The sequence below is a fragment of the Rattus norvegicus genome, chromosome 13, assembly GCF_021556685.1.
Source record: "Rattus norvegicus strain SHRSP/BbbUtx chromosome 13, alternate assembly SHRSP_T2T, whole genome shotgun sequence".
Lineage (NCBI taxonomy): Eukaryota > Metazoa > Chordata > Mammalia > Rodentia > Muridae > Rattus > Rattus norvegicus.
In genome coordinates, this window is record NC_141546.1 from 58,253,009 (window position 1) to 58,325,097 (window position 72,089).

Genomic DNA, 72,089 nt, shown 5'->3' on the forward strand with positions numbered 1-72,089 from the left:
AATACTCCCTTGATGCACTTTCACCTCACGCTCTTCTGCACTTTTCAACAGACACCCGTCAGGGTCACCAGAGCTTTACATGTTGCTTTCTATGGCCTGGTTATCCAGGCTATGTATTTTCCTCAGCAGCCATGATGATGAATAGCGTGCATCTTACTCAAAACCGGCATGTGGCGAGAGAGAGAGAGAGAGAGAGAGAGAGAGAGAGAGAGAGAGAGAGAGAGAGAGAAAGCTTAAACTATTTAGTATGGCTTGCCAGTTTCCTTGTCTTCTTCCTGGTATCCCACATCCCCAGCACCTTTGTGAACTGCCCTAGCTCTCTACTTCCCTGCTGCCAGTTTACCAACAGCAGCAGATTTGCTACATCCTGGATCAGCCCAGTCTTATTCTGCCCCAGGGTGTGAGCTTTCCCCATTCCTCTGGGTTTAGTGCTTACTAACTCTTCCAATCTGATGTATTTTCCTTGTATTCTGTCACCTCCTTCAAGACCCCCCACAGTCATCTCCCTTCCCAAGTGGCCTGGCGTATCTTGACCATCCAATAAAATGTACTGGCCCCGTTTCTCAATCACAATCACCCTTAGTTGTTTCTCTTCATTGTTCTTGTCCCTCACCCCGCTTCTGTGCAAGCTCCACAAGAGATTGGCTTTTGTTTTATGATTTTTAAGCCTAGGATGGCAGGTACTGGAAGAACCCGCCAAAGAGATTAATGTACCCATAAATATTTTGGGATCTGTCTCTCGGGCTTTTTCTATTTCAGTGAAAGTTTTGATTCTTGTTGGTAAACCGAGAAGGTGACAACATCCCAGCGTACTGGAGCTATCTGTGGCACAGACGGAAGAGTGTTGGATCTTTTCCGGCATCTCTCGGATCTCAGCGTGTAGATGACTGTATCCTTACGTGTCTGTGTGGCTGGCACTACCTATTGCCAAAGTGAAACTTCATTTGTGAAAGACTCTGGTTCAGCTTTGAAACATTCTGTGGACTGGGATGCATTCAAGTGATACAGGATGACTCCTCATGGTCCCTCAACACCCTTGGCTGTCCTTTCTCGGCTCCGCCCAGTCACCTACTGCCAGTTTAAAGCAACCCGGCTTCCTTTCAGGGCAGGCCTGAGCTGATTCAGAGGTAATAAATCTGCCTGTTGGCCTCCTGCCATCTCAGAGGCACAAGGTGACTCTATCTCCTACTGCCTGGGCCATGACCACAGGCAATGTGGTGTCTGTGTGAAGCTCTGTCGAGCTTACTCTGAGACGGCGAAGGCACCTCTTGACTGCACACCATCCTTTCTAGCAATGGAACATAACTACAAAATATAAAACCCTGAGAGGCCTTTGCCCTATGCCAAACCTATACCTGAAATTTATTTATAAAACCTTGGTTTAAACAGAGCAGTAAGATCTACTTAGGCTGCAATTATTTGTCCCTTTTGCTTTAGTCTTTCCTTCTTACAGTCCAGACGTCTGTCTGGAGTGAAACCAGAGGACTACTTGCTCTTAGGTTCAATTTCGTTTAAGTTAAGCCTCAGTTTCCACACGACTCTTTAAAAATCTTTAAAGAGTAGCATTTTTATGATGTGTTAATAATAAGAATTAAAGACTTAAAAAGACACTGTGGGATGCTCGAGAGTGTTTTGGATTTTCTTCCTCAGTGGCTGCATATCTGGGAGAACTGTTTGCGCCAGTGACCACATGCCACTGTTGACAGTGATTTCAAACACTGTAGTTAGCGTGTTTGTCTCGTACGATATAGGCTCACACAGTCATGGGGGCCTAATTACTATTGAGCATCTCTGAGAGTGATAACCTAATTACCATGTTGCCTTTAAAAAGATAAATCTGTAAGAGATACTTAACTTCTGATAAAATGCAGAGGAGGGGTAATTTTCCTAATTCGCAAGCGGGGTCCCGACATCAGCCTTTCCCTGGCTAGTTTATCTGTCTAGCTCAGCCAGATAAGCCTTCCCCAACTAGTATTTTCTCACAGAGCGAAGCAATTAAAGTCATTCAGTTATTTTACATTTAGAATAGAAGCCAACTCACCTTCAAACACGTGCAAATGCACATGCTCATACTCCTGTGGTATGCGTGTGTACACACACACACACACACACACACACACACACACACACACGGAGCCTACCTTTTGAGAGGCAGAGGACTAGGCTGGGAAGAAACTACAGAAATGAAGACCTTATTCTTTAAAAGAACAGATTTGCAGGGCGAGGTAAGAACTCAATTTGAAAGCTTTGCATATTCAGGGATCTTAATATCTGTTCTTAATTTATATTTCTAATTTTATCCCCAATTGAGCCCTTTGTTGAAGTCCAATACATTCATTCATTTCCTTCCAGTACACTTAGTGCTCATCTGTGTGTCTTACCATTTTCCTCTTCCTTTCTTTTCTTCCTAAAGGTTAAAAAAAAAAAAAAAAAGAAGCCCACTTCGTTGTCTCATTCCTAGCCTGCAAGGGAGTATTTTTTATTCTGGGGTTATTCTGCCATAAAAGATAAAGTAAAAATTCCTTAGGACCATTTACTCGCATATAACTCACAGTTTTAGAAATTCTCCTCACCTGAGTACTGTTTGTGAGGTTTGTGTGCGCATGCGCAGGCCGCAGCCCACGCGCTGGTCAGCTCTGATTGGTTTTGTGATCGCTGTGCTGTGCTTCACTGTGGCATGTCATCATTCATCGGGATATCAGGTTCCCAGCAACACTTTGATTAATTGTTGTCCGTCGCCTTTGCTCCTCACTAACCACATCGTAGACTCAGTTCTCTCTGGAACGGTCTCCAGCAGCGGATCTGTTCAACAGGCTGAGAGCTTCTCTTCCTTCTACCCTTCTGAATTTTCTAAAAGCTCATAAAAATCATGCGTGTACAAAATCACTAATTTGGTTGGGGATGTAGGCAGGAGTTAACCACTTGCTTAGAATATGTGGAGAGTTCCGTTCGACTCCCAGTGCTATAAGCTAGAGTAATAAATTAGAGACTCACAAAATTATTAGAGACCACAAACTCGAGGCTACCTTGTTTCCCAGTACAGTAACTTGCGGTATCACGTGCAACATAGTCCCTCGGCTATTGCTTGTAGAGCTTTAAGCTAAGTATTTTCCATGATATTGAATTTTGAGGAAAATACTCATGTTGGTCAACCCCCTTTTTAAGCCCTGTTAGACTTCCAGTTTTCCCACATCGGCCTATAGCTTTGCTGAGGCGTGACTCAGGGTCAGAGTGATGGTTGATTTGCTTGGTGCTCTTTCTGTTTTTCTGGGCTTGTCTTTTTTGAAGCTCGCTGTAGGAACGGGGCAGCCTTTTGAGACAGCTTCTGTGGCGCAACAGTCTTACAGCTCCTGCTGCATATCGGTCTTATACGTGTTTTGTTTTGAGCATTCATGTTCTTGTAATATAGCCAAACTGAATATTTGCTTGTAGTAGCTACTTAACACTAAAGCGTGGATAAATCTTGTGGGTAGTGATAAGTCATAAGGTTATTTCTTACAAAATATTAAGTTCATATCCAATATAAATGTATGAGGAATATATTTTGAAGCTTTACAAATGTGTTTTATTGGCTTCCTTTCAGGTTGCATGTAGGCATACGTTGTATTTTTTTGCAACCTACTTAGTAGGCAAGTTTCTCTCAATGGCAGAGCAAAGCACAATGCTCAGTGCTCCTCTAGCCTACCACCCAGCAGAGGTAGTAGAAGAGAAAAGTTATTAGGATATAGGGGATGTGGAGCTGTTCAGCAATAGTTTTTCAGGGTGGGGGGTAAGTTGGGTCTTTGGCAGTTCAGTCTCGTAGGAAACACCAAATATGACTCAAGAGCTGCAGACCAGTCTTCTGTCAGCAGACACACACAACACATGAACCAACAGTAGTGCTTCAACCCCGAAGAAGCCACCAGGCTCACAAACCAGCCTCAGGCCAGGCCACAGAAGCGGTAAGCTGCCACAGGAGCCTCACAAGCAGATGTTTGGCAAGTTTCTTTCAAGGGCAGAGCAAAGCACAATGCTCAGTGCTCCTCTCTTACTCCCACTCTCTGCGTGGGCATATTTGTACTCCTTCATCGTGGGTTCTCTCACATGTTTGCCGCAGCAAAACAGCCTTTCATCTGTGTCTGCCTTCAAGAAAAAATTCTTTCATCTGTCTGCTCTCACATCCTCTCACCTGTGCGCCCCAGCCAAACATCATTTGACATAACTGCCTTTCCAAAGGAACTAGAAGTTTCCACTTCAGTTGCAGGTTATTTTCCCAGTAGTCAAGAATCAGCCCCGTGTTACTTCTCTCCAGGGCATCCTTCTGAAGCACTGCCTAAGCTGGAATGTTCATTCTGTTTACTTCAGTCCTCTGCCCTAAAAGCAATCCAGGCAGGTCATCCAAAGTCCTGCGCAACAAAGCTTTTTAGTGGCTCCCAAATGCCGAGGGAGAGAGCTGGGCACTGTTGAAGGAACAGTGCTAAATAGTCAACAGTTCTATTTTCTCTCTGGGCTCTGAAACCTTTTTCTTGATGGCTTGGGATGTCACTCACAGAGACTCAGTTTCCTTTCCTGTGTGAACACTGGACACCAGACACAGGAAAACACGCACCGTGTGCTCTGTGTCACAAGAGAAAGCTACAAACGTCAGCTTGGAACATAGCAATCACTAGAGGCTAGGAAGGTGTGAGATAGATAAAAGGAGCTTGGAGAGCAAGTCCTGAAGTCAGCAGTGAGTGTAGTATGTGAGCCTATTTTATAGCTTATGAATATCGAGAAAGGAGGACCCTAAAGGCTCCAGGCATAAAGAGAAACTGCCTCGACTTGATCAGGGTAAGATGGAGGCATGTTTGAAATATCCCACTGGGCCTCATTAATGTGGCCAGCTTCCCAGTGGGTACTCAGTTTCAGGTAGACAGTAGAGAAAGTTCTGGAGCACTATTGCATGGTAGGATAACTACAGATAGTCATAACGAATAGGAAAAATACACACAACTAATATATTTTGTTTAAAAAATAAGGTGGGAACAAAATAGTTCATGTATCAAATTTAAAGGTTTGGGGGACTTTAGAAAAAAATGATGCATGTAGAAATTAGGGCCTATAAGATATAGAGATTTTTTTAAATTGATTTTTTTTTAGCTTAACATATGGAGTAATGGGTTTTACCATGGTATCTTCATGCATGCGAGTCATTACGCTTTATTTTCAATCGTTCCCCAGTGTCTTCCACCATCTCATCTTCCAACTTGTCGCCTTTAGTCCCCAAATTAGTCTCAACTTCTCCTTTTCTGGTACATTTGTTCCATCGCCTTCCAAAGCCTCCCCCTACAAGCTCTCCAGTTCCCTTCTCGTAATCCCTTTGCTAATCTCATGACTCTACCCCATATATATTTGTCATTTTAAAGTTAGGTTATGCATGAGAGAAAACATAGTCTGTTTTTTCTTTTTTCTTTTTTTGCTTAACATAGTGATTTTCAATGCCATCCATTTTCCTTAAAAAGTCATGACTTAATTTTTATTTATTGCTGAGTAAATTTCTATTCTGTCCATTTTCTTACCTGGTTTGTTGATGAATATGAATTCTGGTTCTATATCTTGGCTATTACAAATAGTGTAGCATGAAATGCATTTCCTATTAAACATTTGCTTCTTCATTGTGTGTGTGCGTGCGTGCCCACGCGCGCGCGCGCGCGCACACACACACACACACACACACACACACACACCAGGTATATGTTTGCACACATATTCTCTGGGGCCCACAAGTGTGCCACAGCATGCATGTCTATGCTAGAAGACAGCTTGTGGGAGTCACCTTTTTCCTTCTACCATGTGGGCTCTGGGGATTGCCCTCAGGTCTCAGGCTTGCCATCCCATTGTCCCAACATTTAGATCTTATGACACACAGAATGTGAAGCACTGAACCTGTTTTTTCTCTTACTCTTTCACTTGCTTCTAGTTCAAGGCCAGATTCAAGTGTGATTTCTTTCATAAAGACTTGCTTTTCATGGTCAGATTTAATTTCCTCTCATCTTTCCTACAGACGTTTCATGTCCTCGACTTTTCAGTTTCTCCTCTGTGCTGTGTTCCTGATAGTCCTGTTCCTATCTGCTTAGCCATCTTGATAGGTGTCTACTACATACTGTGTGCATTTATAATACGGCAGTAATTAGAGTTAAACTTTGTTATTATTTCCACTCTTACAGGTGACTCAAGCAAGATAGAGGAAACCATTTGCTGAGCTCATGTTATATTTCAAGTGGCAGAAAGATCCTCATCTGCCTGACTTCCAGGCAGGTTCTCAGTGCAGCCCAGGCTTCTCTACTCTGTCTTGATGACTCTCAATACATATTAGATGAATTAGCAGGAGTCTTTATCTTCCTTGGACTCCTTTCCCACCTCCTGTTCCCTATCACAGAACTACACCAGTCTTAGATTAGGGACTGTGAAGTATGTTGTCATCTAGAAGACATGGCTTACAAGTGTCCATGTTGACCATGTTTTGCTATTAAGAATGTTATGGTAACTTTGTGGGTTTTTTTCTCCTTCCCTATGGTTTTTTATAACCCTCCCCGCACTAGTTAGATGGGTCTTGCTAATAGAATAAATCCATAGTGTCAACTCCTCAGTGTTTACTCCAACTTAGAGATGTGACCTTCACTATTACATATTATGATGCAAGCCACCCTGAAATCCTCTGCTGTTGAAGCAGTGCTTAGTGTACACTTGGCATGGGACCCTGGGCTTATCCCTCCACTCTGCTTGCCTGTTTACCTTGGACTGCTCTTCTGAGTTGGACCTCTTCCTAATTACCCTTGCTTCTGGCCTCCTACCAGTCTTTTGCCATCAGGTAGTCAGATGCAGGATTCAGTCCAGCTTGGTTTTAGGGCATATATTACCCTATCCTTTGACAAATGAACTTCTGGTTTTCAAAATCTATTCCTAATAAATATAGTGACTTCTGCAATGGTTTTCTGACTTATTTATACTGAGGTCTAAAATCGACATTTCTTGTTTATACCATGACAGACACGGGGCTAATGTTCTTAAATATATTGCCTTTAAAAAATACCACCGAGTGATGAGGGTATTTTTATTTGGCAGATGAGAACAGGAAACTTGTAAATGTTCGGTGAGGAGACAGGACTTGATTTTATATCGGCCTGGTACCAAAACACCTGGTGTTAATCACGGTATAGTCACTGTTGTCTTTTCTTAGCTGGAAGCTAATCATGAATTGGCAGTTGCGCTTGTCTTATTAAAATTAAAATATCTTGTGCTTGGAGAGATGGATTGGTGGTTAGAAGTGCTTGCTGCTCTTGTAGAAGACCTGGCTTCAGTTCCCAGGACCCACAAGGCAGCTTACAATCACATACAATTCCTGTTCCAGGGGACCACAGTCCTCATTTGAACTCTGCATGCCCCAGGCATGCTCATAGAGCAATGCATGTGTACAGACAAAACACTTCTACACATAAAAATAAATATACATTAAAAATAATGTATAATTTAATTATATTTATGCTTGTAATTTGTGATGCTGAGGATGAAACCCAGGGATTCCTGCCTGTTTGAAAAACTCTCCACCACTAAACTATATATCCACTATTCCCATATCCATGTTCAATTATATAGGCAGATATACCGTATTGCTGCATAGGTAGGCTTTTACTTTTCGTATTTTAACAAAAGTTGGGGAACTGACGATTTTTAGAAACTTGCAGTTAATTTTTTTATCTGTGGGTTTTAATGTGTGTAAGGCATCAATATTAACCATGAATTTTATCATCATGATAATAATGTGGCTAGAGAACAAAGTAGTAGGTATTTTTTAAAGTGCTTTTCACGAATCATTTCATAAATTACTTCAGTAGTTCAGCGAAGCAGGAATGCGATCCTCCCCCATCCCTTCTTAATGATGTGAATAGAGAGAGACAAAAATCTTTTGCCCTAGATCCTTGAACTAAACACACTTGCATCAGGTAGTCGGAAGAGCTCTGAGTGTAGTTTGATATAGTACCTGCATTTAAATATAATTCATATGCCAGTGGATTATGTGAACCACGGACCAATTCTTCAATAATTATGTTTAAAATTCTGGAGAGATGACTGAGCGGCTAAGGGTACTTTCTGCTCTTGTAGAGCGGCTTGTCTGGTTCCCAGTTTCCACGTGGTGGTCCACAATCATTTTTACCTCTAGCTCCAAGGGATCTGATACCTTCTTCTAGCCTTCGCAGGCATCAGGCACATAGTGTACATGCATGCAAGTAGGCACACTAAAATAAAATAAATCTTTTAAAAAATCTAATTTCTCAGAATTCACTTTTACATTTGGTCAATTATCATAATCCAACTTTATTTCTATTTTTTATATCCCCCTTCCTTTCTTTTTTAACTCATGCTTTGAAAATTGCATTCATGTCAGAGTCCATTTGAAAATCAAGTAAAAAAGGATCTCTTTTATTTTATAAGCATGTGTAGATTATGTAATATTGTTGACTATTCTTTACCTGTGGAAAAAGAATGAGTTATAAACAGTTCCCGATCTTAATATTGAAATAACATTGGGAAACAGACTATTGCATTTTAAATTTATTTATGCAATGGATCACATATTCAGTGCCAAGGAAACTTAGCAAGGAAGGATGCCTGAGTTGAGATTGTTTCAGAAAAGATCTTAAGACAAAAATCTGAAATGCAAGTAGCATTTTTGGTAAGTAAAGGGGCTTACAGTAGAGGTGGGTTCAAAGAGGAGGGAAAGAGAATCTGGACCTCAAAGAAAGATGTGTCAAGGCAGCTACCACGGCATCCTGGGAATTTAATCCCAATTGGGAATCTGATTACTGATTAAAAGGTAGGGAGTCAAACTGTTTATAACTCTGCTTCCGCTAGTCATGGATTGATGTTGCTCCTGAAGGCATCATTCCGGTTAAAAGTTTGTTGTATGACAGGCAGCAAGAGTCCTTGGCAGAGCAATGCAGGTGCTGACAGTTGGGAAGCAAGCCTGAGTGTCCTGGAGGGCTAGGAATATGGGCCAGGCTTCTAACAGCCTCTGCTGCAGCGGGGTACTCATGTCAGGCCAGAGGTTTGGGGAAGGTTTTGTTAAAGATGTATCTTGTGTAAGTTATAGATGATAATCCTTTTCCTCTAAGCATGAGTGGTGGAATTGTGAACTTGTTCCAGGGAGAGAGAACAGCGTGTGCAAGGCAAAGAGACAGAAGAGAACAGGGAGTATTAGAGACACTTAAAGTCATTGAACACTTCTTAAACCTGAGGGGTAGCATAAGGACATGAAGCAGTATGCCTAGGTTTGGGCAACTAAAGAGTAGCCTTGGGCTTTGGGCCATGCTAAGTCTTTTGTATGAGAGATGGAGAACCGCTCAAGATTTATTTTGGACAAGACAAGGAGATGTTCATATTCAAAGTTTTAAGGTCATTTTGGCTAGTGTAGTTGAAATTGAATAAAGGGGTTGAGGGCAGGGAGACTTGGAAAAGGAGACTAGCAAGATGGAAGTTAGTGTCTTAAAGAGATAGTACTCTGTGGCTAGTTTGCAAAGGAGGTTAAGTGGACCTGGGTGTGGTCAGAGACGAATCAGGGTACCTCTGGGACTTTGCAATGGGTGATGAGAGGTGGAGATGTTGGAAACCACAAGCAGTTGTAAAAGACAGGGATAACCTCTGAACGTGGACATGCAAGAAAAGCAGCTGTATGTGCAAATGCATGCGAGAGGATGGGTGGGAAGGAATAAAGTACACGGAGCCTTTGAATCATCAGAAGGAACGTTTTATAGGCAAAAGGACACAAGGATCTCAGGTTTCAAAGAGTCACTAAATGGTCTTCTATGGCTTCTCTTCCCATTAGAAAACGTAACTCCACATTCCTAGAATATGTGGCTCTGGTGATTTCTGAAAATGAAAGACAGAGATGGAACCAAAGAAAACAGATTTAAAAAAATTTTTTAAAGAAATTCCAGTTTCTAATAGCTGCTGCTTTGACTTAAGTAACTTGGCATCATTTTAAATCAACTTCCCCGCATTTTGCTTGGAATGATGAGCCTCCGGTATAGTTGGGATGAAAGGTTTGTACCACCACCGCCCTGAGAAAAAGACACTTCTTAAGGGAACCTGTTACGCTAACCCCCAATTTGGCTACATTTTTTTGGACATATTTTCATTTGAACACAAATCATAAGGAGAGAAACATCTTGGATATTTGATGTTTTCTGTAACTGCCCAAATAATGTCTTTAAAGAAAATATTCACTGGGGCCAGTTAGGCTCCCAGCCGGGCCACCAGCCAGGCTGAGTCTGTGGCCATGTCACCACTGTGGGCTATGAGGTTGTCTGGAGTCTGTGCTGCAGCCTAAAGTCAGGTCAATATTCGTGGGCCATGCTGCAGCTAGGGGTGGGGTGCGCACAATGATCTGAGTAGCCTGCATCTGAGGCCATGTTGATGTCTGTGGTCCAGGCTGCCTTTGAGGGCCTTGTCTCTGTCTGGGGTCCTACTGTAGCCTGGCTTGTATTCATGTTCTGGGAAATCACCAGAAACTGTGTGGAGGCCCACGTTTATGTTCTGCTGACTGTGAAGGGCGAGGAGGAGGTTTTTGCTATAATGTGCACAGCTGAGAGGGAGGGAGGTGGAAGGTTTCTGTGACAACCCAACTCCCCCCTCTTCCAAACAACAGCCTAGGCAGGAAGCAATTAAAGAGCACACTTAGAGAAGCTAGTTCTTCACAACCAAAAATCCCCACAAGACAGACAATCAACAGAGCGGTCTCTGCCCACCTTTCTGTTTCTCGTGTATCACTTTCTGTGCAAAAGGCACTTAAAAAGTGGAAATTGAGGATGGAGAGAAGACGCCATAGTTAAAAGTGCTTCTTGCTCCTGCAGAGCATCTGAATTTGGTTCCTAGCATCCACAGGAGGCTCTCCACAGCCACTGTAATTTCTGTTCCAAAGTGATCTGACACCTTCCTCTGACCTCCACATAAACTCATGTAGACAGACAGACAGACAGGCAGACAGGCAGACAGATCTTTTAAAAGAAGTGGGAAGCTAGAGGATGCAGGTTTAGCTCAGTGATGGAGCACTTGGCTAGCCATCGCAGGGCCCCTAGTTCTATCCCAGCACTGGAAAAAGCAATTTTTTTTAAAAAAGGAAAAAACCAAAGCCAACCAACCAACCAACTAATGAACCAACCAACCAACCAACCAACCAACCAACCAACCAACCAAACAAACAAACAAACAAGCAAACAAACAAAAACATTGATTGAAATGTCCAGAAGAAGAAGGACATTCATTCATCAGTACACTCATTGAACAAATAGGATAATCTGATTAAGCCTTAACTCCAAGATATGTATAGCATTTGGTGTAGTTTTGGGGTGCATGAATAACAAAACACCTTCTCAGTTTTGAGAGAATGCTGTCCTTTCAGGGAACACACAAGGAAAGAACTGTGGGGCTGTGATGCTCTGTGCTTATAGGCACAGGCACAAAGTGTTATTGGAACACAGAAGATGCCAGAAATAGGGAAGCCAAAACCTGAGGGGAGGAAGCGGAGCTTTGATTCTTCCAAGCCTGAAGCCCAGTGTTGCTCCAGTTCTTCCTCCCTCTCCTGTTCTTTTTCTTTTCATTTCATGTAGCAATTGAGAACAAAGTTTGTACTCTAAGTGTTTCGCGAGCCAGGTATCATGAAAACATATCAGTGTGTAAACATCAGCCTCTCACGGTATGGCCTGTTCTGCCATCCTTTTTCTGGGAACTGCCAAGTGATCTCACTGTTCATAAAGTTACACAAGTCGACCCTTGGGAATAATTCTTTAGACCATATCTCCAACTCCTACCCAGGGAGAGTCACATGATCCGAACTCAGAGTCTCTTCCCTAGAACTGTAGAACTGGGTCCCAGAGAATGGGCTTGGTTGTTTTTAGGAGAGACACCCATATCTACTAGGAGCTGTTGAAGGTGTGCTTTGCTGTATAGATTTTAAATAGAGGAAAGAGGGCCATAGACAAGGAGAAAAATTCGTAATCACATGCAGTCGCAACAAAAGGGGACTGGAAATCCCAGTGACTTTGTGGTTGCCGTAGAGTCTTCCAGAGAAGTTTTATAGCATTCATATTTGAGCTCAAGGATTTTTTTTCACAAGCTATTATTTCCCATTAGTCAGAACCATGTCCCTGCACTTCCATTGGCAGTGAATGTCTGCTGTTTACCTCCTTGGAATTTGTCCTTGAGTCCCTCTCGCCTGCTTTTTCCCTTCCTGCCAGCATTAAGTTCTTGTTTCTATGTACTTCAAGAATCTTAAGTATTCTGAAGGGAGGGCAGTGGAGTTTACTTCATCGCCAGGTCTAAGTCAGCCTGCTGGTGGCTGACCAGTGAAGTCTTCAAGTGGCTAGGTTGAAGGTAGACCCTGGGGAACTACCTGCCCAGTCCGAGTCCCCTTAAGTGGACAAGAGGAGGAGGTGCTGAGGGATTTTGACAAACGTCATCTACAGCTGGGAGACAACAGCTGGGAAAGGGTTCCTTCTCTTCTGATAATGTGGCCTGGGACACGAGGTCTGAAGCTGTTTCAGACATTCTCACAGGGAGGAATCCAGATACAAGGCCGGTGCAGGGGAAGAGAGTTGAGGGGGCAGAGACTCTAACAGGGCAGCTAAGTGGATCCAGTCAGGACTGAAGGCCACACTACATGCTTTCCCCATGTGCTGTGTTTTTATTCTTTTGTTCGAGCCCCTGATTCAGATTTGCTTTTATCACTCAGCCAAAGCATCATAACCAAGGGAATTCACAATATTTTCTTCTTTGCTGAAATTGTGAATTCTGAAAATCCTTCTGGGTTTATACCTGCCTTCACTTTTGGGCTATTTGCTGAGAGGTACATTGTTCTTATGTGTCCTGAGACTTGGTTTTGACAGGTCACAAGTAACAGATGCGAAACAGAATGCGAAACTAGAGAATCAGATGTGCTTTTTTGATTAGCAAACTCTTTTTTTTACATGTTTTAATTACTTTATATATTTTTTCCGTTTTTTTTTCTTTATTAACTTGAGTATTTCTTATTTACATTTCGATTGTTATTCCCTTTCCCAGTTTCCGGGCCAACATCCCCTTCCTCCTCCCCCTCCCCATCCTGCCCCCATTACTGCCCTCCCCCCAACAATCACGTTCACTGGGGGTTCAGTCTTAGCAGGACCAAGGGCTTCCCCTTCCACTGGTGCTCTTACCAGGCTATTCATTGCTACCTATGAGGTCAGAGTCCAGGGTCAGTCCATGTATAGTCTTTGGGTAGTGTGATTAGCAAACTCTTAATGCAGTTTTGGTGTCCTTAGGAAATTGAATAGTCTCAGAATTCTTTGGTGTTATTTATTTTAAAGAAAATGTTTGTAGCTAAGGTATTTTAGAGTCTCAACTAAATATCAATCATCTTGTCGCATCTCTTGAAGCAGGCTACCACTTACCGCACATATAATTACATCTCAATGTTTTTTTCTGGTTTATTATTAATTAATTGACTAATCTATTCTGTATTCAAACTGGTTTCTCTTCCCTCCTCTTTTTCTAGTTCGTTCCCTCTTCCCCTCCCCTCCCCACACACTTACTCACTTCTTCTCTGTTCCTCTTCAGGAAAGGGCCTGCCTTGATGGATATCAATCAGTCCTGACATATCAAGCTGCAGTAAGACTAGGCACCTCCTCTCCTATTGAGGCTGCATGAGGCAACCCAGTAGGAGGAAGGTTCCTAAAGGCAGGCAACGGAGTCAGGGAGAGCGCCTGCCTCCACTGTTAGAGTCCCATATGAAGACCAAGATAGACAAGTGTAACATTAAGTGCAGAGGGCCCAGGTTGGTCCTGTGCAGGCTCCCTGGTTGGTGGTTCAGTCTCTGTGAGTCCCTACAAGCCCAGCTTAGTAGATTCTGTAGGTTTTCTTGTGGTGTCCTTAACCCCTTGGCTCTTATAATCCTTCCTCCTCCTTTTCTGCAGGATTCCCCCAAGCTACACCTAATGTGTTACTGTGGCTCTCTGTACCTGTTTCCATCTGTTGCTGGGTGAAGCCCCTCTGATGATGATTATGCTAGGCTTCTGTCTGCAAGTATAGCAGAGTATCATTAGCAGCATCAGGAATGGACTCCCTCTCATGACTTGGGTCTCAAGCTGTACTAGTCATTGGTTGGTCCTTCCCCCAGTTTCTCCTCCATCTTTACCCCTGCACACCTTGTAGGCAGGACTCAGTTTTAACTTAGCTATTTATGATAAAAAAGGAGAATCAACGTGACTGCTAATTTGAGACCACCGTTATTGCCACTATGTGAGTTTTCCTGTTCGGCAGGTTCCACCTGAGAATCGACAAGGAATCTTTTCATCAGCCCAAGCAGAGGTGTACTAGTCTCTGTCGAAGGACACACTACGACCAAGTTTGATATAAATAAAAAGTCTACATCCTCTTTCTTCCCTACTGTCTTTTTCTTCTAGTCCCTTTCTTTCCTCTTTCATCTGATACATCCAGAGTATGTTTTTACTGGAGACATGGACGTATCTTTAAATCTCTAATGAAAGAAACCAATGAATGAGCTTTAAACTATTTAATCACATCTTTACTCTCACTTAACTCAAATTGCCAGTTAGTGGTAGACAAGACAAGAAATTCAAGCTACCTCTTTCTATTTTATGTTTGAGAGATCTGGCCTTTTATGAAGAAGCTATTTGAACATCTAAACTTCATGGTCACAGTGTTAGCTGTCTTATCTCTACTTGGAAGAAGAACAAGTTTGTATAAAGACAGTTTATGCATCTTCCAGACTGTTTGTTCTTTGTCTGAGGAAGCTTCTGGTATATTGGAACCTTTGCTACTTGACAAGATGGGTTCTCGGAATTGCTGGTAAACTGGGGAGGTCTGCAAAACTCATATAGTGACATTTAGACGTCAGGCTCTGGACAATAACTTCTTGCCTTGCTGTAGTCTGAAAGCGTTGTTACTAAAATGTCAAGTTTAGAAAGGAATCCCAATACACAATGTTCTTTCTTTTAATACATAAAATGGGAGGTGAACGCAGCTGTCTGAAGAATGGAAACAGGGCTAGCGCACAGGCAGATTTGGTGACTTGCCTTTGATTTCACAACTGGGGAGTGGGAGAGCAGGAATTCAATTGTTCCAGCCCTCCTGACCCCCTCGTTTACATTTAACCACAAACGTCATAGTTGTAAAGACTGTCTGAGCACTTGGTGTGAACCAGGCACAGCTCCACAATGTGGTCCCACGATAGTAACATCTTTTGCTTAACAGTGAGATTCTTAAGAGAGTGGCTCTGTGCTTTCAGTGTGCTTCCTTGATGACTTCTAGTTTCAACAAACCACTGATGAACCTAAAAGATAGGGTGAATTTTGGCAAAAGGAGAGTGAGGGGCTGGGAATTAGGGTGGGAACCACACAGAGCAGAGAGAAATGGAGATTTCTTTAAGAATAACTGCCCTGAATTGACCTGACTCTGGTTCTCTTCACAATGGTTCCATTCCACAGGTTATGATGAAAGTTGCATGCTTCCCCACCCCCTTTTTTCCAGAATAAATCTCTTGTTTTGTAACTGGACTCACTGTCCATGATTTCTAGATTGTGTTACCCCAGAGTCACAGCAAGGCCCTTCTTTTCTGTTCTTGACTTTTTATGAGGATTTTGGACTAATGGTTGGAGCTCTATGAGCCACTCACCAAATATCAAAGGGAACTTTGGATGTGACCACTCTTTGGGTGCATTTTTCTCTCTATCTGATCGTGAATAAATGAATGCCATACTGATTCTGTTCATGCTTTTCCCTCTCACCTTTTATTCTTCTGCTTAAGTCTATGGATCAAATTTGTGTTTATTACTCAGGCACAGCTTTATACCCTGAAGTATACATTCAGAGTGTTAGCGTCTCAGGACTTGAACATCCTTGTTTCAAACTGCAGGTTCTTTAAGATGCATTGCCCTTACATCTTTGCGAGTCTGTTTTGACAGGCCAGCCACAGTAACAAGTGCAGAACGGAATGTGAGGGATGAGACCAGGGAATGGCTTGTGTGATAACAAGGTAGAGAGAGCCAGTGTCTCCTAAGGCTTTGCATCTTTGAATGCCTGAATGAAAAGAAATTTATTCTGCTTAAGTCTTGGTTTTCATTATCTATTTGGTTTGGTACTCATTTCATTTGACCCTGAGGTAAGTGCTATGACTGTCTTAATTGGAAATTGAAGAAAAGGAGGTCATAAAACCCAAATAACCTTGTCAGGGTAAGACAGCTACTGACAGTAGAACTGTGGTTCTCACAACCCTCTTGGGTTCTCTGCTATAATTATACATAAAAGACTCAAAAGTCCCCCTCCTGGTTTTGTCTCTGTAGGCAAGGCACCTTTCCTTTTGTATGTGAATTCTCTCTCTCTCTCTCTCTCTCTCTCTCTCTCTCTCTCTCTCTGTAAGTGATCATGTATGTGCAAATATTCATACATGTGTGTGCATCTATGTCTGGAGGCCAGAGGTTCATGTTGGGCATCTTTCTCAATTGCTTTTCCCTTTATTTTTTGAGAGAATGTCTTTATGTGAACTTGTTGCTCATTGGTTTTGTTAGATAGCTGGCCAACAAGCCCCAGGGATCTTCCTGCCCTCTTTTCTCCACCCCATTGCTGAGTTACACGCATGTACTGTCATGCCTGACTTTACAGAACTCTGAAATCCAATTCAGGTCCTTACGTTTGTGCAACAAGCATTTTATCTACTAAGCCATCTGTCCAGCCCTTTAGGGTACCTTTCTAATAGACTAAAAGATAGGTATAACCTGTTAGTGATCTATGAAATATAGGCAGATAGTTCAATACATGGTCCTCATCACAATCAGAAACCGAGTAGAGAACACAGGTTGATTTATTTAGGATGTAGTTTTTTTAACCAAGTCACTAAAAATCCAAATCAGAACTCACTTGAGACATTAGGAATTTATTAGTTCATATAAAAGATGAGTGGGAGCCGGGGGTGGTCTTAAAGGTTGGTCAACTCTACAGTCAAGTAAGCCTACATCTTTACCTCTGCTGTGTGGCATGTAGCATGAGCATCAACTGGTTCTAAGCACAAGATATCAAACAACTAATAAACATGGGTTCTTCTTGGTCTGATACACAGGCACAAACACAATCTTGGTGCTTGCCCGAGGCTTTGAGAGCTTTGTGAATCCCACGTGTCGGGTCATGATGCATGAGGGAACACTTAACGTGTGGTATAAATCAGTATGGACACCACCATGTCTCTGGAAGTGATACTTCCCACCCCAATGGCAGGGAGTTCCCTGTGAAGCCAAGCCTTAAGCACATTGAACGTTTGCCTCTCTTCCATGTAGAGGGAGAAAAGGAGCTTCTGACTCCTATTAGCATCATGCAGAGACAGGTTCTCATCTTCCTTTTAAAATTGAGGTGGGATTATTTTTCTCAGAAACTTCTTCTCAACCTTCCCCTGTCACATAGCAACTGCAGATGTCATCTTCAGGTAACAATGATAAGTAGATGGCAACCAAAGCCCTGCGCGTAGGTGAGCTGCAGAGGTACATGCTGGCTAGCACACTAGTGATATTCAAATCTGACTATGACAGAAAACCAGGCAGCTGTGCTGGATCCCTCCCTCCACCAAGTTGAACCTGCTACATCTCTGGTGCCTATATCCAGGTTACTTGGTTCCTAGCTGTACGTGACAACAGGGAGGACATGGTTAGGGAGAATGGTGTACTAAGTTAAGAAGAGTCCCTTAGGAAGAACTCTAAGGGTGACATCTTTTCATAGACTAGATTCCAGAAGTCTTCAAATGTGCCTGCTAGGATAGGTTACAGAAGACTGGGGCTATCACTTCTCTTATCCTACATACTCTAGTTTTGTTAATGTGGCCAAACACTAGATTATATGGGCAACAATAAACTATCAGTATCAAGTAGAACTTCAAGATCTTTTGCATATGGGTAACTTCTCAGATACACTCCCAATGGGCAAATTGGTGAGGAAAGGAGTATAAGTAGGTAAAATCAGAGTGACACCAGAAGACTGTCATGAGGTTTGTTTCCATCCTGTCCATTGTTGAGTACCACCCCCAGCAGAGGTTCTAGGGCAACTAATATGTTAACTCATGCTGGGAGTTCCACATTTATGAAAATGTTCTCCAAGCAGGAAGGATAGTGTTGTGAGGAGAGTGGCCCTCCCCACTGCTAGACTTTTACAGAAGCAGTGAGGTGCAACAGGTGCTATGATTGTCCAGACCCTGAATGAGGACACTGCTGGCTTCATTTAGGACTGTCCACAAGACAAAGCGCTTGCCAACAAGCCTGTCAATGTTGTCTTTGTGTTTCTTTCTTGAGGTAGGGGAGTTGTATTGGAGGAGGCTGAAGTCTGTGCTGTGTCTGGAGGGAAGATAACGAATGAATGTCAGTATGGAGGAATAGTTCTCTAGTGACCTTCAGAAATCCTCCTCGTTTCTGTGCTCAAAGGCAGCCAGCTGCTGGGGACAGAAGGGAAATCTCTCTTTTTCCTCCAATCAGACAGTTCCCTTCTTTTCAAGTTTGCAACCATCATAAATGAGCTCACTGAGTATCACAATAGCAGGATTTTTCTCTTAGAATGTGGCTGTGGGTTGTGATATCCTAGAAAGGTTAGCTAATTCAGCATTATCTACAGTTGTTGAAGAGAAGGAATTCCAGCCTCTGACTTGAAAGCTGGTTGACATCTCTGTCCACACTGTATGCTTAACTCAGGTACTGAGCAACATTCTGTCAAAGTTTGCACTCTATTATTAGGGGACTGACATGGGTGGTCTGTGTTACCTGCTTTCTCCCTGACCCAGGATAGAGAGAAGAGAGAGAGAGAGAGAGAGAGAGAGAGAGAGAGAGAGAGAGAGAGAGAGAGAGAGAGAGAGCACGCCAACTTATTTAGGGCTAAACAAATCAACAAATCAGTGGAGAAGTTAATGTCTCTTGGCAACCACTATCATGTGTCATAAATTTGTGCAAATTGACATTTATTACTCTGCAATGCCAAAAAAGGTAAAACAAGGTTTGATGAAGAACCTGCTAACCAGAGTACGTTTAATACCAGAGTCCATTTAGCATTGCTGGTTTGAACGTGTGTTTAGGGCTGAGCACACGGGGTTGAATAAGCTAGCAGGGCACTTGTCCCTGAAGAAAACTGATTCTCTCTCTCACAGCAGCCATTTCCTGCCAGCAGCTCTTTATTTAGGAACTGGGACCTTGTGAAATTTCTGTCATACAAGTTGGCTTGCTAACAGATGTTGCCATTATGTAGGTGCTATTTTAGTAAGCATATTGTTGAGATTTCTTGGGTGTGTCTTCCCACATGTATCTGAAAGACACTACTTCCTCATAGTAGGCAACTGGTCCTCTGGCTTTTACAGCCTTTCCACCCATTCTTCTGAGGTTTCCAGTGAGCCTTGGGTGTGTGGATTTGTGTTGTAGTTATATCAGTTATGGTTGGGTACCCATGACCCATTCCTTTGCATTTTGACTAGTGATATCTGTAGTAGTTTTCTGTTTTAAAAATAAATGTTTTTGATGAGGGCCGAGAGCTGCAATTTACCTGTGGGATTGAAAATAAGTATTTAGAATATATTAGAAATTATATTGGTTTAGGCAAATGGCCATAGTAGTTTCTCTTCTATGCTCTGTGATCTCTTCAGCTATGGGCAGTGTTTTAGTTAGGGTTTCCACTGCTCTAAAGAGACACAGTGACCAAGGAAACTTTAATAAAGAACAGCATTTGATTGGGGCTGGTTTACAAGGCAGGAACATGGCAGCATCCAGGCAGGAATGGCAGAGGAGGGGCTGAGAGTTCTACATCTTGTTTGGAAGGTAAACAGAAGATTGACACTCACATAGCTAGGAGGAGGGTCTCAAAGCCCACCCCATAATGACACACGTCCTCCAACAAGGCCATATCAACTCCAACAAGGCCACACCTCCTAACAGTGCCACTCCCTGGGCCAAGCATATTCAAACCACCACAGGCAGTTAGCTAGGTGTACAGTGGCAGGAGTGAACACCCCTACTAAGGCTGACTTTAAGGCAAAACAGCTGTCAGTTACCCCAGGATATAAGTGTGGTCATTGTACCACTGGAGACACCAAGCTAGGCCAGTCATTGTGGTTTGTAGGCTTTGCAACTGATTAGAACTAATGACTGATTTTCTTCCCTCTTGGCAGCTTGTATATGACCTTCCTGTGCTAGTCCTTAGGGAGGAGGCTTCCCAATCAGTTCCAGCATAATTTCTCTAAGTCCTGCATCTGAAGTATGTGGTGCCTTCTGCAATACGGTCTTGCCTTCAAGTACTAGGAGGCAGATAATGGTAAGAGCACTACCCTATATTGTTTGGGGATGTCTCTTGGACTACCCTTTTCAATTCCTTGAAGGAAGCTTTTCTGTGCTCAGTGATTTAACACAATGGCTCCTAGGGAAACTTTATCACCTATGTGGAATAAATTCTTTGAAAGCATAGGTCAGTGCCAGCTCTCTACAATAGTTAATTTGTCATCTATGTGATCATTCATTGTCAATCACCACTGAAACATCTGCAGAATTTACAGATGCATTCAAGCCAGCACTTTTAAGAGTTTAATTAAGCCTTCCTATAGCCATACTCTTAGATAATATACAAATGTGAAACTGAGGAAGTATTTCTATTCCCGTATTAACCCTCTGGATGACTTTAATGTCTTTGTGGATAAAAGATCTTATAATATACTGCCCATGCCACATACATTAGTAATATGTCAGTATGCAGAGTCCTAGGCTCTATCTCAGACATGGTCAGCAGTTCTTGGGATGGATCTCAGTAATCCTCAGGGTAGACAACCTTTTGACATCTTGAGATGACCTTGATATCTACAAACTGTATAACTTAGTAACAAAATTATTGAAAAAAATCTCATTATGTTGTATGTAAGTTTGCAATTTTGTATTGGGTTATATTCGTAACTATTGTGGGCTGCAAGAGGCACACGGTCTTCAAGTTGGACAGCCTGATAAACCTTGCTGTCCATTGAATCATTAGTTTGGCTGATGGAAAATTCAGTTTAATTTTCAAAGGGAGTAATTTTAAGACATATAATAACCACCAAAATATTTTCTTTTCCCCACAAGTCTGAAGTCATGAAAGAGAAACAAGCTTGCTCTATCTCATGGCCCACAGTCAAGGCAGATTCTCTTCTTGTCCTTTCTGACTTTCCTTTTCCTAATTACTTAAGAAGCCTGCCTGGGACCTTTGGCAATCACTGCTTCCCACTTTAGAGTTCCTCAGGAATAGGTGCTAGCTATTAATATTCATACATATATACCTGAGACTTGAGACCCAGGCCCCAGAGCCTCCATCCACCAAGGCCACAGTGTCAGTGCCTACTCTTGTAGAAATATGAAAAGGTACTTAGAGAAATGATCAGATGCTTGCTGTTGGCATGGGTATTGATGGCACATGATTGAAGGCTGGCTGCTGAGGGCAAGTGCTATTGAAAAGTGGTGACACCTTCAGGATGCAATGCTTAGCAAGAAGCCATTGAGTTTTCGGATCTGTATCCTTCAAAGGGATTGAGGGACCCAGCCTGCCCTCTCTCTGCTTCCTGGCTGGAGCTGTGATTGCTTGTTCTGACAGGTACTCCTGTCATTGGCGTTTGTCACTCTCACCAAAGGCCAACCTGGCAAAGCCCTCCACCCCCAGTCTTGAATTTAACACTCAAAATTGGGTGCTTCATAAACATTTCTTCATTACAAAGTTGATTGTTTTCGATATTTCATTTTGGTCACAGGGAGCTGAATGTCATTAAGGTGTTAAAACATTCTTTCTGTCTCCTCTTGGAATGTATTAATGCATAACTGAAAGGAGTCCTTGGCTCTTTTGCATTTTCTGCTATTTTACTCAACTACTCATTTTTTTTTGTTCATTTCCCAAGAAAACATTAGTGCTAGTATATTCTTCCTAGATCCTGTGGTGACTAATTACAATGTCATTCAAAGATCCGAGGCAAAAATCCTGGATCTATGGAAGGTTAGACATGAAGAAGCACATGTACCGTTAAAATATATTTGAAATGTTGGAAAGGGGGTTGTTGATTTGTTTTTGAAACAAGGTTTCTCCATGAAAGTCCTGAATGTCCTGGAACTTTCTCTGTAAACCAGGCTGGCCTCAAATTCAGAGATCTACCTGCCTTCCAAATGCTGGGATTAAAGGTATTTGTCACCACTGTCTGACTGGAAGGGAGTACTTTTTTTTTTTAATGTATTCACTTTACACTCCACTCTCTACTCCTCCTTCTGGTTACCCCTTCTACAATCCTCCCTCTTCTCTTCCAAGCAGGTGGGGGGCCCCCCCTATGAATCAGCCCACACTGGTACCTCAAGATTCTGTGAGGCTAGGCACTTCCTCTCCCACTGAGGCCAGTCCAGCTAGAAGAACATATCTCCCATACAGGCAACAGATTTGGGATAGCTCCTGCTCTGGTTATTTCAGACACACACGAAAACCAAGCTGCCAATCTGTTACATATGTTCAGGGAGACATAGGTCCAGCCCATGTAAGTTCTTTGGTTGGAGGTTCAGTCTCTGAGAGCCCCAAGGGTCCAGGTTAATTGACTCTGTTAGGCTTTCTGTGGAGTTCTTATCCTGGAAGAGAGTACTTTAAAGAGAGATTTACAAGGCTCAATAAGGAGCTGAATATTGTAGGATAACCAAGACCATAGTAGGTTACCAAATTGAGATGGTGCAGAAGGGATGAGTGCTTTAAGAAGACAAAGTACACTGGAGAACAGAGGAGTCTAAACAATGGGAGCAAAGCTGAGTACACAGAGGAGCATCTGGAGTAGCAGAAAGAAAGAGGGAAAAGATACGCAGACACGGTAGCTGACATCCCCAAATTTGTCTGGTTAGATGTGAACATGAAAATGTTTTTCTCTGTTGCTTAAGAAAAGAATGAGGAAAGAAAAAACCCATTTCATTTGAAATGCTCTAGGAGGTATTTATAGAGTGATCTGGGACCCACTGAGTTGTGGCTAATCAACTGAATGGGATGAATACTTCACTTAGGGTATTCGGACTCACATGTAGAAGTTAAAATGAAAATCAGCTCAGTGTCTTAGATGAATGTCCCCCAGGGTCACCCTGCTAACAGTTCGACTTTTTCCTGTGGTTTATTCTTCAGTTGGCCAAAGCACTTTGTAGGAAACATCCTGCTTCCATGTAATACCAAAGAGATCAAATAAAAAGTGTGCTGCAATGCTCTGCTTTTCCCTCAGTAACTATTGAAATTATTTTCCTGGAAGCAGACAACGTAGTATCTTGGCTTACAGTACCAATTTGCCGTCTTTTAAGCAAACAATTTTTCCGGTTTAGGTTCCATTCATAGAAGAACTGAAGCAAGCTGTGACCAAGAAAAGATTCTGGATGGATAACCCTTTATGTTTTGACTCAATACTTTCTGATGTCATCAGCTCTACCAAACTTTGACTTTTTTAAAAATCAACGTTAGATCTTCCTGGCTATTTTCAAAACATGCAATGGATGACATCTGGATTCATTTGAATAATATAGCAACTTGTAAACTATAGACAGGCTATTCATATCTGGCACTTGGTAAGCCTGCTTAACTGTCCAATGAGATATTACTAACAGCTGTTCCTCAGAAAAAATGGTCAACATAAAGTTTATCTGGCAGTTCCTCCAAAAATTGGACATAACACTAATTGAGGATCCAGCTATACCACACCAAAATATGCCCCAACATATAACAGGACACGTGCTCCACTATGTTCATAGCAGCCTTATGTATAATAGCCAGAAGCTGGAAAGAAACCAGATGTCCTTCAGCAGAGGAGTGGATACAGAAAATATGGTACATTTACACAGTGGAGTACTACTTAGCTACTAAAAGCAAGGTCTTGAAATTCTTAAGCAAAATAATGGAACTAGAAAATATCATCCTGAGTGAGGTAACCCAATCACAAAAGAACACACATGGTATGCACTCACTGATAAGTGGATAGTAGCTCAAAAACTCAGAATACCCAAGATACAATTTACAGACCTCATGAGGTTCAAGAAGAAGAGGAGGATGAGGATGAGGAGGAGGAAGAGGAGGAGGAAGAGGAGGAAGAGAAGGAAGAAGGAGCAAAATGTGGATGCTTCAGTCCTTCTTACAAGGGGGAACAAAATACTCACAGGAGGAAATACGGAGACAAAGTGTGGAGCAGAGACTGAAGGAAAGGCCATCCAGAGACTGCCCCACCTGGGGATCCAACCCCAGCCACCATACATACATACATACATACATACATACATACATACATACATACATACATACAGCCACCAAACCCAGACACTATTGCTGATGCCAAGAAGTGCTTGCTGACAGGAGCCTGATAGAGCTGTCTCCTGAGAGCCTGATAAATACAGAGGCAGATGCTCACAGCCAACCACTGGACTGAGAACAGGGTCCCCAATGTTAGTTAGAGAAAGGATTGAAGGAATTGAAGGGGTTTGCAGCCCCATAGGAAGAACAACAATGTCAACTAACCAGACACTCAGATCTCCCAGGGACTAAACCACCAACCAAAGAGTATACAGGGAGGGAGCCATGGCTACAGCTGCATATGTAGCAGAGAATGGCCTTGTTTGGCATCAGTGGGAGTAGAGGCCCTTGGTCCTGTGAGGACTTGATGCCCCAGTGTAGGGGAATGCTAGGGTAGGGAGGGGGGAGGGAGTGGCTGGGTGTTTGGAGGAGCACCCTCATAGAAGCAGGGGGAAGGCAGATGGGATAGAGGGTTTCCAGAAGGGAAACTGGGAAAGGGGATATTTGAAATGTAAATAAATAAAATATTCAAGAAAAGAAAAGGTTTGTGATGTAGTTTGAATAAGAATGGTCTACATAAACTCATATATTTGAAGCATCAGGGACTGGCATTACTTAAGAGGGATTAGGAGATGTGGGCTTGTTGGAATAGGTGTGGAGAAATGGAAGAAATGTGCCCGTAGTGTGAGTTTTGAGGTTTCAAAAGCCCATGCCAAACCTAGCACCATCTCTTCCTGCTCCCTGAGGCTCTGGATGTAGAACTCTCAGCTGCTTCTCCAGCACTGTGTCTGCCTGTGTGTTGTCTCAGTCCCTGCCATGAGGCAAAGGAACCAAACCCCAGAGATGGTAATCAATCCCAATTCAATGCTGTTTTTTAAAATAAGAGTTTCTGTGGCTATGATGTCTCTTTGTAGCAACAAAGTACTGACTAAGACATCATAATAGTAGAATCCAGTTACTTTTTATAGCGAGTGTCAAAAAAGCTATAGAGAAGAAGAAACAATGGGACTGCTATTAGGAAAAAAGCATGTAACAGAATATCAAAGGTGTACACTTTAAACTGGATAGTGGTTAAATTCTAGTATGGAGGCACAGAAAATTATTTTCTTCTTGAATTTTCTTGGACTTTCAAGGGTTTTTCCCTCAAAACCTTACATTTTACATGATATTAAAAAACTACGTATTTTTTAAAACATTAATTTGAAGTCCTTCATCATATAATGCCCTCCCCATTCATCTCTCAGTTTCCATTGCAGCTTTGTGCATGCCCATTCCTAGAATACATGGGCACACTCACTTTTGTCTTCATGAAAAGATGATTTGCTTCTGTGCCCTGGGTGGACCAGGTGATGTTTCACTGTCATCTTTATTTTTTGGTGTAAGAGATTGAAAACTGGGATTTTTAAAGCTCATGTTCTCCCCCTTAGCTGTGTCCCCAACTTCTAGGTAATGAATTTTGTTTGTTGGTTGGTTTTCCTAAACAGGGCTTGTCTGTGTAGCCCTGGTTGTCCTGGAACTCACTTTGTTGACTCAGAGATCTCCCTAGTGCTGGAGTTAAAGCATAAACCACCCTCACTTAGATATTGTTCTTGTTTATCTTTATGTTTTTGTTTTGTTTTAAAAGGAAGACATCTTTACCTTGGTATTAGCCAACTGTCCCAAGATATGGTTTGCAAGCTTTTGCTGTTCTCACTAGTTGGAATATGTTTCATTGATAAAAGAGAGAAACTAGATAATTTGAGGGTATTTAACTTTTGAGATAGGGTCTCACTATGTTGCCCTAGCTGACCTAGAACTCACTGTTTAGGATGACCTGGCCTCAGATGCAAAAAGTTTGATTGCCTCTGCCTCTTGAGTGCTAGGTGTAAAGGAAAAGTACAATTATACCCAGCTAATTGGAGGATATTCACCATATACTTGCAATAGGTAAGCTGTGACAATTTTATTCTGTTAAGGAAATACCACTTAAATACATTAAGAAGTATCAATATAACTTGTTTATTATACATGGTACCTCCTTATACCAAAGACTTTTCTATTGTGAATAATACCTAAACAGCCAATGATAGATGTTTCTTTGACCACCAATAGAATTTAGCATATAAATTATTTATAGATCAATATTTGAGCTGATGTGAGGAATAAAGGAGAAGTAGGGAATGTGTGAAAAGGTGGATGAATAGTTACATCCAATATATATTAGCTGTGTAAGGGGAGACAGGCTGATTCTGGTTTATGAGTCAGGAACAGAGTCTATAGTGATGGCAACTGTATGGTCACGATGTGTTCACATCTGGGCAGGTCAGGAAGCAGCCAAAGCAGAATGCAGATATTCAGCGGACTTATTTTTTCCCTTCTTATTTGACAGGGACACCTACTCATTGTATGGCGACATTCATTTAACGGAGGTCTTCACACCATTAGCTAAGCCACTCTGGAAAAAGCCCTCCCAAATGCATCACAAAGCGTTTTAGATATTTCTTAACTTGACCAAAATAACTGTCTAAATTGATCATCATGGTGGCTAGACTAAGAGCACAGACTCTGATTCTGAGAATCTCTAAGGATGGGTGATTGCTCTGGACTTTTAACCCTCAGAAAGAATGGGGAGAGGAAGAAAGGACATTGCCTAGTATATTTTAAGAACCTAGAATTACTTTTTTTGGGGGAGGGGGATTTAAAGATACATACAAGTAACACTAGACAAACTAAACAGGTTATATTTAGGAATGCATGTAATAACAAAGTGTGTTGCTTTTTAAGAAAGTAAAACGGGTCTATAGCTTGACAAAAGGGGCTTCCTAGCTGGGCTGCTTTGCAGGCTAAACCCCTACAGGGCACAGCTTCCATCACTGGATAGCACACATGACTTAAAGTGATTTGTATGAATCACATCTATCCATGTTTCTCTGGCTTTCCACTTTGGGGTGGTTTTCCGAGTCAGTGCTCTTACTATGGCTTTACTACAGTAGGATGAAATGGGCTTAGAGAAGAACAGGTAGGCAGGGAAGGCTAAGGCAGCCTCTTGCTCCCACAAGATTTCCAGAAGAAATAGTAGGAGCAAGAGGTTGCCTTAGATGACCCAGGGCCCCATAAAATACTCAAGCCAGCCTTTCTTCAATGGATGCAAGCCTTAGGTTTCTGATTCCAAATGTATAAAGCTGTCACTTTTCTTTTTCTCATGGATTGGTCTTCTGTCTTTTCCCATGGTTCAATTCTTTGTTAAAGGGAATGAATCAGAAATGGCTTAGACAACTGAGGTCACTGAGTCACAAGAATTCTTAAATGTAATTTTGGTTATAAATGCCCCCAAAACAGAACCATTAAAATATGTTATACTTTGTTGAATTATTCCTAGTGGTAAAATAATCAGATTTTAAAACAAATAACTGGCCGAATGGCAACTTTAGTAAAGTAGATAAATACCATTATATGGATATTTTAATAAAATTCTGAACTCTAGTTTTGCCATTAATATAAATGTTGATATAAATGTAAATTAGTGTTTTTTTTTTCCTGTGAACAAATAATTGTGTCAATGGAATTATGCCAGGGGCTCTTCCCTGAAAGAGTGCTTTGCAACTTAAGCAAGGAAGAAACCAACATGAACAAATGGAACAAAAATCAGCTGAGGAAAAAGAATTGTAATGAACAACATATTCTGTGGAAGCTGCATTTGAGTCATAAAAGCCAGTTCTTCTTGTAAAAATAATAGATATATTCTTTTAAGCTATCATAGTAGATGGTTATGTTAATCATAAGTATTGTGACAAAAGAGAAAGCCAAAATTTTAACAGTCTAGGAACTATGGTGTATGTCAAACTGAACTCCTACAGGGTGAACAGATACTTCAACCAAACTCTTGAGTTCTTTCTAGACTATTTTAATAAATCACCACTTCTGCCAAATTAAAAAAAAAAGTTGTAATGTGTCCTACTTAATAATAACAAAACAACCATAATACTAATAAAGGAAAGAAGTTATTGCTGTTCATAGTTAACTGGTACTTTTGGGAACCAGAAACTTGAAGTCTAACTACTTATAGAAACTTTTTTTCTTACAGAGCTAGAGAAATGCAATATAAAAGAATCTGTTTGCACAGCGCTGGTCTCTCAGCTAAAGTAACATAGTCATGACGCTTGCCCAAGACAAAATTGACATCCTACATATTGAACTCATACAAATTCTCTGGATAGATGGTAGCCACATGCCAACAGAGGTCTATATGCACCAAATGTCCAAGTTAATGCAATTCCACATTGTAAACTACCCTTTCTGCACCCTACATCAAGAGCTGCGTTCACACATTTATAGGGAAATATTTGGAAATGGTAGGAAGTGAAGATCTACTCATGTCCTTAGGCTTCATACAGTGCCAGAAACTGGCAGGTAAAGCAGGCTACTCCAGAACTAAACAGGTCCCTCACTGGATTCTTCTCTGGAGCAGTTGTCATATTCTCTATGGTGAGATACCTCTGAGAGAACTTAAAATCACCTGCCTGGGTTTCTGGGCCCAGAAACTCAAAAAGCAGTACATATCGTTTTTACTTTATTTTTTTATTGAACAATACAATGTCTTTCTCTTCCTTTGGTGAAGACTAACGTGACTGGGTGGAGGTGACATCAGCTGTCTAGGTAAATGTTGAGTTGGTTCTCTAGCACGAACTCTGCTTCACTGGAAAAATTATATTATCCTGTTGGTGAATGCACAGAAGTTAAACGACCTACCTACCAACATTTATATATGAAATTATCAGAATATAAAATTTAAGATTTCAATATGTATGGCATGTTTTAATCTGTGTTGTTTTTACTTTTATTATTAATACAGATATAGAATTCTCAGATTGATTTATTTGTGATTCTTCATGCATAATTTATACCTCATATCATAAACTAATGTATCATGTTATTAATAATTATAACTATTACCATGTCCCTATCATATCCCAAATTCATTAATTATAAAAATAGATCTCTTCACACCCTCCCACCTGGTTCTCTCCATCCATCCACCTTCGATGACTATTTTGTTTTCCCTTTTGAGTGAGATTCAAGCATCGTCCTTTGGGCCCTCCGTATTTCTTAGTTTCTTTGGGTCTGTGGATTGTAGCATCTTGTGCTTTATGGCTAATGTTTACTTATAAATGAGTGCATATCATGCATGTCTTTGTGGGTCTGGGTTACCCCACTCAGGATTACATTTTCTAGCTCCATCTATTTGCCTGCAAATTTCATGACTGTTTTTGTTTTTAATAGCAGAATAGTAGTCCACTGTGTAGCTGAGAGGCATATAGGTTGTTTTTGGTTTCTGTGTATTACAAATAAAGCTACTTATGAACATAGTTGAGCAAGTGTCCCTGTGGTATAGTGGGGCATCTTTTGGGTATATACCCAGGAGTTGTATAGCTAGGGTAGAACTAGTCCCAATTTTCTGAGAATCAACCAAATTGATGTCCAGAGCGGTTGTACCAGTGTGCACTCCCACCAGCAATGGAGGAGTGTTCCCCTTGCTCTACATCCTCACCAGCATGTGCTGCCACTTGAGTGTTTAATCTTGACCAGTGTAAGATAGAATTTCAGGGTTGTTCTGATTTGTATTTCCCTTGATGACTAAGGATTTTGAACATTTCTTTGAGTGCTTCTAGGCCATTTGAGAATCCTCTATTTAGTTCTGTACACCATTTTAAAAATTGGTTGATTTGGTTTGTTGGTGTCTTTATATATTTTGAATATTAGTCCTATGTTGGATGTAGGATTGGTGATGCTTTTTTCCCATTCTGTAGGCTGCCATGTTCCCTATTGATGGTGTCTCTACCCTTGCAAAACCTTTTAGTTAAATGAGGTCCCATTTATTAATTGTAGATCTCAGTGCCTGAACAAGGATGGGGATGAGATATGTGTGGGCAGAGAGGGCTGGGAGTAAGAATGGAAATCAATGAGGGTGGGGGCTGCATCTCTGGGACTAGCTAGAGACTTGGGATGGGGGAGGCTCTGGGGAGTCTATGGGGGGTGAGCTTAGTTGAGACTCCTACCAGAAAAGGGATATAGAGACCTAAGTGGTCACCTCCTGTAGCTGTGTTGGACTTCCTGTGGAGAGAGGCGGACATCAACCTACCCACAAAACCTTCAACCAAAAATTTCTCCCACCTACTACATGCACATGGATAAAGATGTAACAGAGATAAAAGCAACAGTGAACCAATGACTGGCCCAACTTGAGACACACACCATAAGAGAGAACCAACCCCTGAAACTATTAATGATACTCTGCTATGCTTGTAGATTGGAGCTTAGCTTAATTCTTATCTGAGAGGCTTCATCCAGTAGCTGATGGAAACAGATGCAGAGAACCACAGCCAAACATCAGGCAGAGTTCTGGGAGTCTTTTGGAAGACTGGTGGATAGAATTGAATGAGCCAGAGGGGTCAAGGACACCACAAGAAGACCTACAGAGTCAACTAAGGTGGGCCCATGGGGGCTTGTGAAGACTGAACCACCAAAGAGCATGCAGGGGCTATACCTATGCAGCTTACATGTTTGTAGCAGATTGCAGCTTGGTCTTCATTTGTGTCCCCAAACAAATGGAGCAGGGGCTGTCTCTTACTCTGTTGCCTGCCATTGGATCCCCTTTTCCTAACTAGACTACTTGTTTGGGCCTCAGTGGGAGAAAATATGCTGAGATTTAATCTCCCAAGGTGCAATTCTACTCAATGAGGTCTTCTTATTCTCTAAGGAGAATGGGAGGGGGTATTGGAGGAGCGAATTTATAAGGGTGGGACTGGGAGGAGAGAAGGGAGGGGGGGTCACAATTGGGGTTTAAAGTGAATAAATAAATTAATGAAGAAAAATAGATCACAATATTTCTATTTTAGTGGAGTTTGAGGGGGTATTCCCAAGGTCATGACATTGGTAGATAGTCAAAAGTGGCTGTGAATTCATGTCTCATATAATTGGTTTTAAATTTGGTCCTCTTTGTAGGGAATCTTTTACAAAGTATAAAACAGATTAAGTTAAAACATTTGAAATAGTCATTATTTGTAAAAATTCACTCTGAATTCAGAATATGCATTTACCTCTCTTTGTTGTCTGTTGACTATTTTTTACTTATTTATTTAATTTATTTAATTTTATTTATTTACATTTCAAATGTTATCCGCCTTCCTGGTTTCCTCTTCGAAAACCCCTATTCCACCCCCTGCCTCTGCCTCCACGAGGGTGCTCCCTGACCCACTCACCCACTCCTGCCCCACCACCCTAGCATTCCCCTATTCTGGGGCATCAAGTCTTCACAGGACCAAGGGCCTCTCCTCCCCTTGATGCCAGACAAGTCCATCCTCTGCTACATATGCAGCTGGAGCCATGGGTCCCTCCATGTGTAGTCTTTGATTGGTGGTTTAATCCCTGGGATCTCTGGTGGGGTGTTGTTCTTCTTATGGGGTTGCAAACCCCTTCAGAGGGGTCTGTTGGCTTTTTAATGGTAACTGCTCCTTGTCCTAACAGTTTATTCTGCTGTGGAATAAGTGTCATATTGTTATAGAATATATGTTATCTTCATTGATTTCAGATGGATTATTTGAATGTCTTATCCAGGATAGTAGGAAAGTTGGATGTTTTGAAGCTTACATAGTCTGGGTAATAAATAATTCTTTCATGTTTTAGTTCTCATCATTTCAAAATCTTCGCAGTTAAAGTTCAGATTGTCAACAGAGTATTTGATCAACAAGCAGCAGATAACATGTCTTTTTTTTTTGCTCAAAAATATTGGAGTTCATTTTAAAATCTATAATCTCCCTAGTGCATAATAATGTAAATCAAAGTCCTTGTAAAGATTGAAAATACTAGGAGAATGTATTGCAAGTATAGGAAAATGTTTTCAATAGAAATTCAGTGTTTGGTCCTTTCTAGTTTTCCCAGTCTCAAGGTTCAATTATAGGGCTCAAAGGTTAATACATAAGTCCCAGGAAATCAGCCAACTGTATGGAAAACAAGCTGAGTTCTGGAGTCTCAAAAGGACAAAGAAACAAAACAAAACAACAGGAAAGCAACAGCCTGCCCTCTGAATGAAAGAGCTCTTTCCACCCTGGTCACCTTCACTCACCTTTGGACGGTTTCCACCTCTGGCAAGGAGCTGGTTGTTCCTCATGTGCCACTTGGCATTTTGCCTCTTGGTGACTTAAAGTTGCTTCTAAAATAAACCACAGCTAAGAAATCAAGATATACTTTCTCCATAATGACCTATTTCTCATGGTAGCAAGTTATTAATGTGGAAAGGTGGCTCTACCCACACTTCTTGGTATTTATTCTGAATTATTTAAAACCAAACATACAGAGCACATTCTCTTGAGTGGTCATGGTTTAGTTGTGAGAGTGTGTACTTAATTTTAATTTCCTGGGGTGTAGGAGGTTAGACCTAGGACTTTGTATATGGTAGGCAACTGGTCTGTCACATACTACAACCTCAGCCTTGATGTAACAACATCCTAAATTAAGCTGTATCCTAAACTTCAGTAGGAAAGTCACAGAGCATATTATAAAATGTCGGTGAATATTTAAATATAATGGGAGTTTTCAAATAAATATGACACTTACTTGTCAACCTCAGCCATCATATAGTTCATTTTCCTTGGCTTTCTGAGATTAGTTAATAGATCCGAGAAGCACCCTGCAAGACAATTTGAGAACTAAGTCTCGGACCCATCCACGGTACAGAAACTACTAGAAGTACACAGGCATAAACCACTAAGACTATGACAAAGCGACAATGGAGATCTCAGAAGGTTTCCATTTAGACTTCCTGTCTCACTTCTTTTATATGTAGGTAAGATTGCAACTTGCACTCTTGTCTATATGAAAGTGTTTGGTAAGTTCAAAGCATTATGGGCAGTTTTCCTCTAGTGTCCTTACCCAGTTTAGATTCCCTTAACACATTTTGGCCCTTCCTGTGCAGATGCCATTTTGTGTAGACTGGCAGTTCTATCGTCGTGCTCTGGTTGAACTAAACAGTTCACATGTGCCCTAAGCTGGTCATATTAGGTCCTTTTTGGGGCTCGCTTGCTTAACTGTTCTAATACATGAACTCTCTAAGAGTCAGCCTCTCTTCTGAGGTTGTATCTCCAATTGCACAAGGAACTTTGCAGAAAGAATCTGAAATTCTAGCAGGTGCACAGCCACCACCCTCATGAAATAAGACCCCTGGTCTCTCAACCATTAAGGAAGGATCAAGTTAGTTTTCTGACTTGCACCTGAAAGAAAACTGGCCTGAAATATTCTCAAAACTGTATTTTGCTAAATTGTGATGCACCTTAGGCTATGGGGATTACCTATATTTTCCACACAGGATATTTTTACCTGAAAATGAGTTTACTAAGCTATAACTATTCACACATAGTAAGTCCTGGAATTAGTTCATATTTTTACCTCATTCAATTCATCTGGCAAATAAAATATTTGATTGAAAGCTCTTACAGACTTTAAAATAATAAGAGTTATTCATGGAAACTAAGAAACAGATAATGTCTGTTACATTCAGAAGCAATGAAGTATAAAATAACTATTTTAGTAGAACTTTTTCTTGTAGCTACCACTATGAGATTTGGTTAATATCTGAACATAAACTATACATAAAATATTTATCTTATTATTGTGTAGCCCAGATTGGCTTGAAACTCACTGTGTAGCCTAGGATAGCCTCCACCTGGCATCAGTTCTTCTACTTCAGCCTTCCAAATGCTGGGAACCTGTATACAGCTAAGAGCTACCGTGCCCTGCCAAAATGTTCTTTGCATTATAAAAAGAGAAAAGCAAGTTTCTTTGTGTGTGTCTGTACTTCTTTAAGAAATTGTCTAAAAACAAATACAGACTTCTGAGAATGAGGCTCAATTATCCAATGGTCCTTACCATGATTCTTCCGGGCATCAAAATACAAATGAAGGAGAGATTTCTCAGTGTGATTGAAGGAAAGTGTCATTTGTCCCTCCTCACTGTTGGTCTGATTGACTGGTGTTTTTTAGTATTCCCCAAAGATCCTCCTTTTCTTCCGTCAAAAATCCTCTCCCCAGTATTGTTTTATCAGTATCAACAGGACACTTGATATCTCCAAAATGTATTTGGTTTACTTCCCATACACTCCTTGTATTCTGAAGAGAAACACATACTTTTGAAGGAAGGAGAAGAAAAACGTTAGAACTTCCCACAGAAAAAATATTTCACTATAAATTTAAAGTATCTTAGAGATTAGCGACGCTAAAGCATATCCCTCCAACGGAATAAATTTTACCGATGCCACTGGCTGATTTCTGAGGTGAACAGTGTCGTAGGCAAGGCAAGGCAAGGCAAGGGGAGACTCCATATCACTGGCTGTTTTTCAGGGGTTGCTACTAGGATAAAAATATCTTTGGCAGGTCCGGGGCTAAGGTGTGTCGCTAAGAGACAGACCATGCAACAGATCTAGGGCACGAGGTTTATTGGAGGGTTGGTGAGAATGGAAGGCTTGCTCTGGGAGGGGACATGAGAGAGAAATTGAGACAGACAGAGGGAAGTAACAAGATAGAGACAGAGGGTACAGTCTGATGTTGGGGAGGGGGTGGGGACTTTTATGCAATGCACTTGGTGACAGTGGATGACAGCCTAAGCTGCCCAATCTGCTGCCACTGAAAGGCAGGCTGGAGGAGTACCAAAGTTACAGCAGGCGACTCCTGGCCAGCAGGGTACTGAGTATGTAGTCCCAGAATTTCACCAAGTCATCCTGAAACCGCACCACATAGCTTATCCTTCGAGGACTTGGAGAAAGAGAGGATTTCCCTGGACAGAATCACATAGGTACTGACTGAGTGATTCACTGAAATCTCCAGATCCCAGCTCATACCTTTAATTATTTTACCTGTTAGTTCTATGAATCAAGGGGTGCCCTAGACACTCGGTGTTAGTTCATGTAGTCCATGCTGCTCAGGGAGACATCATTGCCTTGATCTGATTGAGTGAAGAAATCGAGATTTAGAGCAGTCCACTAACATATCCGAGGTAATTAGGGCTTTATTTGTTTGTTTTAAAGACTTCAAGTTTTTAGAGCAGTTTTAGGTTTAGAACAAAATTGAAAGTACAGAGATTTCTCATATGCCCGGTTCCCCCGCTGACATTATCAATGTCCTTCCCATGTTCTCTATGATGGTGTTAGCTTTTCCTGCAGTCAATCTGCACTGACACCTCATTATCGCCTAAAATCATTCCTGATGTTCAGCAAGTGCTGGGCTGGCAGCGGGCCTTTAAGTGCAGAAACAGAGTGTAAAGAAAAATAATAAATTTAAGAGGAGAGAGAGAGAGAGAGAGAGAGAGAGAGAGAGAGAGAGAGAGAGAGGGAGGAGGAGGAAGAGGAGGAGGAGGAGGAGGAGGGGGGAGAACAGGCAGAGACAGAGAGAAACACAGAGAGACAAAGACATAGTGAGAGAGTGAGAGGGAACAGAAGAGAGAGACACACAGAGACAGAGAGGCATACAGAGAGAGGCAGAGGAGGAACAGAGAAAGTGAAAGACAGACAGACAGAGAGGGGGGATGACAGAGAGAGAGAGAGAGAGAGAGAGAGAGAGAGAGAGAGAGAGAGAGAGAGAGAGAGAGACCAGGATTAGGGCCTAAACAATTTTCAGGATTTGGGGAAATTCAGGTGGAGGTTGGCCCCTAATAGAATAGCAAAGGATCACCAGGTGGCTTAACCCTACGGCCAGGCATCGCTCCTCCTTCAGTTGAAGAAGGCCGACAAACCTTCATGCTCAATAATTATGGTGTCTCCAAGGGTTACTCTAGGCTGTGCCTTCTACAGGAATGGATTCTTTAACCAGTTATGCCCCTTTTAATTTCCTCAGTAGTTTTTAGTGTTTAGATCTTCAAAATACTGCCTGTCACAACCTTTTTTTAAAAGTTTCTTATCGCAAGGTATTGAGATAGATCAGTAAAACTGACTTATATACATTGATGCTGTAGCCCGAACCCTTTTACTGACTGACTTCTCTGTCCTATTTCCTCCTCCCCCTCCTCCTCCTCCTTCACCTCCTCCTCCTCCTCCTCTTCCTCTTCCTCTTCCTCCTCCTCCTCCTTCACCTCTTCCTCCTCCTCCTCCCCCTCCTCCTCCTCCTTCACCTCCTCCTCCTCTTCCTCTTCTTCTTCCTCCTCCTCCTCCTCCTCCCCCCCTCCTCCTCCTTCACCTCTTCCTCCTCCTCCTCCTCCTCCTCCTCCTCCTCCTCTTGAGATTCTGTGGACAATATCATGTTAGCTTCAGGAGATAGTTGCGTACCTTTTATTTAACTTTTCTCATTTGAGCAGCCACAGGTAGGGCAAGAGTGGATCTCCTTGACTTTATCTTGATCTGAGTAGGAAGGAGATGTCCCTGTTTTCCTCCCTGCCTCCTTCCTCCTTCCTTCCTGCCTTCCTGACTCACTTCCTCCTTGCTTCCCTCTCTCCTTCCCTGACTTCCCCCTTCCTTCCTTCCTCCCCTTCTTCATACATTTTCTTTCATTAGTGTCTTACTGTAGGCTGATCCCAGACTGGTCTGGAACTCTCTATGTAGATCAGATTGGCCTCTACCTTGCTGTGATCCCTTGCTTCAGCCTACCAAGTACTAGGATTACAGACAGGAGCCACCTCAAGGGCCATTTATTCAAACCTGCCATCCTACTGCCTCGTCACCTGTATGCTAGGTCTCAGGCACGCACCCACCATGCCCAGCTCCGTATTTCCTCTTATAAAGCATTTGTTCCTTGTTTTGCTGTCTGTTATGTTTGGAACTGAAGTACATTAAAGGATTGGGCCCCAATGCAAACAGTGTTCAGAAATGGAACTTTGGAGAAATGAGTAAGTCCTTAAGGGAAAGTCTGAATAGCCTAGCGGTGGTGGGCTGAAGGAAGTGGGGAAGATGGAGCCTAGTTGGAGGAAGTAGGTTATTGGGTGTGTGACCTGGAAAGAAGCCTCTTGTCTATGGCCTTTTCCTGTCACTTTCTCCTTCCTAACTCCTAGGAGACAAGAGCTGCTTTGCTCTATAGTGCTCTTTACCACACCTTCCTGTCTTATCCACAGACCCCGAAGCACCTACCTTGACACTTTGACTCACCACAGACCCTGAAGCAATGCTGTCAAGGATGATGAGCTAAGTTCTCTGCCACTGAGCAAACCGGAATCTTTCCTCTTTGAAATGGTTACCTTCAGCTATTTGTCCCTGTGAGGGAAAAGCCTCACACAGTGTCAGAGCATCGCGGACGTTATATACATTTGAAAGTCAAAATGAAAACGCCTGAAAGACTTTATGCAAATTTGCTATTATTTCCTCCTTCCGTTTGATGCAACTTGCCAGAGGCCCAGTCAGATCTGTAGCTTAGGTGTGGAAGTGATTTTTGCATATGAAATCAATTTTTCACAGATGCAAGACTTGAGATTATTTCTTCTTGAGGGAACTTAGGTAGTTTGTGAATTTTAAGAAAGAGTCTATTGCCTGTATGTTGTTGAATCTTTGGATTCCTATCAGTTTAAGACCTGTAGGTATGTGTGGCTAGTAGCTGCCACATATAGTCACCTTTATCCCTCTATGCAGCTAATTTGCAGCACCTCCAGCTTGCTGATCTCAGAGCAAGCTTTTTTTGTACCTTGATGCCGCTTGGTCACTTTTCCGCCACAATGAGCTCTCCTCTGATCTTTGCTGTTTCTTCTCTTTGGCCTCTTTCAGCTTCAGCTTTTATGATTTCTCAGAATGGAATTTTGGGTAATTGATAATAGACTTCTTAATAATTAAGGTGAGTTTCCCTCTGTTGAACAAAAGTTTACAGAAACTTAACCTTCTGCGAGGCTGACTGAACTGAGTAGAACGTCAGTGTTTGTGGGAAGGTTGGAATGTTGCAGGTCGAGAGCTTAACTACCATTTGTCTTGCACTAACATTCAGCCCCTTAGTTGCCATTCCAGACCCGCCTCCATATCTGATATAAGGCTCTTCTGACTATCAAGTGAAAATGTGTGAAACTCAGTACTAACTTAGCACATGAAGAACTTCCACAAACAAAAGTGCAAAGAATCCCATCAGAGAGCCTAAGAAGCCTACAAAAGAGATGTCTCGGCCTTGCTGTAACTCACGCCTCTGAAGTTCCCACCAACGCATCTGAAAAGTGCCTGATTGACTTATGACTTTCTTACGTCAGTAAGATGTAAAACGTCAGTGGACAGACAAATGGAACATGAAGTTTGAGGTCACTTAAATCTGTGTTCCTCACCATGGCCACTCATATTTGGCTCCAGGATACACTACCTCCTAGCCCCTTAGAGGTGAGAGATACATTTTTTACGTCAACACTGCCTTCCCCACTCACGACTGTTTCCTGATCATGACCTGTGCTTGTTGCTTTATTTCTCTTTCAGTTTTCTGTACTTTTAAATGAACATTAGAAGATCCTCCTCCCTCTCCTCCTTTATGCTTCATTATTCTCTTTTGGAAAAAGGTAACTTCACCCTTATACTTCTAACATGCATTTACAAAGCATCTAAAGCAATTACCATTGATGCCATCAAGCATGAACACACTATTTATATACAGTGTGCGCAAGTTAGGGAGGAGTTCCTAGTGTCTTGCTTCCGTCCCCAACAGCAACACCGGCGTTCCTTTCATTTTTTCATAAACTGTAATCATCCCACCATGGTTGCTGTGGTTACTGTAAGGAAGCACTTATCTTTCAGACCAGTTAAGAATAAGAACAATAAACAATTTTACTTTATCTTCATTGGTTCCTCTTCTATAGTCATTTCTGGGCCTTGAGCTTTTGATTTACATCATTCACCTTCTCTCTGAAAAGTGTATGCTAACACTCCATGCCCACTAGGACTGTTTAGACACAAATTCGCTCCATGTTTTACTTGCCTGATAAGGTTTTTACTTTGTTTTCATGTAGGAAGAATAAGTTTTACTGGTTAGAGACAGCGGTGTGAAGGGTTTTCTAATTCTTGCAACACATTAACTACTTCATTGCGCTTTCTTTCTATTTTTATGAGGTCTAACCTGAAGGTCCACTGGGATTCTTACCATAGCTCCTCCGTGCTAAATGCATCTCTCAATGTGATTTGCTTTCAGAGTTTCCTCCAGTGTGTATCCATTCAGCGAATTGAAGATGATTTGGTGTTCTGTCTCTCTGCCTCTCTCTGTCTCTCTGTCTCTCTCTCTGTCTCTCTCTGTCTCTCTCTCTCTCTCTCTGTATGTGTGTGTGTGTGTGTGTGTGTGTGTGTGTGTGTGTGTGTGTGTTTATCCTTTTTGGTTGTCACTGAATACAAAAGACTATTTTCTGTAATTAGTTTTGGAAAAACCATCCCTTTACCTCTACGAGTTTTTATGAACATGTCTGGAGGAAAAGGGGAAAGAACTGATTTTTTCTTTTCTCTCTCTCTCTCTTTCTTTCTTTCTTTCTTCCTTCCTTAATTTCTTCCCTTCCTCCCTTCTTTCCTTCCTTTCTGTTAATTTAGAAAAATAAGCATTAGAAGAGTGAAATTATACAGTTAGTATGGAGAATGAGCAAACTTCCCAGAGAACCTTATCTTTCCTCCATGTGGATGGTTTATTTAAGCCACCTCTGCTTTCTTTGTTTCACTTTGATTTTAAGGATGGAGTCTTAGAGGATCCTGACCTCTAACATAAGTAGAGAACAGCCCATTGTGAATGCTTTGGTTCAGATCTTGAACTTGCGTCTTAGGATGGGCTGGTAGAATATTGCTTCACCAGCTGCTATAACAGGGACTGCAAAATCCTCAGGCCTGATGCTTGCATGAGGGGCACTTGCTTTGTAGTATCACTGAAGGGTTACTTGCAGACTTCACATATATTTTTTTTTTGCTAGGCTGCCATGTTCCTGGTATAGCCAACACCCCTGCAGTAAGTAGCGGCTAATCCTGTCTGTTCCTGTGAAGGGTGAGACTCTGGCTTTCTCCTCAGGGTCTTCTACTTTAAAAGTTTCTTCTGATATTTGTGCTTTGCATCTGGGCTATGAGTTATGGGGATCCTTTCCCGTGATACTTGTTCCCTAACTATTCTCTTTACTGTTTCAAAAGCTTTAACCCAGAATGTTTCCACTGCCCGGTGAGCATGCTGTCTTCTAGCTTCAGACTCTTGATCTTCCCCTATGGATTAATTTGAACAATTATGCACTGCCTAGTTTTATGTCAGCTTGACCCAAGCTAGAGTCATTTGGGAAGAGAGAACCTCAAGTGAGAAGATATCCCCACCAGGTTGGTTTGCGGGCAAGCCTGTGGGCATTTGCTTGATTGATGATTGATGTGAGAGTTCTCAGCTCTCTGTGGATAGTGTACCCCTGGGTCCTGAGTGCTATAAGAAAACCAAGACAGAAGGAAAGGCCATCCAGAGACTGCCTCGCCTGGAGATCTATCCCATATACAGCCACCTAACCCAGACACTATTGCTGATGCCAAGAAGTGCAGGCTGACAGGAGCCTGATATAGCTGTTTCCTGAGAGGCTCTGCCAAAGCCTGACAAATACAGAGGTGGATGCTTGCAGCCAACCACTGGACTGAGAATGGGGTTCCAAATGGAGGAATAATTAATGAAAGGACTGAGGTAAAAGGTTTGTAACTCCATACGAAGAACAACAATATCAACCAACCAGACACCCTGTAGCTCCCAGGCACTAAACCACCAACCGAAGAGTACACAGGGAGGGATCCATGGCTCCATCCACATGCATACATAGCAGAGGATGGCCTTGTTGGGCATCAGTTGGAGGAGAGGCCCTTGGTCCCGTGAAGGCTTGATGCCTCAGTGTAGGGAAATGCCAGGGTGGGGAGGTGGGAGTGGGAGGATGGGTGGGAAACCCCTTACAGAAGCAAGGAGAGAGAAGATGGGATGGGGGTTTCCAGAGGGGAAACTGGGAAAAAGGATTACATTTGAAATGTAAATAAAGAAAATATCCAATAAAAAAAGAAGAGAGAAAAAAAAGAACAAATATCATTATATCATTTAATAAACACTTAAACAGGAAAAAAAAAACAGCCTGAGCAAGCCAGCAAAGATCTTCCGTGGCTTCTGTATCAGTTCTTAACTCTAGCTCCCTGCCTAGATTACCTGGATGACGGACTATAAATTGAAAGATGAAGTAAACCCTTTCCTCTTCAGGTTGCTCTTGGTCTTGGTGTTTTATCCAGGCAATAGAAACCCAATTAAGTCACATTACTTGTCCTAATCAGCAGTTTGGTGGCTACACCCATCCTGTTCTAAATCTCTTCCACTTGTTTAAAGGTAGCAGGCATCTGATTAGTTGTTTCTTTTAAGTGATTACTTAGCTTCATTTTCTGTTTTACTCCAAAGTCTAAACTCAACAGTTCAAAGGCAAGGTCATGCCTCCAAGCCCTAGGATCTGGCAGTTGTTAGCACAGAAACATACAGGGCATCTTGCTTCTTTCATACTCCTTCTTGAGCATCTTTCTGGCCAGTTCTATCTCTGGCAACTTGCTGGTTTTGGTCTGCATCTCTTTTACAACATCCATTTGTAACCATTTTTCCTCCTTTAACTACTTTCTTGCTTCACTAGGGGTTGCTGTTCTGAGTGCTGCCTTGCTTCTGGGAGACTAGAAGGTAAGGAGAGATTTTAAAGAGAAATATTGCCTAGATAACTAAACAGCTATAGGCAAAACAACAATATTAACATTTCACACTTTAGGTAAAAATTAATACAAATGACCCATCTTATTAAATGTAAGGAATTAACTTTTATGTAAAACTTTAATATAAAAATTTGAGAACATTTTTAGGACCTATGGCTAGACAAGGCTATAGGCTTAACATCAAGAGCAAAATTCGTAAGATGAGGAAACAAACTAGTTAACAAGACTGTGTTGCAAAGCACACATTTGATGGAAGATTCATGTGAAGACCCAGTAATCCAACTAAAATGGCCTGAACAGATGCTTCTCTATTGTCACCAAATTCTCTGTTGAGGGGGAAAAACTAGATCAGTCATACTTTATTAGCATAGCTCCTCTCCTCTGGAAAATTTAGTTTGCTTCCCCCCCCCCCTTACACCAATGAACTGAAACATGCAGCTGCCATACCTAACATTTCCCAGCCATGCTTGACTGGATATAAACAATAGTTCATTCAGTCAGGATCAAATTTAGACGCATCCTGGAACCCCAAATGCACAGTCATGAGCTAAGTGCTCAGTGACGTTATGATAAACGCATCAGTCCAAAGAGCAACTTAGCATTTAGCATTGTTTGATACTGTGGGATATTCACAAGCTTGCTCGCTTTCTTTCTTTCTTTCTTTCTTTCTTTCTTTCTTTCTTTCTTTCTTTCTTTCTTTCTTTCTTTCTTTCTCTCTCTCTTTCTCTCTCTCTTTCTTTCTTTCTTTCTTTCTTTCTCTCTCTCTTCCTTCCTTCTTTCTTCTTCTTCTTCTTCTTCTTCTTCTTCTTCTTCTTCTTCTTCTTCTTCTTCTTCTTCTTCTTCTTCTTCACAAAACCATCACTTCCTTCAAATGAGTCATGATCAAAATTATTTCTAAAATGGTTACATGGTTACATTACATTACTCTTAAAATGTTGATGATTTTAGCTGTATTTTTATGAAATCTTTCAGAATTTATGAGTCTCTGGAACCTAAAACAAATTGAAAACATTAGAAAGAAGTAGAACTTGCCGTCCTGACATTTATGTTCCAGTGATTAATGTCTACTTCTATGAGAGCTACCCTCCGTGAGGCTCTTTGCCAAATGTCGATCAATATCTCAAGCTTCCTCATCAACGGGAAAAAATACCACTCTCTTTCCGAGCCAAAGCTTGTTATCTTGCCTTTGCCAGACTACACTAAGCTCCAGTAAATGTAGTATTTTCAACAGTGCTCAGTGGCACGGTCTCAAAATGCTGTCATTGTTGATTACCTGAGATTGCATTCTGAAGCTTAAGACTGAGAGAGTGATTCAAAATAGGGCTGGCAATAGGCCTAAGTGATTGGAAGCTCCAAGTGAATTAAACACCAACACAAAAAGTTAAAACAAAACAAAACAACAGCTACCACTCTAGGCTTGCCCCAACTCCAAAAGCAGTCACCAGGAAATAGCTTCTTTTTACTCTTTTTTGGAATATTTCATTTTTTATTATTTGGATTATGATGTGACATCTTTACATCGCTAAGATATACTCAAGCTAAATAAACACACTTTTTTATTTATCCTTGCTCCCTAGGAAGTTCGCATGTGGCTCAGTGAACTTTTTAAACTATATAAACAACAGATGAACTTGAGATTTGAGAAACCCAAACATTTAGACCTTATTCAAGACCCACATGCTTTAGTGCTCTCTAAACTTGTGAGGCAGGCATATAGAGTCAAGGGGAAACATTAGGTAGGCTCACGAATTTATTTTCTTTTGCAAATGAGTTTGGCAGGCTTAACTGAAATCATTTGTTATTGCATACATACTTCCTGGAGAATTCGTGAGTTCATTACTCCATCAAAACCCACATATTATTCAGACCAGGCCCTTTGTATCTAGACAATTCTAGTTACTCTAAAAAGCAAGCACAAAAAGTCACAGCAGTCATTGTTGATCATTTTGTTGGAGTGTAGGACAGATGTTCACTTAGGAAATTTTTCACAAGGCTGAAACTTCATCTTTACCTTGGAGAATAGGTAATATTTAGGGGGAGAGAAAGCAGCTGCATGCAAGGTGCGATATTCCACCTACTTATTGTGGAAAACTGACAAGAAAACCCAGTACCAAATGCTTCTCATCGGTATCAGGAAGTAAGGTTAAACGGGCAGAAGAGTCAAACCAAAAATCTAGAAATGTTCAGCTTTTGGCCCATCAATTTACCATGTCAGGGAGTTCTTAAAATTTTCTGAGTGTAAAAGTTGCTTGAGAATACCAATATTCAAACAGTTATTCTCGGCAACTGATTGGAAGTATGGTATAGGATCTGGGGCCTGTTAAGCATTAGGTAGGAGTGGAAATGTGGAATAAGCACATGGCTGTGATATGTGTTTGGACATGTAGTGTTCCTGCAAAGGTTCATTTGTTGAAGGTTTGGCTTCTACATAGCAGATTCAACCCTGAGTGGTGACCAGTCATGAGGAGTCCCAAAGAATCAATGAATTGACTCATCGATGTGTGTGTGTGTATATACACACACATATACACACACATATCACATATACATATGTATCACATATACATATATAACATATATGTATCATATATATGTATATATATATATATAAATTCGATACACATATACCAGTTACTTTATATACTATAAAGAAACAGGGAAGGGTAAAAATGAAAAAACAAATAGAGAGAACCAGATATAGATCTTAGGATATGATGGAGACAAATTGTAGTTTTCACATTCTTGATCTATAAAACCATTCTGGAGACTCAAAGTAGTAGTCTTTATTTTAAGTAGCCATCTTCTACTTACTGTGGAACATATTAATTGTGTCCTCATTGCCTATTTCCATCCAGTGTACCCTTTCACTGATTGGTTACCTTCAAATCTGAATCTTATTTACTTAACTGAGAAATCCTATCCTCCACCCCAAGCTTTTATTACTTTATTAATTAGTGTATCCTCCTTAGTCTTCAATTACCTCCTATAATTGTCCTGCTCTGTCCACCTTCCAACTAATATGTTTGTTCATCTTAGTCTTGATGCCTGCCTTGTGAGTTAATTAATTTTTGGCCATGGTATGTATCAGTCTCCTTAACTTCTCCTTCATAAAAGAGGTACCGGGTCTATGCATAAGGAGCACTCAGTAAGACCAGGAGCTGAAGAAGGAAGTGACAGCACTGACGAGGCAGGTGACATGCCTGGATCCAGAACTTGACCACATTTTTGGGTGGTTTAATCTTTCCTCGTCTGCTTCCTCACTTGTTATGATATAAAAAGCTGCCTTCCACCTTGCCCTTCTGTCACCTTGCTATGGAAAATACAAATAATGCAACTATGCAATCAGACACTGTAGCTCTGAAAACCTGAGCAAAATGCATCTTTCTCCCTTTAAGCTGTTGTCTTAGGGTTTCTATTGTTCCAGTGAAACACCGTGACCAGAAACGCAAGCTGGGAGGGAGGAGTTTATTTGGCTTTCACTTCCACATTTTGGTCCAGCATTGAAGGAAGTCAGGACAGGAACTCAAAACAATCTAAAAACATCTTCTTATACCTAAAAATATTTTCTTAAATCCTAAACAACTCAAGTTTTTATTGTGAGACTAATACTATCTAGTCTTCAACCGAATGAGAGATTTGAGAATGAACACATATTATCTGAGAATGGAGTGTAGGTAAGCAGCTTCCAAACCAGAGAAATGACAGAGACGGTTGGGTATCTGTACAGTTCCCCAAATTTCCTCTATGACATTGGAGCATCTATCTTCAGCCTTCTGGCCCAGTATATCTGACAGATTTTTCTGTAAAGCAAGAATTTATGCAGGATTTGCCTACTTTGTTCTTGCAAAGCTCAGCAGTTGACTTCTCTGCACCCCGTTTGTCAACTTTGGACAGCATTCTGTCTGCAGTAGAAGCAAGAAGCAGTTTCTTGCCCAGAGCAGCCTGCCACATTTGAAGGAGACCACATAAGGATATTCTTTGATGCTTATCATCTTCTTTGAGGTAGAAAGAAGGGCTGCCAGGAGCTGACATGTCTCATAGTCAATAAGGCCTTAAAATAATAAAACATCTTAAAGTGCCATTTTTCTGTAGGTTCCAGGCTTTTGAAGACTATTTATCTAGTATATCTGAATTGACAAGTGTTGCTTGTTATTAGCTATTTACTCTCTGTTCAACCTTGGAAGCATATTTCTGTAATTAACTTCTATCTGACATGACCATAAATTTAACTTGCATCATTTAGTTATCCTAAACACTTTGTAACTGAAGCTTTTAAAAGAACTGGAATTTTTAGGAAGAACAACAGTGTCAACCAGAGCTCCCAGGGACTAAACCACCAACCAATGAGTACACATGGAGGGACCCATGGCTCCAGTTGCATATGTAGCAAAGGATGGCATTGTCCAGCATTGATAGGAGGAGAAGTCCTTGGTCCTGTGAAGGCTCGGTTTCCCCCATATAGGGGAATGCCAGGGCATTGATGTGGGAGTGGGTGGGTGGGATTGGGAGCATTCTCATAGAAGCAGGGTGAGGGAGCATGGGAGAGGGGGGAAAGGGGATAACATTTGAAATGCAAATACACAAAATATCCAAGAAAAATAAAATGAAAAAGGACTGGAATTTAATATTGAATTAAAAAAATCACCTAAGTACAATACCTCAAGCAGTCTGTTGTAGCAAAATATAACCTCAATTTCACATCAGTACACAAAGATGTACCAATGTGGGGTTTTTGGTTAGTAACAGTTCCATACTTTAATAGTGGACCCAGCAATCGACTGTTCATTATTCTTATTCTACATCGCCCTTTTCTCTCTTCATCCCTTCTCTTTCCTTCCCAAAACCTTAGATAAGAGAGACAGAAGGATAAAGGGGAGACAAAGAAAGAGAGAAATCCATGAGTCTAACTGCTTATATTTTCTTTTCTCCCTGATCCGAGATCATTAACAACCTCCAAACAAACCCTCCTTTAGTGACAACAACCATCCGCTATCCTGTGGATGACCAAAAATCATCTACCCCAACTCTTGGGAATGTGGGAGCTGCTCTCCTAAAGTTGCTTCCTGCTTATTTGTGGTGTCATTTTCCTTTGCACCCCTACTTCAAATTGGGATAATAGTCTTAAGAAAGCTAGCTGTAGCATTTGTTGTCCAGTCTCTGCATGCTGTGAAAATGCAGGCTTAAATGAAGTCCCGACTGGAACAATCAGAAAGGCTGCACCAAATGGGGTTGGCAGCTTTCCTTGACGCTGTCCTGGAAATAGACTTTGATGAAACAGCTACTAAGGCAGGGTTCTGATCTGAGTTTGGATCAGGCAGGATGCTGGAATAAATATGTCTCAGTGTCTCAGCATCCTTTTCAGAATCCTCAGGGTGTTTCTTGTCAGGGTTGCTTTTCTGGTTGTTTCCTCTGTGAACATACACACTTTCAAAGGCATTGTACTTTTTTGCATGAGCATAAATGTGGAATGTGCACTGTGCACAAATCAGTTAAAGATGATGCTATGCTCTTAGAGCAGGTGAAAGAACCTTTCTTTATGAGTTGGTTTGGACTGTGTGCGTGTACTCAACTGTAATACATATTTTCGCTATGCTTTATGAAGGATGGCCTGACAAGTCCTGAGGATTCTGCAGCTAAGGAGATTTATTCAAGTTCTAGCTGGAGACATTCTCATGTCTCTGCCAGTCTCAGAGCTGTTTGCATGTAGGAGGACCAGCATACACGTTACCTGTTTTATTGGTTTTCATGATTGTTTTCTTGTCTGTACTCAAAATCTTCAGGGGGTCTCCCTCTGTCATATCTGACTTTTGTCAACTTGAAAGGAATCTAAAGCCTTTTCTTTTCCTGTTGAAACAAGAGAAGAGCATAGTCTCTTCCCCCACAGACATCCTTCCTGTTTTCCATTTTGAAGCTATTGTGTATTTATACTCTAACCTCTGTTCTATGGTCTCTAATCCAGCATGTAATTTATCAGTCTCCTCTTTAGTCTGTCTTCTTCTGATCTCTCCTAAAGAGGATAAACAAAATTGTAATTATTATTGGAAAAAATAATTACTGGAAAAAGTACCTTTTTTCCATGTCTACCTTTCTCCTTCCAAGATATTACTTTCTTATTTTCAAAGTAACTATTTATTCCTGTGAATTTTATACTCAGTTTTCTTTTCTTCCTCCTCCTCCTCCTCCTCCTCCTCCTCCTCCTCCTCCTCCTCCTCCTCCTCCTCCTCCTCCTCCTCCTTCATCTTTACTATTTTAAAACTTAATACCTTACCAGTTTAGAGGGTTGCAGCTGTTCAGTCCTACCACAGCTCTAGGAAAAGGTTCCGTTTGCCCTTCTGTTCATCTGTAGGCTCCTCAGACCAGCATGTGCCTGTGGTGGCTAACTCTGCCCCTTCCATTCCATCCGGCTGTTCACAGGCCTCCACTTTCCCTAGCAGTCAGCCATGCTGCACTTAGGGGGATGGGGTAGGGAGGCATAGCAGGGGAGGCAAGGGTCTGTATTTCCAAATTCACCCTCCTGGAAGTTAGCCATTCCTTGGCCAGGAAATTGTCATCTACCCTGGAAATTTTTCTCAGGCTCTAAGCTTAGGCTCTAAGAGCTCCATGTTGGGCACCGTATGTAACTGCAGGCTTTTCCCACAACTGCCCAGATTCAGCAGTTAACAATTCTGAGACTTCTCATATATGAATAAAAGCCTAGGCCAAAAGGAAGAGCTCTGTCCTTGACTAGCTCAGATCTTAATAGTCTCATTATTCTATTCTAAGTTCTGCCACATGGCCAGTTACCTGGTTGTCCGTTACATGTGATGGGGCTGAATCTTCTCCTCTCATGCCTGTTTCTCTCCCAGAATCCCCCCTCCAATTGGGGTCCATCTTCTTTTTTTTTTTTTTTTTTTTTTATTAACTTGAGTATTTCTTATATACATTTCGAGTGTTATTCCCTTTCCCGGTTTCCGGGCAAACATCCCCCTCCCCCCTCCCCTTCCTTATGGGTGTTCCCTTCCCAACCCTCCCCCCATTGCCGCCCTCCCCCCATAGACTAGTTCACTGTGGGTTCAGTCTTAGCAGGACCCAGGGCTTTGGGGTCCATCTTCTAATCCTGTCTCAGCTCATTGAGCAATTATCTTTTTACTGACAGGTGAATGTTCCTCACAGTGCACCAGAGACTATCCCTAAAGAAGCAATTTATAACCCAGCCCAGCTGCAACACCTATGAACCACAGCAGTCACCAGCATGGGGAGATAACTGGAAAGTTGCACCCGCATATAGATGGTAACCTACAGCTGTCTAATTGGACTCGAGACCCATTCAACAGGAGACGAAATAATGCCTTGTACTATAAATCCAATCAAATTCCCAGGGCTACTGAAGTCATGGGCCTTAAAAAAGTGCTTGCTAGGGGGCTGGGGATTTAGCTCAGTGGTAGAGCGCTTACCTAGGAAGCGCAAGGCCCTGGGTTCGGTCCCCAGCTCCGAAAAAAAGAACAAAAAAAAAAGTGCTTGCTAACATCACTCTACTAGACCAGCATGTAATTCCGTACTATAGTACTATATGTACACAGATAGTGGGCATGAGAATAGCTAATACATTTTACATAAAAGCATCTCTTCTCTTCTCAGCAAATAGAGACTACCACAGAAAACTGCAATGGACACAGTGCAGAGATCAATGGAGCAGGAGGAGCAGAGGCCCAGCAGATTCAGCTCTTGAATCTGTGACTCAGGAAATATATCATAAGGGAGGTCAGAAAGATTGTCAGAGCCAGGATCGTGAAAGTCTTAGGTTAAACAGTCTCCTCTAGAAATGACTGCATGAGCAAAACTGGGACAATAGATCTATCAAACTACAGGGAAGGGTATAAATGTCATAGGTCCCATTCCTAGACAAAGAACTAAAGAGAACTGATGACTCCCTAGAGAGGAGAATTAGCTTCTCTCAGAGATGAGTACTTTTATGACTTATCTCATACAAAGTGGTCAGCCCTGAAACTATATACACATAAATAACAAAAAGAGATTCAGCAGGGTGAATTTATATGCTTGTGCACATATAAATACATATATAGATATGTAACTAATAAAGAAAAGAGGCACTTAATTTGAGGATTTGGGCTGGAGTTAATGAAAAGGGTTGAAACGAGGGTACCTGGGAGAGGCTAGAGAGATAGAAAGGGAAGGAGGAAAGTGGTATAGTTCTATTTTAATTAAAATGTATAAAAATTAAGCAACGAAATTAAATGCAATGTTTGAGTTCTGCTTTGCATCTGCCTCTCACAACAGGGGGCCATCTGGTCTACTCTTGTACATGTTCTGTACTCAGGAACCCTTTATAAATATTGCCAAGCCTAAAGTCAACAGTGAACTTCAAATATGTATCCCTTTTCAAAATACCTGCCTTCCAAATTATCGTCTTAAAATGAAGATGTATTGTGGTTCCTCTTTTAGATGTTTTCTCCTCCCCAACTAGATCCTCTATTCACAAAATCTGTCATGTTATTTCAACCCAAAGTTCCCCTCTTTCTCTTTCTTCCCTCCTTCTGCCTCTCTCTCTCTCATTCTTTCTTTCTTTCTTTCTTTCTTTCTTTCTTTCTTCCTTCCTTCCCTTTTCTTTCTTCTTTCCTACCCTATTTTCCTTCCTTCCTTTTAGACAATTGAACTCTCAACTCTGTCATCATGCTAAGTGTTAATATTAACCATGTCACTCTTCTTGGTTATATTTTGTTTTTTATATTTATTTCATCACTTTTATTTATTTATTAATTGGTGCTACTCTGAGAACAGGGAGCACATCTTTTTATCAATTGCCATGTGGCAAATATCAGTGCCTTGAACAGAATAGATAAATGTGTAATTTAATATAAGCTGAATGCAATTATTTGCACATGTTCTTGGGTAGACAGATAGAATTTCACATCTGACCTCAGACTACAATCTTTTAACTAACTTCCAAGTTTCCATACTTTCAATCTTCATATTGCTGTCCTGAGTTATTTCCATAAACTTTAGTTAAGTTTGGTGCCTAATGCTCTCATGAGAAAATTTTAACCTTGAATATTCAAGGCCCTCCACTTTCTGTACTACCCTTTGCACCCTACTCTTAACATTGTGTGCTGGCCATGCTGGGTCATGGATCCCCAGGCCTTCCTTTATTGTGCTGTGGCCTTATACTACCTCTTTTATCCTGTAGGTCACAGCAGAACTTCTAGGCTGTTATCATCATATTAAGTAACTCCAGGCTGCTCTTCAGCTAAGAATTACTAAAGATTACGGAAGACTCACTAACAAAAGGGATTACATACGTCATAAAGCCTCTGAGCCAGACCTGTCAAAGTGTGCCTTTTGGTGATGGCAATGCTCTATATAGCTTAGACCAATCCCTCAGATGCAATTTCAGATCAATCTAGGGAAACAGTGCTTGGCATACGGCAGGTTTCTCATCTCCTCATTTTCTAGATTCGCAGTGTTTTTACTGTGATAACCCTCCTTCTAACAGAAGTTCCCAGCCCCTGCCTTTGATTATTCTCTGGACTCAAATGATGGAATACTACAATGAAACGACACAAAAGCACTACAAGAGTCTTTCCCATTAAATTTTGGGTAATTTCACTGAAAGTTAATTGTTGTCTTGCTCGCTCTGCTCACATGACAATAAAAACAACTCTGGCTATATTAACTTCATTGTGACTTGTGAAATGACTGTATTTTGAAAAATCTTTGGCATTAGAATACATTCACAATGAAGAATTATCAAAATGAATGGACTGTCTGTCCCGAGTGTTTGAACTGTGGGAAACTGGAACAGTAAGTTAAACTTATTTGTGGAGGTATGTGGTTTCTAATCTGAAATCTGTTTCAGTTTGTTCCACACAAGAGGCCATGGAAAATACCATCTCAATAAAGTGTATGCTTTCCAAAGCTCTGCAAGTCAAAACGTTTGATTTATTTATTATTTTTGTTACTGGCTTTTTCTTTCTACCAAAGGTCAAATGCCATGGGGAATATGTCTAGTTAAACATATTTATTGATTGATTGTCAAATGAAAAAGTTCTGGAAATACTTACATTCCCATTCGAGACTGGACTTTTCAAAACTTGCACTTTAAAAAAAGCTGGGTATAGTCAAATATGCCTGTAGGCCTACCTACCTCAGAGCCTGACACAGGAGAATCATTTAAGCCTAGGAATTTTGGACTAGCTTGGAAATTATAATCTGATTTCTTCTGTAAACAAACAAACAAACACAAACAACAAACCAAAAAAAAAACCCACCTAACAACAAATGAAAAAAAAATCCCGAGTAAAATTTGTCTTTATCTCTCTGTGCGTCAACAGATACTTTCTATCTCACTAATTCCATACAGGTTCTTCCAACATCCATCCATCCATCTATCCATCCATCCATCGATCTATCCATCCATCTATCCATGCATCCATCCATCCATCCATCCATCCATCCATCCATCCATCCATCCATGCATGCATACATGCATCCATCCATCCATTTATCCATCCATCCATCCATCCATCCATCTATCCATCCATCCATCCATCGATCTATCCATCCATGCATCCATGCATCCATCCATGCATGCATGCATGCATCCATCCATCCATCCATGCATCCATCCATCCACCCATCCATCCATGCATCCATGCATCCATGCATCCATCCATCCATGCATCCATCCATCCATCCATGCATCCATCCATCCATCCATGCATCCATCCATCCATCCACCCATCCATCCATGCATCCATGCATCCATGCATCCATGCATCCATCCATGCATCCATCCATCCATCCATGCATCCATCCATCCACCCATCCATCCATGCATCCATGCATCCATGCATCCATCCATGCATCCATCCATGCATCCATCCATCCATCCATCCATCCATCCATCCATACTGCTCATGTTGTATAACTGTTGCTGGAATCAGTAGAGAGTAGAGAGAAGAAAAAAAGCACAGGATTTTCACTTGTGCTTTTCATAATCTAACCAGAAAAGTTATCAAACAATTGTAAAAGCAATAAGAAATGCCACTATTTAGTACTAAATTACAGAACCTGGTGCTTGACAACATCTACCAAGAGGAGGTATGAGTCCACTTCCCTGGGGAAGTGGCAATTGCATCCTTCGGTGTGTGGTGAGCAAGAACTGAAATTACACTGTGCAGAGAGGAACCATTAGACGGAAAGATTCCCTGGGGCCCAGGGACATAGCATCTTCAAGCAAATGGAAGGCGGCCAGCGATGCTGGCACAGGGGATTGTGTACAAGGGTAGAACGGAAGAGGAAGTCAGCCCTGCAGGGCTATGCTATATTAGCGATGCTTTCATCTTAATGTTCTGGAGACCTGTCCGCTTGGTAAGTGACAGGAGGCCAGATCAGGTTTGCGTGTTGCAAACATCTCTAGAGTTGAGAAGGCAGTATATTAGGGGTAGGAGAGAGCAGATGGTGGTGGGTTAACTGCAGGCATGGTGGCATCTTCCATCAGACTGGGGACTGAGGAAAAGCTGGACAGAATGTGAGGTGAATAGGTCTTAGTGGCAAAGTAGATTTGTTAGGTGAAGCCTTAATAGGAGTTAAGTACTGTGCAGACCTGAGACATTTGTGCCATATTTCCACTACAGTCTCACTGTTTCAATGAATTCAGAACTCACTTACATCAATGGTATTTATCCTGGACCTGCTACGTGCCATTCTGGCTGCTGGTGATACTGAAATGAACAAAGTTGCCCCTCCTGTACTTGTGCTTGTTTCAGACATCTGGTTAAAAGTGTGAATTAGTGGTAGTCACAAAGAAACAGCACTTGCAATACTGTGGGCCATTTTCCTTGGCAAATAGAAAAAGTCACCTTTCAGTAGTTCCCATTTCTGAAGGACCCCTTACTGTGTAGAGATATCAAGGAGATAGGCAGAGGGGTATTCAGGGAGGGACGAGGGCATAAAAGGAGTACTCTTAGGGTCACGAAGCTATGGGATGTCATTACTTGAACAAAGGTCTTCCAATTTCAAGCTGAGGGTGCCCCCTCCCCATCTCCTCCCATTTACCAAAACTGTTCCAGATATAGAAAGTTTGCTTCAGAAAGGGAATTCGTCCAAACTAGCTAGAACGAGGGTTTTTTGCAGCTAGAAAATATTCCTGCATTCAGCTCCAGCAAAGCACTTGCTTTCTTCAGTGTTACCCAGAGTAGCACAGATTATTAGCTAAACAAAGGCAGGAGGTGCAGAAAAATTAGGATGTTTTGTATTGACCCATCACAGAAGAAAGAGCTGATCAGGTATGTCCTGCCCATGCCAGGTGCCTGGAACCAAGAATACACCAGGCAGGCCCACATTCACACAAACCTTTCCTTCTATCAGACTGTGTAACTTTAATTACTAATTTTTAGCTGGTCCTTAACACACAGGTCAATGCTGTTTTTTTCTTTTTCTTTTATTAAATAACACATTTGACTTTCACAATGAGTGGTCCTAGGAATGTGATCTGATTTTCTTAAGACTACATCATGTCTATAGGATTAAAGAGAACATCTTCCTGGAAGCAATCATTCTTCACTTCTCAGGGCTGTCGATTTCTCAGTGGACAGGCACAACAATTAACCCACACTGATACCTCTTTACTAGAAAGTCATTCTCTCTTATATCTGACATGTTTCCAGTTACTGAAATCGAACAACAGAACCACATCTGGACTTCCAAATGTTCAATGACATTATTTAGCAAAATAAATTTATTCAAAAGTATTCAAAAACCACTTCAGAGTTTAGCTGCCCGCAAGACAGTTTTTGGCACTCGGAACAGACACTGGTTCTACAGCACGGCATAGCATTCACTCTATCACACACACCATTTAACAATGCAAACACGCTTTTTCAGTTTCAGTGATACATGACACAATAGTATTAATGATCTGTAGTCCTAAGAACGTCAGTCAACACCCTTGCACACAGTAAACATTATAATGTTACTTAGTACTAAAATATTAAAACTAGAACTAAAACCACTACGTGGTAACATGGACTAGTTCAGGGAAAGGTGTACAGCCAGCTAGCTAAGGCCACATAATCCCAGACCTATTGATTTTAAATGCTCCAACAACATTCCATTGTATCTTTCATCTCACACCCTGCTTTCCTGACAGGGACGAGCCCATTCAGAACCCTGTTCCCTCCCTCTGTTCTTCACACAGCAAGGGAAACTTCTCACAGAGACTCTCCTAGGTTGCTGGCTTCCTGATTCACTACCCAACATTGAATCAATAGTTCTGAGTGATGTTTTCCTAACACTCAGGCTGAATTCAAGGTCAGTTTGTTTTTTTTTTTCTGGCAGGTTACAGCCTTTGCTCTCGGGAGACAGAATGGAATGTCCTCGGTGGGGGTCTCCCTGTCTCATGTAGCATGGGGCTCCGTGGTGATCTGTGGCTTTTTACACAAGTCCTGATAAAATTCTGATTCCAAGAAACGAGGATAAGAGTTGTTCTCCATCAGGCTGTACACCCTCTTCTGCGCTGTGGTGAAGCAGCCACTTGTAGCCTCTTGGATATTTTGGGCAATCAGAGTTTTTGTTTGAAAGTCTATGTTTATCTGAAAGAACAAAAGAAAACTCCATTTATTTGCTATTCAATGGTACAGACCGATGCTTAATAATAAAACATGAAGGTATAGTTTGTGATCAGTTATAACTGTCAGTTTTGGGAGAAACTTAAATGTTAGGAGAGTTGGGGTGAGAGCCATACACGGCTCCTCTCCCGTGAGTATGAACGCAGTGTATTCAAGTCTCGTGTTTCCCTTCAGTATTGAAGACGATCTGAGGAACCTGCTTTCTTACCTCTTTGGGAGCTTCCTTCTCGATGAAGTCGGTGTATATTTTCCTTGCTTTTGAGGACAGTTTCTGTGGTGATTTGGTTTTCTTGAAGTCTTCGCAAGCCAACCAGAATTCAATATTTTCTTCACAGAACTCGGACTTTAAAAACGCTCTGAATGCAGCAAGCCCATCTGGAAGCACAAGGAGACGCGGTATGAAGAATATGAATGGAATGGCCGAATTACACACAGCTCTCCTAGTACAAAATGATCAGTTTCCTAGACTTCATTCAAGCCTGTCATTCTGGAAGTCTAGCTCTTTAAGCACTAAGATGCCAGTAAGCAAAACGCTTAAGTTTGTAGTCTGCAACAAAAAGTATACTTAACTTCCCTGTCAATGCCAAGACCAGTATTTACAGGACGACTCTAAGTCCACTAGGAACTAGGGCTTTTGAAAATATTCTATGTAATGGAAAAGCTGACTCAATCATAGCTATGAGTAACTGGCATTTTAATTTTTAGGCTAATTTTTCTTCCCCACCTGAGTTGAATACCTCTTGCTTCCCTATGATTAAACTTAGTGATATAAGGGAAAGAGAAACAGGCTTTGTACTGTCGGTGGTGGTAATGTCTAATGCATTTCTTGCAAACTGCTCATTTTGTGGTGCGAAGGGAACATTTCTAGGCTTTTGAGATACCGGCAAGAGATCACATTCAAGAGGTTAACTTACATTTGCTGGCCAGCAGTTCATCAAATGCTTCTGCCCAGAGCAGCGCTTCCTCAGGAGAAGGCCTGCAAGAGAAGTTCCACACATGAGCTTCACCACACATGACAGCTCCCCTTTCCTGTCCACTGGTTTGACCAGATACTCATCTCTGTAACTACAGGATTTGAAACTCACTTGATAAAAGTTTGCTGTTTGCTTTTCTTGCCAGTTTTGGGCTTCCCAGGAGTAGAGGAGTTTTGCAAGAAATAGCTCAAACGGGTCTTCCAATCTTTTAAGCTGGAAGAAAAAAGAAAGAAAGAAAATATACTTCAAGTAGCAATTCTTGAATGGTAAAATTATCATCAGTTGCAGTAGCTACAGACAAAGCAGACAATGAGTCTCATTCCCTTAGCATTTAAACCCAGCACCTCCTGGCTTTTCTCCATTAGTCTGACTATAATGAGCTTCACAAGCAGGATAGAACTAGGTAAGACCTAAGGCAGTTTACATTTTCACCAGCTATTTCTGACCTAATAAACAGATAGAGGTTTTTCTGTGTGGTTGACTACAACTTGCTGACATTTTGTGATTGAGAACAGCTGCTGTTTTTTCCCTTTCTGCACCGGAGGCAGGAGGGTCTGGACTATGCCAGAGACAATGCATAGGGGTGTGTGTGTGTGTGTGTGTGTGTGTGTGTGTGTGTGTGTGTGTGTTGGAGGGTCTGGACTATGCCAGAGACAATGCATAGGTGTGTGTGTGTGTGTGTGTGTGTGTGTGTGTGTGTGTGTGTGTGTGTGTGTGTTGGATTCCCTAGCTCCCTTCTCAGGCCGCCCACAGTGCTTCTCTGCAGCAGATACTGCAGAGCGAATTACTCATTCCATAGTCGTGACTGGGTGAGACCTACTTTATGATTTAAAAACGGATCGCATACATTGAGAATCAATTCAAACATCCCCACCCAGCAGCTATGCAAGCAGCTCAGAACTAACAATGCAACGACTAGGCGCCGGTGGACTTCATTCCGCTGCAGGAGTCTGATGCTACATTAAATGCAGAACAAAAAAAAAAAAAAAAAAAAAAAAAAAAAAAAGCCAACCAGCGCCTTCTCAGCCCATCTACCGCCACCTTCTTCGACCATTTCCTACAGTTCTTAAACTCTCTGAGCTCACATAGAAAAAGCACATACCACCAGATCTAGCAAGCTAACTTTTTCTCTCCCCCACAAGCCCCCAACTCTCCCACACTTTCTTTGCAGAGGCGCAGTCTAGAGTATTCCTAGCCGAGATCGAGAGAAGGTCGGTCCCTAGCAGCAAAGCCAGGCAGGGTAGGAACTCTTAGGAAGAGAGGGCATACTCACAGTGTCCGCTTCATTTTCTCCCGCTTCTCCTCGACCTTGGGGCCGTTGCCTGCGCTCTTGTCCATGGGTACGCAGTCGTGCTGGACAGCCAGGAACATGGCACTTTGCATTCTCAGACACCCGCGGCCACCGCAGCTGTTTGCCGCCCGGAGCGCGGCGCGAGCTTTTAAGGCGGGCGGCGGCGCAGGGGCGGGACTTGGAGGCGTCGGCCACACCTCTAGAGGGCGCGGATTGGCCCACTGCAGACGGCACGAGGGCGGGGTCACGCGGGCCTGCGGCAGTCACGGCAGCCGCCGAAGGGTCTGGAAGTGAGGGCGCTGTTGACGTAGGCGCCGCATCCTCGTGCGCACACAGGGTGGGAGGTGGCGGGCGGGGACAGAGAGCGATCGCTGTTAGGCAGCTCAGGCGGCCATAGCCGTGAAGGGTCCTGAGTTTGTGGCTTTTTCTTGAGTGAAGACCGTAGTGTGTGTGTGTGCGCGCGCGCGCGCGTGTGGTTTGTGGTGTGTGCCCCCCACCTTTGCAACTTGTCTTTTGTTCATCCGGACACCTATAAACTGAAGCCGGGATGGGGAGAGTCCTGCTGACTGCACTCGGCCACTCCACCTGTTTTGGAGAAGGAAATCAACAACAAGAGAACCCTGAAACACAGGCTACTGAACTAGGTGCTGTGACTCTGTAGCTCTCTGAGGCACCTTGGATTTCCTTAAGGGAATACAGGCTGCTCAGGGAGGAAGCAGGAGAAAGTGTTTCTTAAAACCTGGTGTTTTAAATGGTTCTGCAGTCTTGATCTTTAAATGCATGGTTGCAGCAGGCTGTGACGTTGCAAGGTCGTTCCCCAGGAGACCCGATGGGCATCTCCCTGATGGGCATCTCCCTCCGGGCATAGCATAGATCTGAGTGATAAGTGAGAAATACAAAGGGAAACCCAAGATTCCCAGTTCGGCTGCACCCGGATCATTTGTAGTTTCAGGGTGTAAGGAATCAGGATTTCCTCATGAGTCATTCTCAGTTGAACAGGCTTAGGATTTACCAGATGTTCAATTGCTTAAATTAAGGTTGGGGGCTAGAGCTAGATGTGAGAGCCCGTAGGTGTAATCTGTTTGGACAAGCTTCATTTGCGATATCCTCAGAATCAGGTCTTTGCTCCTGCAGGGTTTAATATGCCCTGATTTGTAAGAACCAATACGTGACTTCAACTACAAACTGATTCAGCTTCCTATGTTACCAGAATGATGCGGTGCAATACCTAAGTGGTTTTCCCATAAAGTCTCAACAGATAGACTAACAAAAAGGTACAGCTTAGGCTCCAGTTATTCTGTTTCATACTAGACCCACTAAAAGGAAAATGAAGACCCTCAAACTGGGATCCAAGCAACACATTGTTACAAGCTGTGCATGGTTGAGCTCCAGGTTTGAGTCAGAAACTAAAGTCTGCAGTCGCTAATGAAGAAAATTGCTACAGCCTTTATTATAGAAGGAATATCATTTTGATTTTAGTAACAAATACTTGAAAGCACGCTTATGAATGGCTAAGATGGGATTTTTAATAAGCCCAACAGAACTGCACTGTTCCTACATTTGTTTCAATGTCTGACGATTTAATACATATTTATTAAGCATGCAAAATGGAAACAGTGTTGCTGTTTAAAAATATGTGTAATGTGTGGGCATATTTGATTTTTTCCAATAATACAAACCAGGAATATATTTTTCACTTAACAAACCTGGGCATTAAAATCATCAACATTTATGTTTCTGTGTAGCTCAGATGACCCTTGACACTTGTGGCTGTCGGCAGGTGTAATCAGAGCCAGTGTTTAGCCAGTAGTTGCTAAGTGGCTATTGGGGCAGTCAGTCACTTTCCCCCTGCCTGATCCCTAGCTCTCAAGACTAATAACATCAGTAGGATTTTTTTTTAACCAGTCTTAAAAGATACTATGCAAATCCTGCATTTAAGACATTTTGTAATGTCAACAAAATGCATTAATTTGCACATATAAATGGGGCTTTTCAAGCCAGCTTTTCAGTATAAAAAAATCTCAAGGAGTAACTCAAAATTAATTAGGCTCTAGATGTGAAATTCTATTAACTATCAAGATAACACAGGTTTGTTGTGACAAGCTTGTGATAAGTCACTGTCTATATAATAAACGAGTAAGGACAATAAACAAAAAGCTTGAAAAGCTCTGTCCTTTTTATACATTAACAAGGTGAATTGACATATACCCTACTAACTGGTTGAAAAATAGACTACCCTAGATAATTTTTGTATTTAATACATGTATTACCCCCACAAGCCTTTTCTGACAATTGGTATTAAATCAAAAATTATTTTTCTCCGTGGAAATTGTGATCACTTGACAAAATCACATACATTTACAACCACTGGTATTTCTGTGAGTTTGGGCAGTACTACTACAGACAGAAGAAACCTCTTTTTCTTGAGAAGTTACCACATTGGGCTGGGAGGGAGTATAATGGTAGAATGCTTGCTAAGCACAGAAGGAGCCCTCGACTCTATCTCCACCAGAAGTAAATCCCCAGGTTAAGGTCTTCCTCAAGACTGGCGAACATATTTAAAGTAACAGCTTCATGTCTGGTGACTTCCCTTTAGAGTTTGTTGTTGTTACAGTTGGCTTTTAGGTAAATAGGATTGCTAAAGACTAAGATGACACACAGTTTCCATTTTGTGGTGGCGGAAGCAGCAATGCAGTGGGTTGAAAAAAGACTGGCCAGGCAAAGCCACAGCCTGAGATCGGCTGATAAACAAAGCGGAGGTTTCCATTTTGAATCTGCCATGCCCTCTGCTGGAGCTGTCTGAGCACATTCCGGTGGATTCTCCCAGAGCTCAGACTGAACTCTTTTTCTTTTTCAAACAATATCTCACAGATGAAGAATAAAATGTCTCACTTGCCAAATGCCTATCTTCTTCCTTAATTCATTATTATGAAGATTTATATACCAACTCATGCTTTAGAAATTTGAAGCCAATATATATGCTTAAGAAAACCCCACAGAAATATCGTTCTGTGTATAACTATATGCTAAAAAGAAAGAAAGAAAGAAAGAAAGAAAGAAAGAAAGAGAGAGAGAAAGAAAGAAAGAAAAACTTGGCATATATTTAGGTACTAATTTGAAAGAACTTCAAGCCTGTAGCTCACCTTTGTGAAATATTTTTTAAGAAAAAGCAACAACAACAACAACAAAACAACCAACCAAAAAACAAAAACCAAAACCAAAAAACAGGGGTAACAAAGGGTGGGATAGATAATTGAAAAAAAAAAAGTCAGGACTGTTCATACAGTCAGAAATGTGACACAGGTCTTCTGCCCCCACCCCCAATTTTATTTTGTCTAACTTTAGTTTGTGAAATATTTTATCAGAATGAACACATGGTTTCACAAGACTCTCTTCGTCACTCTTTTCCTCTAACATGATCTCAGATTTTAAAGTTATTATTAATTTCTTAAACAGTTACTTCTGTGCCCAGAAGCTAAGAGAGAAAATTAGTGTTTTTGTCAGGACTGTATTGCTTTAAATGCCTGACTTGTGTTTCAGAGAACTTAGTCACTCGACCAATGTGTGTTGGTGGTTTCAGTCAGTTGTGCCCCTGCTTCCTCTGTGCTTTGGAGTACGTAGTCCAAGTGCAGGTAGGCAAGGCATTTGGGAATTTAATCGCCTTGCCAAAAGGCTGAAAATAATGGGGACCTGAGGATGTTTTTTTGAATGAAAAATGTAGCATCAACCAAATATCACATATAGGTGTGTTCAGTAGTTGTTTAAGACTGTGAGTTAAAAACTGTGCCTTGTGCCGACTACAACAGGGGACCATTGCTTGTCGTGAGTGGAAAACTGATGGGAAGATGTGGTTAGAAATACTTCCTTGTAAAGTAAGTCGCACAAGTGACCTAAAGACTGCAAAATACAGAGGCAGTGACTGATTTCTTGACATTTCTTATGACTGGAATTTTAATTTCTAGCCAAAGAAACTGGAGTGTTAGTTGGAGTGCATTTACTGTTGTCTTCAAATCTGATGTGTTTGGTTAAGGACATATTAGATTTCAAAGGCTTATAAGCTGCCAGTCACTGGGGATGTGACTTCCTTCTGTATGAAAGGATCATTAGCAACAATATGTCTGACTCACTTTTACCCATCCTCAGTATACTGAGGACTTTTGAGTAGGGAGCAATTATCTGCTTTATGTGTGTCTGAGGCCATTGATTCATGGACTACTTTATAATCATAGATAACCCTGTACATGCTCTCTTCCTTCATTTTCTTTTTTCTCATGTTTTTCTTGCCTCTTCCTATTTTCTCCTTCCCTTCCTCTTTCACCTTCCCCTCCTCTCTTCCTTCCTCTTGACTTCTTCCCTTTTTTCTTTCAATCCCTTCTTTCTCTTCCCTTTCCTCCCTCTCTCCCCTCCTCACTCTTTTTTCCTCCCTCCTTCCCTCCCTCCCTCTCCCCCTCTCTCCCTCTCTCTCCCTTCCCTCTCTTCCTCTCTCCCTTCCCTCTCTCTTCTCTCTTCTTACTGTGTAGCACAGGCTGGTCTCCCAACTCTTGATTTTGTTACCTCATTCATCCAGGTACTATGATCACATTAACACATAAATAAAAAAATCCCAGAGTCCCAATAGAAATAGCTGAACAGAGGATGCTTTTGCCGAGAGATGAACAGAATTTGACACAGCTGTGCTGTAACGATCCAACTCTCAATGATAATGGCACCAGAGCTCGGCAAACTTCCTAGCTTCTAAAAGTGAGAAACTTCTGTCTTTCTTTTTCATAATATGTCTAACAGAGCAGGTTGGATGAATTTCTTGTCCATAATTGGGACACTCGAGTTTTACTCTTACCGTTGGTATTTTAACAGAGTCCACTGTTAAGCGTAACTACTGGGGTGGCACGTTTCCCTTTCAGGTGGAAAGAATGAATCAAAGAACACCCCGAGTGGCTGCCAGTTTAAAGGGCACCAGGGCAAGTTATACTTGGTGTACCGAGGACCCAGTGTGTCAGAGGCTGAAGTCTTCTGATGGGATTTCTTCATTCCACAGTGCTGAAAACTGATGTTTTGAATCTGCATTTAAACTGACTCTGGCCCTCGGTGCCCTGCCATCTCATTTTGACTTATCATCCTTTCTTGGGCGATTGGTGATCTGTTTCCTCTCTGGGTTTCCTGGTGGTCCTCTTGACTTCTGACAAATACTGTGTTGGATACATCAGTGATTATTAGTGATAAAAGATTATATATTTAAAAGATGTTTTAAAACACAAATAATAAAAAAGAAACAAAGTTAGGTTCACAGCAAAATTGAAGACAAGCAAGGTAAAGGAATAGCTTTTGGTTTCCTGTTCCCACTCATTCCTACCTTCTCCCATAATCAACATACCTCACCCAAATGACACATGTGATGATCCTTTATTGACACACTGTTACCATCCAGAATCCTTGGTTGACATTAGGGTTCATTCTGGTTGGTGTACATTCTGTGTGCTTAGCCACCAGTATCAGTCATCGAAGTATTCTGCAGAGTGCTTTCACTGCCATAATTACCTCTCTGTTTGAATTTATCTCTCCTTGTCTGATACCTTTGGCCCCTGATGGCTTTTTTTAAACCATTTTTATAGTTTTGCCTGTTTTAGAATGCCATCTCAATTAGAGTTTGGCATCTAGAGTATACAGAGCTTTTGAGTTTGGCTAAGTTGCTTCCATGGCTTTTTTCCCCCTCATAGTTTGATAGCTATTTTAATATCATATAATAATAGTCCCTTATTTGAAGTTTCCGTAATGTACTTCGCTATTCACCCATGAAAGGATATCTAGGTTGCTTCCAGGTTTTGGCAAACATGAGTAAAGCAGCTTTAAGTTCTGCATGGGCCTGTTTTCAAACTGATCAATTGATTAAATACCCAGGATTGGGTTGCTTAATTACAAGATCATGTTTAGTATTGTAAGAAAACATTACCTTGTCTCGAAATGTGGCTTTACCTATCAAGTTCTAATCCCAAATGGCGGTCCTGTTACTCAGCATCTGTGGCAGCACCTGACGCTCTCAGTGCCACACATGTGGACGATTCTAAAGGTGTGCGCCAATGTCATGGTTTTAATTCTCAGCCGTCTAGAAGCATACGATGCATAATTTCTTTTTGTATGAGTATTTGGCATTTGCTTGTTTATTTCATAAGGTATCAAAGTTTTTTTTGTCTTTTGTTTTTTTTTTTACCGATTTTAAATCAGACTATTTCCCTATTGTTGAGTTTTAAGTTTTTTATATATAGTTTAAGTTTTTTATATTTTTAAGTGACAATCCTTTGTAAAATAAATGCATTTGCTTGTTTTTCCTCTAAGCCTATGAGACATTTCTTTTTATTCTCCTTTTTTTTTGTCTTTTGTCTTCTGTGGAGCAGAACACTTTAGTTTCAGATAAGTTCATCCTAGTATTTCATCATTTTTGCCATCTGGAATGAAATGACTTCGAAAATAACATACATTTTTGTGACACCTATGCTACGTTTTCAGATGCATGATAAGATCCAGAAAATTATATTCATAATTACCATGAGTGCCAACATTTCACTCAGGGATTTATGTTACATGGCAGACGAAATCAAGACAGCAACTGTCCAAGGAAAGAGACTCAGCCAAGGCAAATTCTAGGATAGTGCATTAAAGGTACTGCTGCTTCATCAAAGAGTTCCTGGCATATTGGACAACACCAAGACCCCCAGAGACTGTTCCTATATTAGCACGGCGATCAGCACCTCCTATTGTTGAAGCATCTACATTGATTAATGTAGCAGCCTTATCGGTGTCTGCTGACTGCACTGGTCTGGAACCCCTTCTAGTCCAACTGCTACACACTCTTCTGGACCTTGGCTCTTAAATGTAAAAGTCACTGTCACACCCCAAACTATCTTGATTTTCTCTTACATTATCTTCTACAAGTCTTACAGATTTATACTTTACATTTAGATCTGTGCTCCATTTTGAATACTTCTGGAAAATAGTTACGTTTTGAAATATTTAAGCTATCTCTTTTATCCCTCAAATATGTGTTAGTAATGTCCAACTTTTTATTGAATTAACATTTTCAACAAAATTATTCACTATTTTTCTAGGGTGTAGTGGGCACTTGGTAAAATTAATATAGTTTTTCTCATTTCATTCTCTCTTTCTCTTTGCTTCTCTCTCCTACCCCCCTTTCCTGTCCTTCTGACTTTCTGTTTGCTTGCCTGCCTTATTGCTTTCATCATGAAGCACGGTCTTTCTGTCTGTCTATCTTTCTGACTGTCTGACTGCCTGCTTGCCTGCTATGTTGTCTTCTTCATGAACCACAGGTGGTTTTATCTCTCATGTTTAGCAAATGCTTACAATGGCTGTCTGTCTGCTTGCCTGCCTGCCTGTCTATGTTTATCTTTAAGATAGAATCTCCCTGTGTTCTGGCAAGCCTATAAACTTTCCATGCCCAACAGGATGGCCTTAAACTCTGACAGATTGTCTGCCTCAGTTCCCCAGATGCTGGGCGTTTATCATCACGCAAGGCACCATTTCTTTTTCTCAATGCACTTTAGTAAGGACTTGGAGTCTCTGACTGTCCTTTCCTGTCACACTGTACTGAAGCTTTCTCATTTGGGGTCATGCAGTGCATCAACCCCTTTGTCTCCTTCAGTGACTATTTTATAGTCTATATTTGGTTTCATTTCTTTAAGAGTTTTAAGAGAAATTTTAAAGCAAGCAAATGAGGACGCATTAACCACCTTGTCAATCTTCGTCTAGATAAGCTGTATTTAACTAAGCAATATCAGTTAGTTTCACAAAACAAAAGAAGAGTCTTTGGATTCATTTTTCTAGAGGGGCCCATTTTCTGACACGTTTATTAAATTCAAGGTCAAGCTTTCATTAACCATGTTGTCTTCTTCATGAAACTACAGATGGATTTATTTCTCATGTTTCGCACAGGCTTATACTCTTAAGGAAGAAAGGCTTACTCCGGCGCACTGTTTCAGGGCCCAGTCCATTAGGGTGGAAGTCAGGATGCAAGGAGGAGCTGGAAGTATCCGGTTACAATCTAGCTGTAATAAGAAGCAGAGGACAATGAATGAATGTGTGTGCTCAATTCCCAGTCTTCATTTTATATAGTCTAGGGTCCCTGCAAAGGGAATGACTCCACCCACAGTTGAGACCACTCTTCTAACATTGGTTAACCTAGCTAGGATCATTTCTTATAGGTGTTCCCAGAGGCCTACTACTCACGTGATTAGAGATTCTGTCAAATTACCAACACAAACCATGACAGTTTCCTATGAGTTTGATCTAACTTCATCATTTAGGGTTTGTTCCATATGCACTAGTTTTGTTTAGTAAAGTTTTTTTCTGTATTAAAAAGTTTTCTCACTTCATTTCCTTCTTACGATCAAATAAGAACAGTTTTATACTTAACCAGAAATAAAATTTCCTACCTTTGAAGATGGGAATTTTCATGTGAAGCATCCTTTTGAAGTTGTTCTTCCTTTTTCTGATGGATTTTGAAAGCCATTTTGCTTGTACATGCTTGATATTGGATTGTTTTGATGTATCTTATAAAGATGAGTATTTCTTGCAATGTCAGGCTCAACTTGTTCTGAATGTTTAGATTTCTCCTTATTAAGTCCACTGTAAAACCGCTTTGAGTTGACTCCTTATCAATGGCCTCCAGGTTTTTCTCTTCAATAACATCTTCATCTGCTTGACTTACATTGAAATTGATTCAAGTCCTTCAAATTCTTTGGCAGGTTAAACAGTTTAGAAATTTTATGATTTTCTCTTTTGGACAGGAAGACTTTTCAGGGTGGTTTTACACACCCCAGGCAATTGCTAAATCCCCAGCATCCAGTGTCTAGATTTACTTTACTTGCATAAGATGGGTTTTAAAATATTAAAATACTTACCACGACTGTAAACAAAACCATCTCTTCCATAGTGAAAACTTTAAGGTTCTCTGATGGGGTTGTCATTTGGTTGGTTCAGAACCTCTAGAATTGTGGTTTGCAGAGCCTCCCAGCCATGAGGAAATCCCATCAAGTCTTCTGGACTACTACTTTAGGGTTTCAGGACAATGATAGACAAAATCTATCAGAGAATACCAGTGAGCTTTGTGTTCCTGGAATCAAACTAATAATGCCATGGAACTGTTGTAGCAGGGCCCTAAACAAGATTTCATGTTATTTTTCCAATTTCACATCTAAAAACAAAAACACAAAATAAGTAGAATTTAAAATTTATTTCGCATGTCCAGAGAATACTGTCTAGCCAACCAGAAAAGCTGTCTTTCTCAAACTCTTCTGTCATATGATGAACGGTTTACTAAAATCGTTCTAGGTGCTTGTGTTCAGAATGATTGTGTCTGGGTGTTTTAGCTTTTGGGGTCAACTGCTGTCAACAAGGCTGATTTGTAGACCACTGGCTTAGCTCAGTTAGCAACTTAAATATGTGAACAATGAGAATATATGTCAGTTGGGGGACCATTACGTTTTGGTTGGGGTAGGCTCATGAAAGCATCTGAGGGCGAATGCCAGCAGCAAACCACTGAACTGAGAACGGGACCCCCATTGAAGGAATCAGAGAAAGAACTGGAAGAGCTTGAAGGGGCTCGAGACCCCTTATGAACAATAATGCCAAGCAACCAGAGCTTCCAGGGACTAAGCCACTACCCAAAGACTGTACATGGACTGACCCTGGGTTCCAACCTCATAGGTAGCAATGAATATTCTAGTAAGAGCACCAGTGGAAGGGGAAGCCCTGGGTCCTGCTAAGACTGAACCCCCAGTGAGCGTGATTGTTGGGGGGAGGGCGGCAATGGGGGGAGGGTGGGGAGGCGAACACCCATAAAGAAGGGGAGGGGGAGGGACTAGGGGGATGTTTGCCTGGAAACCGGGAAAGGGAATAACATTCGAAATGTAAATAAGAAATACTCAAGTTAATTAAAAAAAAAAAAGCATCTGAGATTTTTTGAAGGTTGGCCAATCTGGATTTGGCAAGGCTGGCTGGCTCTGCAGGTCTTAACTGGGATTTCTCATGTGTATGGAGGTCAGCCCATACATGTTTGTGGAACTCTATGTCTGCTCCATGTGACTTTCATCCTTGTCTTATAACCCAGGTAAAAGATGCATCTTTCCTTCCCATGTTAATGTTAGAGGCAGAAGACAGCCAGTGGGAAGCAGTTACATAATTTGCATTTCGCAAAGTTTACTTGACTACAAGATTCAACATGTTACGTTTACCATTTTATTAAGTCATATTTTTCTACAGGGAGACAGAGACGGAGTAACAGGTGACAAATTTGCCCATTATCTGCATGACTTCTTTCATCATCCATTGTGAAAAATAGTTGTGGTGTTTGACACAACAAGGGTTAAAGCCTAGTAGACCTCAGCTCAGAGATGCCTATGTCTCAGTAATGTCAATGTTTATGGGATGAAGAAATGCTGCTGCAAAAGAGGCTGGGAAATTACTGTAATCTATTGACCATGCAAGCAGGAACTCCATGGTGCACAGTCTAGAGAGATGAGGTAGTCAAGATGCTGATACTGCAATGCTCTGTTCAGAGTAGCTGGAGGATTCCAGGACTCCCTTCAAACTCTCAAATCTCATTTTCTTTCCTAATGAGGAGGAAATGTACGAATAGATTGCACAAATTAAATCTGATGGGGCAGCACTCAGATATTTTGTCTCAGTGTGTGTGTGTGTGTGTGTGTGTGAGAGAGAGAGAGGGGGGGGCTGGTTCTGCAGTTAGTGTTCTAGGAAGAGTAAATCAATACTGGTTTTCAGGAAGAAGGAATAATGTAGCCTACCATCCTTCCTACTAGATTACTCAGAGATGAGATGATGTCTTTAATTTTTGTTCTGAAATACCAACAGTGACTGAGAACTCCAGAATTTCAGTCATCATCTTTTTTTCTGTTTCTAAGCTGACTAGGTGCTGGGTTTCTGCTCCTTGGAGAACACTATGGTCCTTCCTTAGCATGGGTTGTCTGTGATAAAACTTGGGAAACATCAGGAGGAAGCACTTTTTGTTTTACCTAACTGATAAAGGGGGAACTTAGAGGGTGTTTCTTTCTTTTGCAGTTTAAATATTCAATGTTTATTTTCACCTTATGGAACATAAAGAGACATTCTTGGGACTAGAATTTGGAAGACTGCCTCTCTCTCTCTCTCTCTCTCTCTGTGTGTGTGTGTGTGTGTGTGTGTGTGTGTGTGTGTGTGTGTGTTCAGGTTTGGATTCAGGGCTATGCTCATCTAAGTGTGTGATCTGCTGATAAGCTACTGGAGACTGCTATCTGGTTTGCAGAAGAACAACTCTGGTTCATGTAAAGGAAGAAGTATGTTTTTGTATACATGACCTGGAGGAGGGTAAATGAGAGGGAGGTTATACATCTCACTGAGCTGAATACAAGATGGTCAGAAAACTTTGCCCATAAATGTCTCAGATCTACGTCAGAGTCTTTATGGAACATTAAATTTGCTTTCCGTGTGGAAGAGCTGTTTCCCAGCCTCTTTTGCAGCATACATTTCTTTGTCCTGTAAACACTGACATTACTGAGATGCGGTCTTTGCTCTATGTTCGTTCTGCATCTGTTCTCATTGTTTACGTTGCTTAATCCCTGTGCTGAGCTCTCATCTCATCTCAGTCTCTCATGGCTAATTATCCTAGTTTAGTTCATTCTGCAATGTAGATGAACTCGTTCTTTCTTACTTTGTCCTCAAACTACTTCTCTGAGTGATACTAGTATCTAAAATTTTAGAGAAAAATATGGGAGGTAGATAATAGCCACCACTGGTTTATTCTTTCTAATTCTGTACTGAGTCTATCCTGCTGGTTCATTGTACTTTACTTCTTTTTTTTTATTGGATTTTTTTAAATCTTCACTTCAAATTTTATCTCCCTTCCCAGTTTCCCCTCCAGAACCCCCCTATCCCATCCCTCCTCCCCCTGCTTCTATGAGGATGCTTTCCCACCTATCTACCCACTACCTCCTGCCTCCCTGAATGCTTCCTTCTTTCTATCCAGTTTCACTTTCCAATTTCTCTGCCTCTATTTTATTAATGAAAACAAAGTTCTTAATCCTCTTACTCCACTGTCAAGTGTTATATACATTTACTATATAAACTATATATAAATATATATTTAAAACATTCATATAAAATTTGTGAATAAGAAAAATATTTTATTAACATGACTTGCTGCTTAGATGTTTAGGAGATTTCCATTTTGGACCACTATATAATATACCGTATTTGTCAGGTAAATGGATGGAGGTCTAATACATTACATATTAAGAGACTAGAACAGTCCCTAGAAATTTCAGCTTTTATAGTTATAAAAGACTTTCATTTATTGTTCTTAATTGTTGAGGTTCTGTTCTTATACAAATATAGATGAAAACGTTTATTATAATGGCCACAATATATGAAATTATTAGTTTTGACCAAATTCCAAGATTCAAAAAATGACAACAAATTTAAAATATGGTCAACTGGCTTGTTCATGAGACAATGAAACATAAGAATCTGCATTTTCCTTAAGATCACATCTTAACTCTCTCTGTATACCTCTTTGACCCTGCTTCCCCTTCTATTGAAAAAAAAACCCTGAAAGTGTAGCATAATATAATAAGGGAAAGAAAGTTGGAACTGCTGTAGAACTAATGGAAAAGAGGGAAGATGGATCACTGATCTCTATAAAATTATAGAAATCCTGGAATAAAGAAAGAGAGTTCTGGACCAACATGAAGCAAAACAGAGCTGACTTGATACGTCAGTGTGAAATTCACACAGAGTCTCCTCAGATGTAAGCAGGTAGTTTCTTCAGTGGTTCCTGTAAGGGCTTGGATAGTATTTTAAATATGAATGCTTGGCAGTAAGCAAGGGTTAAATTAAATTATTTCAGACTTTGAGGTAATGTCTGCACATGCAGGATGTTTGCTTACGTTTTACTTAAACTTATTTTTGAGTTTTTGGAGAATGTTGTGTAATACAATTTGATGACATTTCCCCTTTCCCATGACTCCCAGATCTCCCCATTTCCCCTCCCCAGACAACTTTGTGTCCGCTTTTATTTTTCCACCCATTAAGACGAATTTGTACTGCCCATGTAGTCTTGGGTGTGTGGCCTTTCACTGGAGCATGGTGGACTTAGAAAGGATTCAGCTCATAGGGGAAATCAACCCTCTCCCAGAAGCTTTCAACTGCCAGTACCTTCTAGGTTCCGGGTGAGATTTAGTCTGGCTGGAGATTATGACAGTTTCGAGAAAGCTTTTGTAACTGGTATGAATTCCTAAGTGCTGCTGTCTTGTTTTGTCTGGAAGACACTGTTTTCTTGAAATCATCAAATGCCTCTGGTGATTGCACTCATTCTACCTACTATTCTAACAAAGATTCATGAGGCTTGGGAGGGGGGAGTGTTTTAGGACTGAGCATCCTACAGCATCGTTGTCTCTGCACCTTGCCTCTTGATGGGTATCTGTGTTAATTACTAGTTACTGCAAATAGAAGCTTCTCGGCACTCACAGCATGTGACTAGACTGGTTATAGAGCTCAGAGGGGAATCTATTACTTTTACTTTGCTAAATGGACATGGAGTGTTAAACTAACTCCTGTTGATTTATTGTTATACCCATTGATTAATGCAGTCCTTAACTGTCACCAGAGAAATTTCTATTAGGTTTGACCTTACATGGAGAGTGAGATAAATGGTCTTATGAGTTAAAGGGGATGTAAATATAAAACGTAAACTATAATTAGAAATTACAAGTGAGGTACTGTACTGCACATGACCTTTTGAGATGGGTCAAAGTCATATATAGAAAACAATTCAATAAAAATTTGGTTTTTTTTTTCTTCAAGGAAAAGGGTTGAAAACAGATCAGTGAACATGTTTGATGTGTAATGCTTGGGGGAGGACTGAGTTAAGGATTCTGAAGTTGAGTCAGAGTTGAGCAGGGAGCATGGCTGATGCTGAGTTCTGACATCAGGAGTCAGTGGGTTGTTTAGATGAGCTGTATCAAGCCATTCAGGGTCAAACAATTCCCACATTGCTGCTAAGCAGAGTGATAGTCTCGATTACTGCTTGAAGTCAACAGCTTAAAGAAGAAAGCACCCAAGAGAGAACTGAAGACCAATTTTAATTATAAAGCCGTGGAAGTGTTAAAATACTTTCAAATGGGTTCCACCAGTAAATATTTTAAAGTAAGTCATAATATTTTTATAGTGGAATACAAAATTCC

General features: G+C 41.3%; 1 protein-coding gene and 1 long non-coding RNA gene across 16 annotated transcripts; both read right to left on the reverse strand.

Moving 5' to 3' along the window:
* Positions 1 to 8,560: 8,560 nt before the first annotated feature.
* LOC102551374 (uncharacterized) lies at positions 8,561 to 37,612 on the reverse strand. 15 transcript variants are annotated; one of them, XR_015635508.1, is made up of 6 exons: positions 37,406 to 37,553; positions 35,207 to 35,295; positions 34,225 to 34,480; positions 32,917 to 32,989; positions 32,426 to 32,512; positions 8,561 to 9,885 (listed from the first exon to the last, which is right to left on the reverse strand). It is a non-coding gene; the product is annotated as an uncharacterized LOC102551374 (long non-coding RNA). The 15 variants fall into 15 exon arrangements; XR_015635515.1 differs by having other exon boundaries at positions 9,745 to 9,885; positions 34,225 to 34,463; positions 37,406 to 37,577; XR_015635521.1 differs by lacking the exon at positions 8,561 to 9,885 and adding an exon at positions 16,853 to 18,383 and having other exon boundaries at positions 34,225 to 34,463.
* Positions 37,613 to 55,301: 17,689 nt separating this feature from the next.
* Rgs2 (regulator of G-protein signaling 2) lies at positions 55,302 to 57,938 on the reverse strand. Its single transcript, NM_053453.2, has 5 exons — positions 57,829 to 57,938; positions 56,667 to 56,768; positions 56,496 to 56,557; positions 55,790 to 55,956; positions 55,302 to 55,545 (listed from the first exon to the last, which is right to left on the reverse strand). The coding sequence occupies exons 1-5, from the start codon at positions 57,936 to 57,938 to the stop codon at positions 55,351 to 55,353; spliced, it is 636 nt and encodes a 211-aa protein (NP_445905.1). The 3' UTR covers positions 55,302 to 55,350.
* Positions 57,939 to 72,089: the final 14,151 nt, after the last annotated feature.

Bases quoted from the DNA above. Each gene is read 5' to 3' on its own strand.
- Rgs2 (NM_053453.2), bottom strand. From the start codon at position 57,938: ATGCAAAGTGCCATGTTCCTGGCTGTCCAGCACGACTGCGTACCCATG. The intron at 56,769-57,828 runs GTGAGTATGCCC...TTTTTCTTCCAG, and splicing joins GAGAAAATGAAGCGGACACT to CTTAAAAGATTGGAAGACCC. The intron at 55,957-56,495 runs GTAAGTTAACCT...TTGTGCTTCCAG, and splicing joins TGAACTGCTGGCCAGCAAAT to ATGGGCTTGCTGCATTCAGA.